Genomic DNA, 72,089 nt, shown 5'->3' with positions numbered 1-72,089 from the left:
CTGGATACCAGCTGGTTATAGTTTGGCCTAATTTTAGTTATTGTAAACCTCATATACTTCATAAACAAATAATTATCAACGTAAAAGAATTTACAATACATTAACTTACTACAATTAACTATTTGAAATTAACTACTAAGTAGTCTAATACTCTAATGGAAACGAGTGGGTTGTAGTTATAATAATGAAAAAACCATTAAGATAAGTTATGAGCTGTATTTGTCAGTCCTTCAGTCAGTGGAAAAAAATATATCGGATTTTGAAGGATTTTTTATTGTTAGATTAGTTTAGGAGTACGGCAAAAAATATAGTATGTCAGTCACTTGTCCGAAAGATGGTTACCATGCTTGTCTGATGAGAACCTATTTTCCAAACTTAAACGTGATACCAACACAGTTGTCAGTGTGATTTAAAAATTTTTAAACATTTTTATCAAATTATCTCATATAAATTTGTGGAGGCCCTAGTTGTTTTACTAGTCCTGTTGTGTTTGAGTGATCCTAGTTCTCTTGTTATACTGTGATTTAAATTTATTGTAACTTTTGAAGACACTCGCAAATTACGTGTCTGTTGACAATGTCGCCTGTGTTTCAGAACCCTATTCCCACCAACCGGCCGGGCGTAGAGCCCAAGAGGCCACCTCGGCCTGTAAATATATCTCCCCTGGTGCGCATATCACCTACAGTGTCCAACCACATCAACGTGACGTGGGCCGCAGAGTACGGCCGAGGGTATGTGATCGCTCTCAACCTCGTACGCAAACTCACCTCCACGCAGCTTCTGCACAGACTCAAGACCAGAGGCGTACGACACGCAGACTACACGACGGGTCTCAGTAAGTGCCAAGCTGCATGTAGGATTACGACACTAGTACTAAATATCTAATAAAAATGCCTTTATTCTTGAGTGTTTTTCAGTAAACTACTGGTTTCCAGAACAACTTACAACATGGAGATATGGAATAGTCAATTGATATAAAATGTGAAGATATGTTTCATGTAATACATGAATTGTATCAACAATGATCTTTAAAACAATATTTGGACAATTTTGCAGCACTAAAAACTAGGGTAAATGTATATAACTTTTTTTAATTTCTCTCTTGTAACAAGATTTGTAAATAATTGAAAAATCAAAATCGTGTATCACAAATTACTTCGCAGTATCCAAAAAGTAGATATTGAGTAGTTTTAGACTTTTTTTAAACATTTTATGGTGGTGATACTTTATACTTTTATACTTTCTTATGAAATGGCGACCATACTATGTAGGTATTTTAAGCCAAGTATGAATGGAGATGAGTGTAGGATGAGTGGCACGATCTTGTAGTCTTGTTAGTGACTAAGGCCGACATTCCTCAGACACAGCTGTTAATTAATAGCCCAAACAGCTAATGGCAACTAAGGGACCTACAGTTTATAGTGGAATCCGAACCACATTTTTTCCTTGGTATATACGAATTGGTCTAATTATCAGGATAGTACTGCGGATAGTAGTAGTACTCACTAGTGCGGACGTTAATCCACACCAGGGAGTATCCCATCCACAGTGCATGCCTATAAATATCCACAATCCGTGACCTCCAAGTAGCTGGATTACAGGACGACGCCACCCGTCCCAGTCTATAATTTTAATTTTAATCCAGAGTAATATTAGTAGAAAGTTTCATGCCCGATTAGCTATGGTTGTGTGTGCAAGTCGGTTTCTTTATTATAATTATTAAAGTAAGGATGATTAGACAAATTTATTCAATTATCTTGTTTAAGAAATAATTTTGTTTTCCAAGCTTCTGTTATGTCTAGTTGAAATATTGTGTGTCTAAATTGTGAAAACCTTAAATATGAGATTGAGCCAATTTAAAATTAAACGCTCTGGTCGATTTATAAGTATTGGAACGCCAAAACACGTAGGTTGTAGCATGACAGATGATACACATTCCTAAATGTTTTGCTGCAGTCAAGGAGAAGCTGCGGGATGACGCAGACAACGAGATAGCCACTACGAGTCTGCGCGTGTCCCTGATGTGTCCACTGGGCAAGATGAGGATGAGCATACCTTGTAGACCGACAACCTGTACTCATCTGCAGTGCTTTGACGCTAACCTCTACCTGCAGATGAACGAGCGCAAACCTACCTGGACGTGTCCCGTGTGCGACAAGCCGGGACTGTTTGACAAACTAGTGATAGACGGGTGAGTGGAGAGTGATGTAAGATGTGTATAGTGGTAGAGCACGAGGCTTCTGTCCTAGAGGTTCTGGGTTCAAATCCCGCCGTCAATGAATACATCTGTATTTTAACTGCTTATTTTCAATTATTTACTCCTGCCAAACCAAAACTGAACAATGTATACAAGAAAACAACACAGGAACTGGGTGTGTGAGTCGCCTAGTGTGGCCGGTGCTGTAAGATAATATGGGGAGCGTATTTGTTGCTGTGACCAAAAAACGCTCCCGAGTGCATTTATTTTTCTGTCGCCGGTAGTTGCTGGTCACGGGTTACTTATCGTGGCCATCTCCATTTAATTTAATGTTAAGTTCTTTTATTCTTTGACACGGCGACCAAGTTGCCCAGTGTGGTCGTAGCCTTAGACAGTGATCCGTTTTATCAAAAGGTCAGTGCAGCCACAGTGGAAATGTCTATTAAAAGTATACTTATCTTGCCAAAGTCTCAACCTCTAGTAGTGTGGTGTGATTGATCCAGTAGTTTCCACATGATTACCAGGGTTTACTGGTTTACTCTCTCCCACAATGTAACCAATTTCAAAGTATTAATTCTTACAAGCTATAGGCAATGTGTAAGTTACGCATGTCTGCTGTTGTTAGATCAGTTATCCAGGAATTGTTTCTGCTAAGGTTTCCCGAAATATTGCCTTTATTGTATTGTTATCACGTGTGTGCTAGGTATTTCCAAGAGGTGTTGAACAGTGCAAAGATCACTCCTGAAGCCAATGAGATACAGCTTCACCAAGACGGGACGTGGTCCATCTGTTTACCAAAGAAGGAGGACAAATCGGATGAACCTCCTCCGGTAAGTGGTTTTAATCAGAAGCATAATTAAAAGTATTCCGGTCTGTCAGGAAGTAAAAGAGGCAATGCTGTCCTTAAACAATTTGTGAAGCTGTTTGGGTATTTATGTTTAACTTATTTAAAGAATTATTGGAGACTTTTCCCATCATGATGAGTAAAAACAAAGTTTGCACATTTTGGGATCTGAAATCTGATCTTGACCCTAGGTGAAAAAGGACCTTAGGTAACAAGATTATTTTACACACCCAGCTTAAGCTGCAAAATCTCATGAGAAAAGCCACACTAGAACTGAAGAGTAGTCGAAACGAGAAAGTCGTGCTTGAGCCACTGCGATCCATCCTCTATTTGTACAATTTTTGTTTCTTCTAGGATTTTTCGTTTCTTGTTTCGACTACTATACTGTTAAGCCTAGTCCACACATGGAGACCGAGTCGGCCGACTGTGAGCGGTCAGTCAGCGGACAGTCTGTCAACGCAGTTTCGGATACAAGTTTCCGACGTGTTTTGCGTCCACACTAGCCAGCCTGTGTTTGATGGTAAGGTGACTGAGAAGGATGTAATTATAACCTGTGTGGGCTTCATACTTCTAAACGAGGTGGCTAATGAACCAAGGAAGAGACGATGGTGGACCCGAAAGTTTCTCTAGGAAGGATTGTAATAGTGTCAAAACATATGTTGTAAACATATGTTTCAAGGTCTAATTCCCATAACATAAAACATAAGGGAAACAAAAATCACTGTATTTTGTCTTCAGAAACACAGAAATTTGTCTGCCAAATGGTAAACAGTCGGCCGACAGTAGGCTGACAGTCTGCCAACAATGTTTCCGGAGACAAATCGTCATGTGTGGACTAGGCTTTATTTGTGTGGGTTTTCTTATGCAATTTTCTTTTGAAACTTATTAGTCACATGATATTTTATTCATATAGCCAAATGTGTGTTTGTGATTGTTGAGGTAATATTCCTGATGTTTATACAGGTAAAAAGCCGTGGTGGACCACCAGTTGTGGAGGCGACTGTGGAAATCGCAGATGATGGTAAGAAGGCGTACTTAGTGGTTCTTTTTCGAATATCCCATCGTTAGTCCAAATATTTGTCAAATGGTACCTTTTTGTTTTAAAAAAATGAAGTACTGACGAAGACTTTTGGATACCTGAGTAGTTGTATGGACAAGCTGTCACAAAATTGCTTATAAAAAAATAAAGTTCTGTGAATTACATTATATTTTCTACCTTATTTTTTGTTGCTGAGATAGACTTGACAGATGCTACAGCTTACAATAAGTTTTCTTATCAGTTTTACTTGGTTTGACTCAAAAACTGGGGACAACTTTATGGGAAAGGAATGTCTAATAGTCAAAGCTATTATCTAGAATCATATGGTTTTCACAATAACATTATTTTTTACCCCTGTGCATAAGTGAATGAGTAAAGATAGTTTGGATCCGTCCACTCAATTTACAAGTGTTGTTTACACAGACGTGGTGCCGGTAGACGAAGGGTCAGACGTCGAAGACAAGCCCAAAGTGAAAGCGTCGGCTGCTGAGGTCCCTAAGAAGCCCAATGTGAGCACCGTGGACCTGACGCTGAGTGACGATGATGATGATGATGTAGCCCCTACACCTATCATCAACAAGACAGACAGCAACAAATCTGCAGGTTAGACTTTCGTTTGCTACTGTTATATAGCTGCGGTCATGTTTCAGTAGTTTGTAGAATCCGTTTGTATGCGTAAATTTTTTTTGTTTAACGTACCTTTACAAAAATAGGAAACACAAAAAAGAAACTCCAATCTCGAATGTCAAAATTGAGGCCCTAAACGTTTTTATGTAAAGTTATAGAAAAATAAAATAGTAAAATGTTATTACATAGTCAAAACAGAAGAAATATTCCAGCCATAATACGAATATTTCACAATTTTTTTATTAATAACAAACACATTTAAATAAATTAAACTGTTGGCATTGAGATAAAAAACATAGATATGACATCTATCTACTTTAGACCCATAATAACATAATTTTTCATAAACAACAAACGTTGAAATAAATTCCCAAGAAGAAAAAGGGACCATATTTTCTGTTGCATATAATAATATTTCAATATTGACCACAACATTGTCAGTAGTTACAGTTTCAGTTTTTGAATCTTGAAACTCATTGAGCAAATTTCAAAACTGAAACCTTAACTAAGTTTTGGTTTTGAGAATTGAGATTTGGTTTTGACACAACACAAAGATTTTTGAGATTACTGATTAGAGAGATTGACAATTAATCGTAGTTCTGATGTAATTCTAAATGTTAGGAGTAGAGAGAATGAGAACTGTTTGTTATGTTGGCAGAAGTGAGCAGCAACACATCCACAGCTGCCACACCTGGCTATATCAGTCCTAACATTATCACACTGGACTCCCCCTCCCCTCCAGCTTCACCAGCTCCGCCACCCCCCACTCTGCAGCCACCTGCGCCTCCGGCAGCGACGTCCTCGGCGTACACCCCTCAGTTGCCGCCTTTCTTTGATCTGGACAATGAGGCATCAGGCGATTACCACGGGTTTTAGGTAAGAACTTGCAAAGTTATGTTAGTTTTGTTCAGAGTAAGGCTCTAGGCTAGGATTGTGAATTGCAGAATAAATAGGGATGACAGCTATCTAACCTTAGACATTTCCTTGGCTAAGCCAGTGTAAACAAACGCGATGCACTAATACAAAACAAGACCTTTATCTGATGTGTGTTTTTATAAACAATTTTCTTTTCATTTCCTACAATTAAACTATACAACATATTTTCAGTATCAATGGAAATATTAAACGTTAGGAGCAAACATTGTGTCAATGTGTAAAAGTAAATTTTTGTGTTCCCAGAGAGATTTATATAGGCTACATTAGCATCAGATAAAATGTTGTATCAATAATAAAAATAATATTTTAAAGGACATGGGGCACCGAAATAATTACTGATCAAAATTTAGAGTAGACCTACTCATTTAGAAAATGTACTTCCAATCACAACCAAATTCAGAAGTATTTAAGTTTTTCACAATGTCCATCAACGTTTTTATGTATTATGTAATGTTGATAACAGAGACAAGATTTTTCTTTATTAAAAAATTTTCTTACTGAATTTTTGAAACTAATTAATTACTTGTTGATTAAAAGTATTTCATATGATTTGAAGTGCTTTGCCCCTGATTCACCTAACCCCTAAACACCTTCCCTAGAGCTTAAATAATATAAACATAATATAAATTTAATTAGTTTTATAATCATGAAATGTTTCTGTTACAGATAGAAGTGAACAACTGAACATTTAGATAAGGATACCGAGGTGACATTTACCAAATAATCAACATTGCCAATATGTGTTCCCAATGATCACTTCTCAAGACTTGAGCAGATCTCCAAGTCTATGTCAAATCACGAACAAGCCACAATTCTGATGTGTTGTGACATATTCTCATGTAAGATTTAAATTTGATCATTTTAAGTTCCAACTTGGATACAGAAATAAAAGGAAAATATTTAAACACTTTTCCTTTTGTTATATTAGTAGTATTTTCTTAGTATGAAATACAACTATTATTACTTCTTGGCAAAAGCTATAAGTTCCAGTCGTCTTTTTAGTTGCATTAGAATAATAAAACTGGCTCTTCTTTTGCATTGTCTTTAGTTACGTCTGTCAAGAAAATTATTTATTTAGAGGTGATTGGATTTCATTTTGAAATTGTCACGAAGAAATAGAGTTTTGCACATCATTTGGCTAAGTTGATGGCTATTATAGCAAACTTTTACTATTTGTGTGTACAGTGTACAGTAAGTTAAGTTAAATTTAGATTTTGTAAACAAGATTCCTTATAATAAAAGTATTAGATTTATTTACAGGTATTATTGTCTAAAACCCTTTCTTTAAGGCACCACACAGAGCCAATAACAAGTCTGGAAGTAATGTAAGACAACGTTTAAAGCAAATTTGTAGAGGTCTGAGATCCCGAGGTTTTTGATCGTGCTGAGCTCTAATAAATATGTCTAGTAATATTCTAATAAATATGTCGCAATTCCATATAATTAACTAATTTGTTACAATTCTTCTTTCCAAAATGCAGTTTAATAATAAGATTTAGACAAGTTATATTAGATTTAGTTATCGTAAATTAATGGTGTAATGTGCATCTATCACAATGTGACAATCCACATTAATATGATCAAGTGGACATCATCACATCATCATTGTCTCCTATGATCATGGAAAAATCCTGCTTAACTCTTGCAGTAACAGAAACGTCGTCGTCTGCGCAAATAATTGAACACCTCCCGCAATTGAGGAGACATCGTGTCCGACGATCACGGAAACTTATCGCCATCTTCTGCAACTGTGGCGAAAATGGGAATTTTTTATCAAGCGATCTAAACAGATGTGTTTTGACATCGCGATGTAATCTTGGTATAGTTCGGCTGCTTAGAAAACGACCTCCTCTAGCATTGGTTTAGCATTAGCGCGCAGGTCGTTTTATAAGCGGCCGAACTATAGTAGAAGCACCACTTGATTTTCTGACTTGGCGTTTGATCTCCCAAGCTTGTAGGATAGGCTCAGCTCGGCTTGAAAATCAAAGCCATTTGTACACCTCTACAAATATGGAGTAAAAATAGGAAAAAAACCCCTTAAAACTCTCTGGCTTGTATTACAGATCTGTAGTTATTTAAGGTCAAAATGAGGTGCAGCCGCAACGTTCAGAATCTAAAACCACACTGAGTGACTCATAACATTTAACACCTTAACATGTTTATTATTAACTAGCTGGCCCGACAGACGTCGTTCTGTCCTAATTTGGTTTTATGTCAATGCTCGTTCGCATGGCTCAATCTGGTTGAAGTTCGTTTGCTACGCTTACTCACCTTTAGGTTGGCTTTACTAAAAACACACTTTAGGTTCCTTGTAGCAGCAAACCAAGGTACTCATCAAACCTAATGTTATTTAGAAATAGATTTAATTGAATTGAATATCAATTCAGGCAGGTGGAAATTCTTTTATTCGGCAGGTTTGCTGCGGCAGGGTATTTATATTAACCCTTTCAGTGCTAGGCCAATAATTCATCTTTTGTAAGACTTTTTTGTTTGCCTTTTAATTCCATTACCTGTTGTTGAATTTTAACTGTCATTTTGTCACTCTTTTATTAATTAGGCTAATTTTGAATAATAACACAATAAGAAAATATATAAGAAAGATAAATCCTGGTATTTGTAGTAAACATTAAATAAAACTTAGTTTTTGTTGTAATTTTCCTGGTTTTCCTATAAATTTGTATGTTCTGATAGCAATAATTTGAAACCAAAATCTCATAAAATCAAAAGACATATAGTTTACAATGTAATATTGAATTTAACCTTGATTTAGTTGGACGAGGTTATCGTAATATAGCCATTTTAGGGAAACTAATGTTTTGCAGCAAAGTCTTAGGAACACATTTATGATCGCTGTTGTGTTTAAATTAAAAGATTTCATCAAAATAGTCCGTGACTAACTGGTGCTGCTACCTAGTAACACATTGAACAACCATCTGTAGCGCTATCTGTTCGCAATCGGTGGCGTCAGCTTAAATACCGGTTTTTGACTCCTCAGTCTTCCAGCACAGATAGCCGAGAAGGCTAGGGCGTGTGTCACTTGGCCAGTGGCATTCGTCTGCTCGGGTTCGAAACCCGTCCTGTGTGGCAAATAATTGGTGACCTGTGTACTTAGCGGTGTTTGTACTTAGCGATATACTACAACCACTGGGGCATAGTGAGGTGTTCATAATCCTTGGTTTAGACATACACCTCGAAATCATCGGATTGGGCGAATCTTTTAGCTAAGTGGTTGTTAGTGTATCCTATGAACATGCAGGTCACCAATGGCCGTTTTGCTATTTTTTTTTTTAAATAACCTTCCTCTCTATATCCCTTAGAGATTTTTTAAAACAACGATATATCGTTTCATAGCACTGAAAGGGTTAATAGGTTGATGAGTTTTTATAATTGTATATGCACTTTTTATAGTGTACATAATTTGGACAGTTGTATTCGGCATACATTTCATCATGATAAATTGAAAGTCCACTAAAACTTAATAATAAATTAGTTGTAAATAAAACGTGAGTTTCCTTTATATTGCTTTTACAACGGAAATAAACTACACCGAGCCATGGCTCAGTCCCCTGATGCTTTGTTACTGAAGAGAACGTTGGTGCACATTTTAGTGATGCAACATCTAAAGGTATTTAAATTCTAAACATAAAGTTTAATGGATTACATCTACATCGAAACATTTGTTTCACCTATGATGCAATATAATTGGAAATGAATCATGTAATCTAGGGTAAGACATTACTTCTCGTCAATCCCACAAATTTGCATTCTATATCAGCTCAGTATTATCGGATGATTATAAAATCCTTACGATACAAAGAGATCAAAATGAAGTTCAAAGTTAAAGAGTTAAGTGTTTTACAAGCAACATTGTACAATAAATATATTTGTAGAGAATCTGTTAAAAATATATCTAGACAATTTTAAAGACATGTTTTGGGCAATAAATCAAACAAGTATGAATCTAAACTGCAGTTTATTACCTTGCAAATTTCCCATACCTGTTTACACAGCTTAAGAACAATTGTTCTCAAATGACTGGCATTGATTCTTGGTGGCTTCTGTGAACATTTTTTTAATAATATCCTGGAATTCTTGTGTATCATAAATTTTGTTGACCACACCAAAAAGATACTTCGTTCGTACGATAATCACGCTCTGGCTCGTCTTCATCACTTCTTTTGTCAGAGGCTGTTCGAAAAGTACAGATAGATCAAATCTTTTGGAAGTTTTAATTTCTTCATCACAGGAAAGGCTACATTCGATGTTTTTAGACTTTTTTGCTATCTCCAACTTAAACAGCCTTATAGTAATTGGGACGTCAAATTCTTGCAATGTAGAGTAGGGTGGTAGATCGCAACAATGACCAACTTGATACTTTCGTTTCTTGATAATTCGCTGTGACATGGAGAATGACTTAACATGCAACACAGTTTTGAATTTAAGTTTGAAGAAAGGGTTTCCATTAAAGGACGGGTCTTTGTTTGAAGAGAACTCTTCCAACACGGGGTCTGAAAGTGACAATGACAATGACACAATGAGCTGTTACATAAAGATGACAAATCTACTAAGGGAGTATGTTTTATAAAAGCTATAAGAACTGATTACTTTAGTGTCAACAGAAATATTTTAGCGAAATTTCCATATATTGAATAAGCTATTACTCATACACGTACACACGACCCGGGACCGATTTACTTTTTGTTTTGAGGTCCCTAGAGGCTAAAAACATGATCCATTCAAATTAATATAATCGGACTATGGGAACGGGTTTATGGGGGTAAAAATTGGTTTTTCCCATTTTTGACCCTAAAATTATAAAATTTTGAAATTCATTTCCAAACTATTTTGTAGAGCTTAAAAAACAAATAATTTAGTATATTGAAGCGTTATTATGCGCCTAATAGTGACGGAGAAAATTAAAAAAAAAATTAAATTAAAAATTACCATGTTATGTTTAAGGAGAATAAGTAATCTGTTGAGATATTTTGATACATTTTTGAATATATATTTATTTCATACTAAACTATTAAAATTTCACGTACAAAAAAACCCATTTTACCCTCCCTTTTGCAGCAAACCTAAGTACTCGTGAAACCAATACTATTTAAATAATACATGTGATATTTTTAAGGAAATATCTTAGAGTAAATCCAATCAGGCAAATGGAAATTCGCTTAGTCTGCAAGTTTGCTGCCGCAGGGGTTTTTGTTTCTTTTTGTTTTGCAGTAAAGTATAGTAACTAGTATAGGCTACATGACTATTGTTAATAAAAATAATTTTTTAATGTGGTTGAGAGATTCTACCTACTGTTCATTACGCTTGGTTATCATCAATAGTACTCAAGCTGTAGCATCCAAATCATACATGATAACCTAGAAGTGGATTTTACATTATACACTTCATTTTCGCTCAAACCAACCCCAACAAATGCTCGAATGGGTTGTGCAAATCTATTAAACTGTAAGGCCGCTTTTTAAATAACACTGTGCAATATAGGCTATTATTGTTCTCTAAAGGTACGAGATAGATAAAAGTTAAGAGTACTTCGTTGTATTGTCTTCATTGTAATTTTGTATTAAAATATGCTTAATGGTATTAATAAGATTTCTTTACTTCCACTGTTTAAAAGTATGCTACAATTATGATTTTATTTACGGCCATGATGAAAATAACCATAATAGCGGAATGGCATTTCATAAGACTCATGTTACATTTTCCAAAATTTATATAAATGACGGTGAAGATAGATTTTGTTAACGTGGCAAAGAGTAGTTGTTCACTATTAATAATTTTAAAAAATAATTTTCTACGTACCGGTAGCTGATTAATGGTTCACCGACAGGCAGAGGCCCGCAACATATGTTGTTAAAACAGATGTTTTCGCTACAGCACGACAACTATTTTACAAACTAGCATCATGAAACTGTTTTATGGTTTTCGCATTAAATACATTTTAAATAAATTATTAACACAAATTTTGATAAAAATATATCAAAATATATTTTGATATATATTTTGAAATATATGTTGAAGTAAGAACATTAGCATTCTTACTTCAACGTGCGAGTTTTATTCCTTCTCTTGCTAATTTATTAATTTCTGGAATGATTTTGTGAAATCGTGCCATGAGGTTGCTGCCAAAATTTATTGAAATGTGATTGTCCATTGCCTCGGTTTTGGTTCTCTGACACTGTCAGATTTTAATTTCTAGTCCAACGGGGATTGCCAATGGGTTGACTCCCATTAGCGATGCGAGCGTCACAGGTTAAAATACAGTCTGTAATGTAGGTTAGGTTATACGAAAATGGAAATGATATAAAAGTTTTATTTTATTTTCCGAGTTAATTTATTTTATGAAGACAACCTCGACCCCTATATTTGTGGTTTTGATGCTGTGTCACTAGCACTAGATGCTAGGCCTGGGGTAGGGACTAGGAACAATCATCTGTAGCAGACTGTATTTTAAACTGCGGCCTCGTGTCAGAGTTCCAAACCCTCGCTCTAATAAAGGTTAACCCTTGTAGCAAAACCAGTTGGACTCAAAATTGAAATCTGACAGTGTCAGAGAACCAATTAAGCACATTGCCTCGGCCGTATCGATCACATAAAGTGAGTATTTTGTGGATAGTGCAGACCATATAATTGTAGTGAATTTGGCAACCAGGATCATTTCAGTACAATTTTAGAACAGTAGTCTACTTCAGGCGCTTTATTCATTATGCAACCCACCATACATCCAATAGCTAGATTGCTTCTCGGTGCACCGTGCTTCATTTAGTTTAGTCGCGTGGTTTAAATAATACCAGGGTGTCCACATTCTGGAAAGTCAGGGATAGTCATGTCAAGTCATGGAAAAAAATTCTGGTCATTGAAAGTCATGGAAATAGGCAAAAAGTCATGGAAATCCCCAATGATGGATGGATTCCAGGGGACCTTTCAATGCTCTAGTCGGTCGTAACCCCAATTATTGTAGCATTTTCCGAATTTTTAACAAATGTACGACAATTTCAATTTATACAGTTGTCTTAGTTTATGGGTTTTGAGTTTGTATTAGTTCATTGTTGTACCTATTGTACTCCATTGTTATCTGTTATTACATATTTCAATATTTTCTGTGAAATAAATAACTTGTCTAGGCAGTATTATTCGTGTGTATACGGTATATTATAATTTTTGAGTTAAGTTCGTGAGTCATGGAAATCAATGGTTAATGGTCATGGATAGTCATGAAAAGTCAGGGAAATTAAAGACAAAATTTCTGTGGACACCCTGAATACACTCAAATTAGAATACAATTTATTAACAAAAGCTCCCAACAATCACAATATTCTGACCAAAGCCTAAATATCTATTTAGTTAATAAGTAACTGTTGAATAAAAAATGTTACTCTTTGGTGGTTGGAATTTTATATATTGTGAATAATTACAAGAATTATTTTGGCATATACATAGTATTACAAAATAATGTTTAAGTATACAACCAAATTCATATAAACGTTTACCTTATGTGAGATTACAAGTCTTAACCATTGCAATAGCTCCTTTTAATATCTTTGCTTCCTAATAGAACATTTTGAACAAACTGAGCTCATTGTGTGCAAAATAAGCACATTAAGTATTCTAACATAAAATAATAAAATAGATTATTCCCAATGAGAAATCAGCATAAAGGATGACTCTAGTTGCGATATATACATTTAATTCCGTAATAGTATGTATTTTTTTAGCCTAGAGACAAAACAAGAACTTAACGTTTTCTTTCTTTTAATCGGTTTAATGTTACGTAAATTAAAGCACTTGGGTTACATTTTGTTAAAGTTAAAATATACCAAAGAAATTTACGTTATAATAAATGTCAAAATATTTTATAAACTTTGCCATATAACATCATAATTTTCATAACTAATTAAAATAAATTAAATTAATAGCGGCATTGATAGCGTGTTGATGTTATTCTAGAAGAACAGTGTCATAGGGACTTAAAGCTGAAGAATACAGCAATTATGTAACTGTGACACTACTCCGCTAAAATACTGCGAATCTGATGTCTTCATCCTTGTATTATGTGTGGTTTGTAGATAGTATCCTAGAAAAGCATTGTCATAGGCACATAATGCTAAATATAACAGCAATTATGTGGATATGACATAGCCTCTCTAGGATATGTGTTGTCCCGCTGTCTTTATCCTTGTTGATGATGTGTTGATTGAAGATTATATCCTAGAAAAAAAGTGTCTCAGGCCCATAATGCTAAACAAAACAGGAATTATGTGGGTAAGACACTGCCTTTCTAGAATACGTGTTGTTCCGTTGTCTTCATCCTTGTTGATGGTTTGATGATCGTAGATTATATCCTAGAAAAACAGTGTCATAGGCACATAATGCTAAATAAAACAGCAATTATGTGGGTAAGACACTGCCTTTCTAGAATACGTGTTGTTCCGTTGTCTTCATCCTTGTTGATGGTTTGATGATCGTAGATTATATCCTAGAAAAACAGTGTCATAGGCACATAATGCTAAATAAAACAGCAATTATGTGGGTAAGACACTGCCTTTCTAGGATATGTGTTGTCACGTTGTCTTCATCCTTGTTGATGATGTGTTGATTGTAGATGATATTCTAGAAGAGTAGTGTCATAGGAGCAGATGACCAAAATAAAACAGCAATCATATTTCTATGACACAACTCTTAAAGAATACAAGAGGATTTTATCCGAGCATCTTACTATTGAAGCTTGATTGGTTGACAATAACACAAAAATTTAATAGACACAGCATACAGAAACATTCAGTTATATCCATTGTAAATAATTATGCCTTTGGATTTTTATCTCTTCCATGTAGTGTTATTGATATTTAAGAGAGATCATTGTAATCATATTTCCAATAATTGGGATTGGTTATAACCTATATTGTGGGTGGGTGGGGGGTGGGGGGGGGGGTTAAAGTGAATCCAAAACATAACAAAACCTCACTCTAGAACCAGCCATTTTTAAATTACACTCCTGGAGTGCTCAGAAGAATCATTCGAAAATAATATATTGACACGATTGATATGGACTTCATTTTTCTGAATAATTCTCATCCATGCAAAATCATACAGTAGAGGGTTCAGAGCTCTAGAAGCGCTCAGGCAATCCTGTAGACGCTCAAGTGGAGCTATATCATCATCACCCTTGAAAATGTGTTTAGTGTACAGTGTGAGTTAAGCAAAATTTTGGAGTGATTATTTTTAAAATTAATTTCATCCTAAATAATAAAAAGAATTATATTTGCATCGTATTACAAAATAATTTTATAGCATAAAACTTAATACATACATATTGCTATTGTGAAATTACTAGTCTTACTTTATAACAACAGGTTTTAATATTTTAATGTTTTAGGATTATATACAACATTCAAAACACAGAGGAACATATTGTTGAACATCTTAAGCAGATAAAAATAGCTCAGCATTAAACAAAAAATATGACTCTAGCTGCAATATATATTTAAGTCCGACATCTTTTTTTAGCCTACAGTAGATTAAGGGAAATAAACCTTGCCTCCTCTAACATCAGTTCAATTCTAGGAATTATGTTAAACGTAAAAGAATAAGTAATGTTATAATCGCTTACTTGACATAATAATCGTAGAACTGAACAATATAACATACTATCTTATAAAACGAATGCAAACATTAAATTAACAGTTCATTCTTGTTTATATTAAACACCTTTTTACTTCGATATATTGTGTGATCAATTTTCATTTAGATATTATATATATGTTAAGTCAATTTCTGATTAACATTTAAGTTTGACAAGACCAGCATGACCAAATTTTAACATTCTTTTATATCTGAAGTACAATGAATGTTCTACGGTATTTTATATTTTATTTCATATTTAACATTGACGTATGAATGACGAGTGAACAATCTTTAACATAAGTTAAAAGTGGAAGTGAGTAAGACACTGCCTCTCTAGGATACGTGATGTCCCGTTGTCTTCAACTTTGTTGGTTATCTGTGGTTTGTAGATTATATCCTAGAAAAGCAGTGTCTTAGGCACATAATGCTGAATAAAACAGCAATTATGTGGGTAAGACACTGCCTCTCTAGGATATTGTGTTGTCTCGTTGTCTTCATCCTTGTTGATGATGCGTTGATTGTAGATTTATATCCTAGAAAAGCAGTGTCTTAGGCACATAATGCTAGTAAAATAGCAATTATGTGGGTAAGACCCTACCTCTCTAGGATATGTGTTGTCCCGTTGTCTTCATCCTTGTTGATGATGTGTAGCTTGTAGATGTTATCCCAGAAAAGTGGTGTCTTAGGCACATATTGCTAAATAAAACATTATGTGGGTAAGACACCGCCTCTCCAGGATATGTGTTGTCCCGTTGTCTTCACCCTTGTTGATGTTGAGTGGTTTGTTAATTATAACCTAGAAAAGCAGTGTCTTAGGCACATTATGCTAAAAACACAGCAATTATGTGGGTAAGACACTACCTCTCTAGGATGTGTGTTGTCCCGTTGTCTTCACCCTTGTTGATGTTGAGTGGTTTGTAGTTGATATACTAGAAGAGTAGTGTCATAGTAACAGATGACCGTAATAGAACAGCAATCATGTTTCTATGACACAACTCTTAAAGAATACGTGAGGATTTTATCCGAGCATCTTATTATTGAAGCTTGGTTAGCTGACAATAACACTGACAATTAATTTAATCGATACAGCTATCAGAAACATTGAGATATATTAATTGTACAGAATTATGCATTTAGACTTTTATTTCTTACATACAGTGTTATTGATATTCAAGAAAGATCATCTAAGGATCTTAGAATCATTGTAAATAAATTTTCAATAATTTGAATCGGACATAACGTATATTTTCGGAAGGGGGGAGGGGGTTAAAGTGTATCCAAAACATAACAAAACCTCACCCTAGAACCAGCCATATTTAAATTACACTCCTGGAGTGCTCAGAAGAAGCATTCGAAAATAATATATTGACACGATTGATATGGACTTCATTTTTCTGAATAATTCTTAACTATGCAGAATCTTACAGTAGAGGGTTCAGAGCTCTAGAAGCGCTCAGGCAATCCTGTAGACGCTCAAATGGAGCTATATCATCATCACCCTTGAAAATGTGTTTATATTGTATAGTGTGAGTTTAGCCAAATTTTGGAGTGATTATTTTTTAAATTAATTTCATTGTAAATGATAAAAAGAATTATATTTGCATAAAATACATCGTATTACAAAATAATTTCATAGTATACAACTTAATACATACATATATTGCTATTGTGAAATTAAAAGTCTTACTTTATAACAACATTTTTTAATATTTTAATGTTTTAGGAGGATATACAACATTAAAAAAACAGAGGAACAGATTGTTGATAATCTTAAGAAGATAAAAATATCTTAACATTAAACAAAAAGTATGACTCTAGCCGCGATATTTATTTAAGTCCGACATATTTTTTAGCCTGCAGTAGATTAAGGAAAATAAAACTTGTTTCCTCAAATTGCCGTTGGTGGATGCTAGCAATTTCGTTAAACGTTAAAGGATAAGTAACGTTATGATCGCCTACTTGGCATCATAATCATAGAAGTGAACAATATAACATACTATCTTATACAACTAATTGCAAAAATTAAATTCACAGTTCATTCTTGTAAATATTAAATAGCTTTTTACTTCGATATATTTTATGATCAATTTTCATACGTTTAAAGTGGAAGTGAGTAAGACACTGCCTCTCTGGGATACGTGATGTCCCGTTGTCTTCATCTTTGTTGGTTATTTGTTGTTTGTAGATTATATCCTAGAAAAGCAGTGTCTTAGGCACATAATGCTAAATAAAACATTATGTGGGTAAGACACTACCTCTCCAGGATATGTGTTGTCCGTTGTCTCTATTCTTGTTGGTGATGAGTTGTCTGTAGATTTAATCCTAGAAAAGCCGTGTCGTAGGCCCATAATGCTGAATAAAACAGCAATTATGTGGGTAAGACACTGAATTTCTTGTCTTTATCCTTGTATATGATGCGTTGATTGTAGATTTATATCCTAGAAAAGCAGTGTCTTAGGCACATAATGCTAATAAAATAGCAATTATGTAGGTAAGACCCTACCTCTCTAGGATATGTGTTGTCCCGTTGTCTTCATCCTTGTTGATGATGCGTTGATTGTAGATGTTATCATAGAAAAGCAGTGTCTTAGCTACATGTTGCTAAATAAAACAGCAATTATGTGGGTAAGACACTGCCTCTCTAGGATATGTGTTGTCCCGTTGTCTTCATCCTTGTTGATGATGCGTTGATTGTAGATGTTATCATAGAAAAGCAGTGTCTTAGCTACATGTTGCTAAATAAAACAGCAATTATGTAGGTAAGACACTGCCTTTCTAGGATATGTGTTGTCCAGTTGTCTTTTTCCTTGTTGATGATGGCGTGATTTGAAGATTATACCTTACAAAAACAGTGTCTTAGGCACATAATGCTAAACAAATCCGCAATTATGTGGGTAAGACACTGCCTCTCTAGGATATGTGTTGTCCCGTTGTCTTCACCCTTGTTGATGTTGAGTGGTTTGTAGTTGATATTCTAGAAGAGTAGTGTCATAGTAACAGACGACCGTAATAGAACAGCAATCATGTTTCTATGACACAACTCTTAAAGAATACGTGAGGATTTTATCTGAGCATCTTATTATTGAAGCTTGGTTAGCTGACAATAACACTGACAATTAATTTAATCGATACAGCTTTCAGAAACATTGAGATATATTTATTGTACAGAATTATGCCTTTAGATTTTTATATCTTACATATAGTGTCATTGATATTCAAGAAAGATCATCTAAGGATCTTAGAATAATTGTAAACAAATTTTCAATAATTTGAATCGGACATAACGTATATTTTCGGAAGGGGGGAGGGGTTAAAGTGTATCCAAAACATAACAAAACCTCACCCTAGTACCAGCCATATTTATATTACACCCCTGGAGTGCTTAGAAGAAGCATTCAAAAATAATATATTGACACGATTGATATGGACTTCATTTTTCTGAATAATTCTCATCCATGCAAAATCATACAGTAGAGGGTTCAGAGCTCTAGAAGCGCTCAGGCAATCCTGTAGACGCTCAAGTGGACTATATCATCATCACCCTTGAAAATGTGTTTAGTGTACAGTGTGAGTTTAGATAACTTTTGGAGTGATTATTTTTTAAATTAATCTCATCGTAAATAATAAAAGGATTATATTTGCATAAAATACATCGTATTACAAAATAGTTTTATAGTATACAACTTAATACATACATATTGATATTGTGAAATTACAAGTCTTACTTTATAACAACAGGTTTTAATATTTTAATGTTTTAGCATGATATACAACATTCAAAACACAGAGGAACAGATTGTTGAAAATCTTAAGAAGATAAAAATATCTTAACATTAAACAAAAAGTATGACTCTAGCCGCGATATATATTTAACTCCGACATATTTTTTAGCCTGCAGTAGATTAAGGAAAATAAAACTTGTTTCCTCAAATTGCCATTGGAAGCTAGCAATTATGTTAAACGTTAAAGGACAAGTAACGATATGATCGCCTACTTGGCATCATAATCATAGAACTGAACAATATAACATACTACCTATCTTATACAACTAATTGCAAAAAATAAATTAACAGTTCATTCTTGTTAATATTAAATAGCTTTGTACTTTGATATATTTTATGATCAATTTTCATTTGGATATTATATTAAGTCGGTATTTTATTTCATAATTAACATTGACGTATGAATGACGAGTGAAAAGGCTTTAACATTAACATTAGTTTAAAGTGGAAGTGAGTAAGAAACTGCCTCTCTAGGATACGTGATGTCCCGTTGTCTTCATCTTTGTTGGTTATTAGTTGTTTGTAGATTATATCCTAGAAAAACAGTGTCTTAGGCACATAATGCTAAATAAAACATTATGTGGGTAAGACACTGCCTCTCCAGGATATGTGTTGTCCGTTGTCTCTATCCTTGTTGATGAAGAGTTGTCTGTAGATTTAATCCTAAAAAAAAATAAAAAAAATCCTAGATTTAATCCTAGATGTTGAGTGGTTTGTGGAATATATCCTAGAAAAGCAGTGTCTTAGGCACATAATGCTAATAAAATAGCAATTATGTGGGTAAGACCCTACCTCTCTAGGATATGTGTTGTCCCGTTGTCTTCATCCTTGTTGATGATGCGTTGATTGTAGATGTTATCATAGAAAAGCAGTGTCTTAGCTACATGTTGCTAAATAAAACAATAATTATGTGGGTAAGACACTGCCTCTCTAGGATGTGTGTTGTCCCGTTGTCTTCACCCTTGTTGATGCTTTGTTGATTGCAGATTATATCCTAGAAAAGCAGTGTCTTAGGCACATAATGCTGAATAAAACAGCAAATTTGTAGGTAAGACACTGCCTCTCTAGGATGGATGTGAGTTGTCCCGTTGTCTTCATCCTTGTTGATTGAAGATTATATCCTAGAAAAGCAGTGTCTTAGGCACATAATGCTAAATAAAACAGCACTTATGTGGGTAAGACACTGCCTCTCTAGGATGTGTGTTGTCCCGTTGTCTTCACCCTTGTTGATGCTTTGTTGATTGCAGATTATATCCTAGAAAAGCAGTGTCTTAGGCACATAATGCTGAATAAAACATCAAATTTGTAGGTAAGACACTGCCTCTCTAGGATTTGTGTTGTCCCGTGTTGTCTTCATCCTTGTTGATGTTGAGTGGTTTGTGGATTATAACCTAGAAAAGCAGTGTCTTAGGCACATATGGTTGAATAAAACAGCACATATGTGGGTAAGACACTGCTTTTCTAGGATATGTGTTGTCCAGTTGTCTTCATTCTTGTTAATGATGCGTTGATTGAAGATTTTATCCTAGAAAAGCAGCGGCTTAGGCACATAATGCTAAAAACACAGCAATTATGTGGGTAAGACACTGCCTTTCTAGGATACGTGTTGTCCCGTTGTCTTCACCCTTGTTGATGTTGAGTGGTTTGCAGTTGATATTCTAGAAGAGCAGTATCATAGGAACAGATGACCGAAATAGAACAGCAATCATGTTTCTATGACACAACTCTTGAAGAATAGGTGGGAATAGTATACGAGCAAAAAGAATTTAATACATACAGCATACAGAAACATTGATTTATATCTATCATTGTATTATTTATATATATACTAGCTGTACCCGCGGGCTTTGCCCCGTTTAACTTCATATTCGTCTTTTCATGCCTCAATCATGTCCTGGTTGAAGTTCGTTCGCTACGCTCACTCACCTTTAGGTTGGAGCTCGTTCGCTGCGCTCACTTGCCTTCAGGTTGAAGTTTGTTCGCTACGCTCACTCACCTTTTGTTTGCAAATTAGCTGTTATAAATTTAAAAAAAATATATAGTGCTGCACCCTGTTGGTAATCCTTATAACTTTAAAGCTATTGAACATCATAGAACAGAACCAGCTTGTTTAATTGAAACAGCTGTTAAGATTCATTAATTCCTTTTAAATATGAAAAATCATAAGGTTAACATGGGAAACTCCAGAGCCACTGGGGCGGAGCCCGAGAGTCCAATCAGAATAAAAACTACTTAGTTTTCCTATTTAATGCCCAAAGAATCAGTGTACCGAATTTCAGCCTCCTAGGTAAATGGAAAGTGGGAGAATTAGTGATGAGTGAGTGAGTCAGTCAGTCAGTGAGGGCTTTGCCTTTTATATATTTAGATATATCTATTTATATCCATTATTAGACGTATTTCTATTTACTTTTCATTAATTTTATCACATTAAGATAATTTCTGAGTTTACCAGTCTGAAGTATGTGACTACCTATACTTTCTGTGTGGTGTCAATCTCCACAACACAACCAGTATTTAAATGTCCCGCGTAGTCTCAACCCCAGAGCTGCTCGCGCATGCGCAGGGAGCAGGCGGGCAAAAGCAGGGAACCGACGCTCTGTCGTGCACCTGACTTCGGACAAAATGGAAGGCTAAGTTCTTTGGGAAATGGGGGGACGCCCCCTTAAGGTATTGTGTCGTAGTAGTAGTATTAAATAATATGTAATTTCAGATCATCACACCAAATCCAATATATCATTCATTCCATTGTTAATTATTTGTCGATTAATTCAGATGTTAGTTCACGTTGTGTCCAGTCAACTTATACATTAATTATTTCATATGTTGAACAAAGTACATATTTCTGAGATATAAATGCATTAATTAATCAAACAATCATCAAAGCTGGCTCTTAGGGCCTGTGAATTGCGGTAAATTGTCTCCTCTGTATTAATAAATGTGTTCAGTTAACGTTTCCAACGTGAACGATTTGGTCTGGAATTTAATTCACACGACCAGGTCACCAAAATGTGGCACCATTATGCCACATCTGGTGAAGGCTTGGAATTGTTTAAATTCTGTTAAACAAATTAAACAGCTTTACATTAATTACTACAATGTTCTACTATATGTTGTTAGTTACAGTGTAATGTATCCATAAAAATGTGATGCCTTTATTCTAGTTAATAATTTGAAGTATGCAGATGAGAACCAACCGAAAATACTGTTGTCCGCTTGTCTTCAAACTTGTTCGTGATTAGTGGTTTGTAGATTATATCATAGATAAATGAAGTATAGGAGTATAGTATGTCTACTTGTTTTAATCTATGATTATATCATAGAAAAACAAACAGTGTCTTAGGCACATATGACTAAATAAAACAGCACTTATATGGGTAAGTCACTGCATCTCCAGGATGCGTTGTCTTCATCCTTCTTGATGATTTGTTGATTGAAGATTTATAACCTAGAAAAGCAGTGTCTTAGGCACATATTGCTAAAATAAAACAGCACTTATGTGGGTAAGACACTGCCTCTCTAACATCTGCGATGTCCCGTTTTCTTCACCCTTATTGTTGATGGGTGGTTTGTAGATTATATCCCAGAAAAGCAGTGCCTTTGGCACATAATGCATTAAAAACAGCAATAATTATATGGGTAAGACACTGCCACTCTAGGATATGTGTTGTCCCGTCGTCTACATCCTTAATGAAGATACGTTGAATTGTAGATTATTCCCTAGAAAAACAGTGTCATAGGCACATAATGCTAAATAAAACAGCAGTTATGTAGGTAAGACACTGCCTCTCAAGGATATGAGTTGGCCCGATGTCTTCATCCTTGTTGATGATGCGTTGATTTGAAGACTATATCCTAGAAAAGTAGTGTCTTAGACACATATGGTTGAATAAAACAGCACATATGTGGGTAAGACACTGCATTTCTAAGATAATGTGTTGTCTCGTTGTCTTCATCCTCGTTGATGGTTTGATGATCGTGGATTATATCCTAGAAAAGCAGTGCCGTAGCTACATGTTGCTAAATAAAACAGCAATTATGTAGCTAAGACACTTCCTCTCTAGGATATGTGTTGTCACATTGTCCTCGTCCTTGTTGATGATGCGATGATTGTAGATGTTATCCTAGAAAAGCAGTGTCGTAGCCTCACATTGCTAAATAAAACAGCAATTATGTGGGTAAGACACTGCCTCTCTAGGATAAGAGTTGTCCCGTTGTCTTCATCCTTGTTGATGGTTTGATGATCGTAGATTATATCCTAGAAAAGCAGTGTCTTAGGCACATAATGCTAAATAAAACCGCAATTATGTGGGTAGGACACTGCCTCTCTAGGATATTTGTTGCCCAGTTGTTATCATCCTAGTTTTTAAGCGTGGTTTGTAGATGATGTTCTAAAAGAGCAGTGCCATAGGAGCATATGGCCAAAATGAAACAGCAATTATGTTCTTATGACACTACTCCTAAAGAATACCTGAGACGCTTAGATAAACATATTATTATAGAGGCTATATTTGCAAATGATGATATAAAAGAGTAGTTTAATTTGTACATCGTGTGGAAATCTTTTTAACGGATGACGTCTGTATTTTCTACCAATTCAATATGGTGTTATAAATATTTAAAAAAAGATCAAGGTTTGTGAGATTATTTTGATCTACATATCAATAACTGGGATGGGTTATCAAGTATATTTTAGGCGTGGGTGTTAAATGTGTCCACATAACAGACTAGAGCCACCCCTAAAAACAGTCACAATTAAAATAGTTCCCCAGGGTCCTCAGTAAAAGCTAACTGAAACACACGGGTCGATACCATTGTGGAATTTCTTTAAATAATTATCTTTCACGTAAAATAATACATAGGGTTCAGAGCTCTAGAAGCGCTCAGGCAATCCTGACGCTCAAGAGGAGCTATATCATCATCACCCTTGTAAAATTATTCCGTGTGTGTTTTGCCTAGCTTTTGACAAAGTGTGAACGGTGTTCTAATCAACCAATTCAGTAAAAAAATATTCGTATGACACTTAACAATGTCATGTGGAATATTTAGGAGAAGGCGTGCGATAATACGTGTTTGTTTACGTTAGCCAAAGAGCTGCAAATGGTTCAATTCTGTTCACAAATATTGCCATGAGGTTAGGGGCCTCGTTGTGGCGTATCTAAGCTATACACAAAATTATCCCTTACAAAACAACCATCGTTTTTGCAAACAAGATAATTATTACTTTATAGTTTTTAGGGCCTGATTTGTATAGCGAACAAGAAGAAGTAATTATGGATGAAATGGTAAGAAAAATTACCAATAAGTTGAATGCCGATTTAATATTTTCTCATTGAATTTATAATTGATCAATCAAATTAATTGAACACTCAACTATTACCAGTTTTGATCGGGTTACAAGTCAGATGGCAAGAGTATTACATTTTAAAATCAGAAAACTATTTTATATATTTAATGGTTTAGAGTAGTAATTCACTAGAAGTAATGTTGGGAAAGTATTTTATAAATGGCTTTTGGTTACTACTAGGCAGAGACTGGCAAGTATATGATACCTACAGTATCCGCAATTTAAGTAATGAAATAGAACTAAATACAGGGTATCCTGGAACTCTCTACCAATATTTTAGGGCATTGTTCCTGAGTAAGAAACATATACAAATATCTAATTTCAATTGTCTGGAAGTCCTTAGTTACTCACACAGCCACCATTTTGTTTTTTCGCTTATTATTTTTTTCTAAAAAGCAGTTAAAGATAAAAATTCAAACTTTGCACAAACAACTATGAGAACTAGACAAAGCTACAAAGAAATTATGACAATTTTGGAAATATAAAAATGGTGGCCATTTAAAAGTTTGTTTCTTAAATAGCTCAAAACCAGTTGATTCTACAAACACTTTACATGGCCACTATTTTGTTTTATGGATTTGAAAACTGTCATAATTCTTGTGTAGCTTTGTCTAGTTGTTGTAAATATCTAATATATAAAATTCTCGTGTCACGGTGTTTGTCTGCAAACTCCTCCGGAACGACTTCACCGATCGTAATGAAATTTGGTGTGTAAATTCTGTAGGTATGCGAATCGGACGTAAACTATTTCCCGTTTCGAAATTCTTAAAAGGGCTCCGCCCCAGTGGCTCTGGAGTTTCCCATGTTAACCTTATGAGAAATGGAATTAATGAATCTTAACAGCTGTTTCAATTAAACAAGTTGGTTCTGTTCTATGATGTTCAATAGCATTAAAGTTACAAGGATTACCAACAGGGTGCAGCACTATTATTTCTTTTACATTTATGACAACAGCTAATTTGCAACCAAAAGGTGAGTGAGCGTAGCGAACGAACTTCAACCTGGAGGCGAGTGGGCGTAGCGAACGAGCTAACCTGGAGGCGAGTGAGCGTAGCGAACGAGCTAACCTGGAGGCGAGTTAGCGTAGCGAACGAGCTCCAACCTAAAGGCAAGTGAGCGCAGCGAACGAGCTCCAACCCAAAGGTGAGTGAGCGTAGCGAACGAACTTCAACCAGGGCGTGATTGAGCGATGCGAACGAGATCATCTTGAAAATTAAACGTAACGGTACTTTCTTTCCATCGGTCTGTCTTAGGGGAAACCTATAACTTAGGCGATACGAAGTTCGCCGGGTCAGCTAGTATATATATATAATGTTTGTGCAAAGTTTCAATTTAGTATCTTTAACCACTAAAAAAAAAATAAAAAAATAAATGGTGGCTGTGTGAATAACTAAGGACTTCCGCACAATTTAAATATGATATTTTGATACACGTTTCATTCTCAGGAACAATGCGCTAAAATATTGGTAGAGAGATCCGGGACACCCTGCATTGTGAAATTATTATTTGTGTAGAAACCTAATTCTCAAGCAATATACTGAATACACGCAAACACAAGTTGTGGGCGTTGATTGGAATTTTATTAAAAGGTATCACTAAGGTAGTTTTTAAAAATTGCCACAACAATCTTGATCACAAAATTAAAATATAACTAAACTGAGATCACTCAATAAACTATAGAATTAAATACATCTAATACAATTTCCATCTAAATGATTAAAGATACTGTCCTGAATTAAATTTACCATTTTATTTCCATATTAGAGTTCCATTTTATTTTATTTTGGAAGATTAGACATTTCATTTACTATTTTAACTGTCATATTCAAAGCCTTGACAGGAAATGCAAGTTGCAGTCAGGTTAAGCGTGTTTTTGAAAAGTTTAGTTGAAGTACAATTTCAAAACTGGGCATTCATGCCAAGGTTTTGTTTGGTAAAAGAAAAATACCAAAATTTGAAACCTTAGGTCATACCTATATAACACAAAAATAAGCTTTTATTTATACATAAATAAAATATTATTTATACAAGCAACAGTTGTAGTTTAATAAACGGTCTCTAGAAAAATAGTACGTAATAAATGCTTTATACGTTACACAATACTGTATATCCATTTTTATGACATTTTGAAATGAGACACTCCTAATAATAACATTATTTAATTTTTAACTAATGTAAAATATTTAATTTTTTAAACTGAATCATTATAAGAGAAGTTAGTTCACAGATCAAAATAACATATTATACACAGTTTAAAATAACAATTTATAGTTATGAAATCCATATGTTTACCACAAATTTAAATTATAAACAACACAATATAAACAAAGAAAAATCAAGGAAATAACAACACAACAATCAGCTGTTGTAATTATTAACCGCAACTGCGTAATTATTAACACCTGTTCCATGAGATTAAATCTTTAGAAAAAATCAAGCTTTCATAATATTTGTAAATCTACATGTACAATCTACAAGGATTTCCATTGACTTATTATTAATAAAATTATTCTAGTAGAACTTTAGAGTTAGTTGTCCAAAGTTTAACAAAGATATATTCCATAGTTCAGTGTCTTCTCACCACTATAAATTTAGAGGTTGCTTAGCTTTTTAGCAGTTAACTTTTTAATTGTAAAGAAATCGAGAAAAGTGGAAAGTATATCCTGAAAGAGAATAAAATTTCCTACTTATTAATACCATGCATTTCTTGACAATTTAAAGTCAGCCAAAAGTTACATCCACACAAAAAACATGAAACCCCTCGTTTTTCACGTAATTGTTATGGAAAACATGTTGTTTTACCTTAAATCCAAACAAACAACAAACTTCTATAATTATTTGCAAATCTACATGGAATGAGCTTTCCAATGACTTATTAATTAATAAAATCGGACCGGACCAGTAGAATGGTAGATTTAGCAGTGCAAAGATTTTTAAAACTTAATTATTATAAGAGTAGATAAATCATGACCCTGTTCTTTGAAAGTAAACATACATACACAGGGATACATTTTCATAACATTTTGTTTGATAACTTCATAAAAATAACATAAATACAATATTAGGTCAGAATCAGAATCAGATCGTTTTATTGCCATAATAATACATAAATGTACAGGGCAAAGGTAACTAAAACTAAACAAGTAAAATCAGACCCATAATAAAGATACAAACTTCATAATTTATTTTTGTAAAAAAATACAACCGACTTCTAACGCTCTAAAAAGAATGAAATAATTTCAATAAAGTAAACTTTTGTATTAGGCAAGCTCACGTGTTTTAAGTCGGCGCGGCTCTATGATGATTTTTGATACAAAATTGAAAGAGGGTGTCCACATTGCAGGTGACTATCTATAACTAAAGGTGTTAATCTGCATGTATTTTTTATAGTTATGCGTTAAGTGTTATTTTATTACCGTAATCAGAGATCGGCATTATGGTGGTATTAACGAGTATCTTTAAAAAGATTATAACGCATTTAAATGTTTCTAACTTGGAAAATTAACGTTTTAATACTAAACTAGCTTCTTTTCCCTATCATAATATCAAACTAAATTATTTTGCTATTCATATAGAAATTTGTGTGTGTTATTTTCATAATGCATTTATTCTGAAGTAAACATAAAATACAAGAAAATATTTCTTTTAATATATAAACAACAGTTCAGTATGTTTTTTTATATATTTATGTTATCCAGCTACAATTTATTGATTTTCAAAATACACACACAATATTTAATTTCAATCATATTTGCAGTTTGAGCCGCGCCGACTTGAAATACGTGAGCTTGCCTAATACAAAAGTTTACTTTATTGAAATTATTTCATTCTTTTTAGAGCGTTAGAAGTCGGTTGTATTTTTTTACAAAAATAAATTATTTCATGATTTTTAGTGACTGTATAATTTTTTATGTATTAATTACTTGAGGTTTTTTGATAAGCAAAACTGTTTGAAACAATCAAAAGTACCACAGAACAATCATTATTTTAAAACTGCTTGAGTCACCTGTTCAGGTTACATAATCAATTGGTATGAAAATAAACATTTTTAGATATTCCTTAAGAAAGAAAGAGTTGTCCATTACATTAGGCCTAATGAAAAACTAATTGTCTTTTCTAGATACATTGAAATGTCAGACATCATCGTTTTCTGCAATCGGTGTACTTCTACATTATAAAAAGAAATACATTAACATCTCAAGCCTTTTGGAACAATATGAAAGTTATTCCTCAGCCACCAGCACTAAAAAATCTCTCAAAAGTGGAAAGTTGGTCGTTAACACGTATAGTACCTTTGGAAAATATTATATGAAAGATTGGTTCAGCTAAAAGTGGTGTAAGTCATGTAGGGGGTTTTGTTTGCTCAAGATATAGCCTAGTCGAAATTGCAAATCATCTTCCTCTAGGACTTTCCGAAGCAGGCACAATAGTATTGATATGATATAGTAACTGGGTAGAGAATATCAATAAACATTCCATATCTGCAAATGCATGTTTAGTAATTAAAATATTTAACACTTTTAAGACAATTGACGATTATGCACTGTCACACTTCTTAGGTCGTGTAAGGAATAATTGCATTTAATTTATATTTAGACCTGTTTTACGAATGCTTTGGTTTTCACAATACACCTTTATTTGTCAATATCATACAGCTATTCACTGAAACATATATGTTTTTGTAAGTCAGAATATTCAATACTAATAAAAACAGAATTACTGTATACACAAATCAGGTCAAACGTTAAAATACATTTTTTATAGTAACCAAAACAAAATGCATTTTTCTCAATGTAATTCATTTAGGCTCCATGGCAAGAAATAGTTTATTGATCAATATGAAGCAACTGTTTCATGAAGAATTGTCTGTAGCTTCATTTAAATGGTTTCAACTAACAGCTGTAGGAATGTTATTATTATTTATTGCCTTCTCTGCACAAATGTAAACAATCTGCACAAATGTAAACAAAATAAATGTTGAATATTTAAGGTTTTCAGAATTTTTCACCGAAACAAATATTATACTTAAACATAATATATAAGGTACCAAATAGAAACTCTCCTGGTTATTTCGGTGGTGGAACCACACTGATCGGTAAAAGAATCACAGAGAAATTGGTGAACATACATAGAAAAAAAAAAACATCGCCACAAACAAATTGAGAACCTCCTCCTTTTGTTGGTAGTGGGGAAGTCGGTTAAAAAGGTACAAACTATTTACAATTTAAAAACGAAGAAACTCTGTAAAATTCCTTATCAACTAAATTTAATAGGTGTTTACTTTAGCCCAGCAACATAGTAACAGCTGTTTTTGCTGTAGAGCGATAACGATATTTGGTTTAAAAAGGATTATTTTAGTACAATTTTAGAACAGTAGCCTACATTAGGATTGTGTAATGTTCAGTTACCCATAGTGAGTAACAAAACTAACACTAGGCGCTGTATGCAACCCGCCACACGCGCGAGTAGCTAGATTGACTAGCGGTGCGCCGTGCTAGTAAATAATTAATTGTGTCGCGTAGCCTATATAAAAGAATTCACCCTGTGAATTGGAGCAAAATCCATAAAAATAGTATAACAATAACAATTTTGGGCTTTAGAACTATAAAACTAGTCTACAGTTAGTTGTCAAGTGACATTTCGTTTACTTGAATCAGTTTGTGAAACAGCTGATTTCTCAATAGTGTGAAACACAGCTATCATTTAATCAGCTGATTTACTTATTCCACTACTTTGACCAATTAAATGTGAATGGTAACTGAACAAAACAAAATTTTAGCCTATCTGTGACAGGAAAATTGATTATTTCCAAAAACAGCAATGCTACTTCCACATTTATTGTTAATCTGTCAATATTAATTTTTAGGACAATTTGGTTTATGAATCATACTTTTAGCGAATTTCCCTATAGGGAAGTAGCTATTACCGTAGGTCTCATGGTAAGTCTTAGGCCCGGGACCGATTTACTTTTTCATTTTAATGTCCCCAGAGGCCAAAAACACCATTCGTTCAAATTTTTATATATGTATATATATATATGTGTCCGTGAACACGATAACTTGAGTAATTTTTATCCGATTTTGATGAAATTTGGTTTGAAGGTGTAAGGCGGGATAAACTTGAATGAGTTCGCGATCCAGCATGATCGGACCATGGGAACAGGGTTTTATGGGGGGTTTTATGGGGTAAAAATTCGTTTTTCTCACTTCTTACCCTCAAAACACAAAATTTCCCAATTTTTCTCTAAATCTTCTTAAAGAGCTTAAAAAAACAAACAATTCAGTATATCAAAGTGTTTTTGTACGGTTATTGGTTACGGAGAAAACTAAAAAAATTGTAAATTTAAAATTCCCATGTTATTCTTATGGAGAATATTGTAAAATGTTGTAGTTTGCTTGTTTATGGATATATTTTGATCAAACTTGGCAAATTTATTTATTTTATAGTAAGCTATCAATATTTTACTAAAAACACACTACTTTATTATTAGTTTCCTTGTAGCAGCAAACCTAGGTACTCGTTAAACCTAATGTTATTTAAATAGATCAATTGAAAATCAATTCGGCCAAATGGAAATTCGCTTAGACGGCAGGTTTGCTGCGGCGGGGGTATTTTATTGTACGTTTGCAAACTACTGTGTTAAATAAGTTCATTATTTAAAACTACAATTTAAGTAAGATTTTTGTTATCTCAACGTAACAACTGTAAACATAGCGTTAAATTCGTGATCGAAGTGTTTGTTTTAAAGTCAATAAAATGCCCAATTTTCTCTCGATTAAAACATGACCACATTGCTTACTAGTTGCACAAACAACTGTTGTTGAAATGTAACTATTGATTTACTACGATATAATACTTTAAAATTAATTGATTGTAAATAATAAAACTAACAATGTTGGCATGTACAATAGCATTTTGAGGTATAAAATATGCACTTATTTGATCAACAAGTAACATTACAGGTCTTTATAACAGATTTACAATAATCCTTACCTTTTAAGGTGTTTGCTTGGTTGTATAACATTTTTAATCATTAACACTTATTTTATATAGTAAATCTTAAATACATTATGACATATGAAAATTAAAACATATTTAATTGCGATACACATGTCCAACAATTTTTATTTAGCCTAGAGAGGAATAAAGCAAAATCGTCCTCTTATATGAGTACAAAGTAATTTTAAATTAAATTGCCAAATTGTGTAACGCTGTGATAGGTTTACTTTGTAGTAGTATGTGAGTTGCGTGGTACACTACTTGACATACGACAGTGTTTTAATTACTAAAAATCACTACTCATAACTTTTAAGAGGAGTTATGTTTTCGTTTATAACCTCTCATTACCATTGAGAGTGATGCAACGAAACATTGTACCAAACACTACTATTTGGTAATTGCACCACTCAACTATTAAATTGGCCTGAACAGCTGATTAGTTAAGTTCAAATTATTACAATTTTACTTCCTCTCACTCAATCCCTGAACCTTATTGGTCCGTTGCCCGTGTTGCTATGAGTAAAACTATGCTGTTATTATAGTAAACAATACTGTTATTTGAAACTTTTCAGTTCTAAGAATTGAACTGAAACGGCTACTTTAAAAACCGGTCGTGAGTAAAAAGAATTGTATTATTATTGAGGATAAAGCAACTGGCAACTGAGGCAGAGAACACTCATAACTGAGGCAGAATCCCTTTAAAAATTAAAATAAGCTCAAAAATAAACATAACAATTTATAATATAAAATTTTTAAGATGGACCTTATGGGTTACTATGATGGTGACGAAATAACAACGAAATATAAACAGAAAATCAAAACAAATAAAAGAAATTTTTATCACATGTTTTGTTTACAGCGTGAGGTAAAGAATTGAGAAGTCTGTACATTACATATTTTTTGTCGTGTTTTCGACCACTGGACGACCTCTAGTATGGATAAATATGTGAATAGAAAATGTCATAGGGTGTGATGAATTTATATGATTAAAATACGGTACGTATATCTTTCTTCTTTTCATTATTAATTTTCGTAAAACTTTCATAGAAATAAAAAAAACCCAGATAAGAGATACTTGTCCCTAGGTATGTTTAAACACTGAGGGAAAACATGTTAAGAATTTACGTAAATGAATTTCCCAAAGTTTCCTGAAGACGAAAACAGGACCTCCATAGAAATATCTCTTTAATTGAATAAATGGTTTGGTAATCTATCAATCAATTCTATATTCTATTCTATACTATTATAAAATTGAGGTGGTGTTTGTCTGTCTGGCTGCCACGACTAAAATACTAAACCCAAACCCATACAGTCGAAATTAAGTACAAAGATTGTCCACATACCTAGGGATGTCATAGGACTATTCACTTCCCTGAGTTCCTCTCGGGCTACGCCCCTTGAATGTCCAAAGTTTTGAGGCGAGGTTATCAAAAGTAAATGATATTAATAATTGGTCTCCATGGAAGCATGAGAAAATTCACAATCTTTGTTTACCTTTGCGTTGACATTTAAGTGTAAACAATCAGAACTGCTAAATGTTTTTCTTCACGATTTCAGACAGATGATCCAAAGAAAGTAAATATATTTTACACAACTAACGATGAGGTAGGATTATTTAAATTAAAAATGTATGAAAGATTATTTATTCTAAATATATTTCGAAACTAATTTTCCTTCCCGTTGCAAAGCACGGATACAGCAGCTACCCAATGAAACATAAGCAAATGTACATTATTTCATGTAAAACAAAAACAGATTACAAATGTTGCATAAAAAATCAAATTTAACATGTATCGAAGTTAACCTATTATCAGTTGAAACTGCTGCGTCTTCCAATGAGTCACATGTTTGTTATGATGGTCAGCTGTTTTGCTGAGCGAGCGTTGATACAGAAGTTATGTTATCAGTTGTCTACGTCGCGTACCTATTTCGAGCAAGGTTGATAAGGAGGAAATAGCTATTTGGATTGTCTATTGCTTCGATATAAATTTGTAAAGGACATAAGTAACTCGTAGGATGTTTGAAATGGTATAATACGAAAGTTTTATTGATAACCACCGTATTACTTGTGTTTTACGTTGAGTATTATATTGGTTATTGAATTTATCAATAGTTATATAAATAGTAGAATGTGTTACCAAGTTGTTTGATCGCCTTATTCTTTATAATAATTTAATATTCCAAGTTGGGTGAATTTATAAAGCACTGCAGTCTCAAAACTTGGTGGTGTGGACCACTCTTAATAAGAAGAAAAAGGTACTATTCAAACATATTATTGACTAGCTGAGTACCCGTTCTTCGTACGGTGTTGGCGTATAAGTGTTTATTGTATAATAATTTTGTATATAATGTTGTATTGTGTATAATGCTTATTGCAGTTAAAAATACTCGTGCCCTGTTGGTTAACATTATAACCTTTTAATGCTATTTCATTTCATAGAACCAACTATGTATTGGCATAAAAAAAAAATAAAAAAATAAAGCATGAGTATCCGAAGTCCCGTGCTTTACCCTTACACCAGTTTTAGACCCCAAGATTAAATATAATTAATTCTTGTACACGTAAAAAATATTTTCCCCATTTCAGGGAAACTGTTGCATAAACATCTTTTGAAGATTAAATTATCATGGTGTCGTTTTTGATACGTAATAATAATGTTCTGTGTGATGCCGTATTTCTGAAATAAAAAATGTTTTTGTAATTTTTTTATAAATTGTTTTGATAAATATACCAGTGAGCGTCGAGAAACAACGAGGATATGTTGGCCTAAATTATTTCTTCACGATGCACTGATAAAATTCCGAGAAATCGTGATCAGCGCCTATCACGGAATTGTTCCTAACCTAACCATACAGTTTTACAAACAAAGGTGGATAAAATTTTAGACATAATATGATAAAAACTATAGTAAATCATATAAGGTATAGAGCTGTACAATAGTTAATAGCTTAACAGTATATACAATATACACCAATATATACAACATATATTTGGTGTGGATCTAATATAGTTGAATTGTATTTTAAAAAGTTGATTAAGTATCTTATATTCATTAAAAATGCTTTTATTTGATCAAAAACAATAAACTTAACTAAAATTGACACTGTGGGAAAGGTTATCGGTGAATCAGTTTAACTATAAGAATAATACAATTTATGTTTAAGAAATCTTCTGAAACATCTATAAAAATTTTAACAAGAATTTGAAACGAAACACTAAGGGCGGGTTTCTGAGTCAGGGATTTATAAGTCCAGAACTAGGCTAGTCATGAATTAAAATTAGTCATGTACTAAAAATTCACTTTCTGAGTCAAGGATTAAGGACACACGGACTAATTTAACGCGGGGACTTAGTTTAGTCAGAGATTAAAAGAGTTCATGATTTTCAAGGGAAATGTAGGGTAATTTGTGCCGCCGTACTGGCAACACTGTCTAACTGTCAGTTTGATGTGCACATTTGCTCTGAAAATGTAAACAAACAACGATCTCAGTCTAACCTTGGTTTTGAGGTTTATTTCTGTTTTAATTCATTTCTGTTTTAATTCATTTATCAATGTAATATATTTTATTATTGTTATAAACTGGTTGTATCGTAAATTTTAAAGGTGTTTTAAAGGTAGGATTGGTGTTTCGGTGTTTCATCCTATTTCTTTCGGCTGCACTTTACTTTACGTCCTACACTCCTTCGGATTAAAATATCGGTTGTTCGATTGTTTCATTCGATATATCGTTTGGTTAGTTAGGTTAGGTTAACCTTACCTAACTAACCAAACGATATACCTTATCGAATAATCAATATAACGATCGATATTTTCATTCCAATGAGTGTAGGACATAAAGTAAAGTGCAGCCATAGTTTGAATAGGCTTATTGCAATAATGCAAGTAATTTTTAAGTAATTTCAACAGGGAGTCATAAGTTATCGGTACTAACTTACTGGCCTACCCTAGCCTTTTTAAAAAAAAAACTTGTCGAGCAGGCTAATGAAATAATCGAAATATCGAATAATCAATTATTTCATTCGGTTGTTCTTGACAACAGTTGCGGAAGACGGAAGTCTCTTTACTTACACACTGTCTAACTTACTTATACTACTCTAAACTAAGTTTTGCTTTTCATCAGCACCAATCCTTGTTCTCCTAATCACCTGAAATGTTCTATGACGTGTTTAAACTGTTCCTAGACAAAAATCCTAGACACCTGTATCCTGTTCCTAGACACCAAAACTAACTTTCTGAAATGACTTTTGTTGTCAAGGCTTCCTTTGACCTCTACAATTAACCTACCATATAACCTAGGGGACCAGTGGGAATTAGAGGTTTTGGGTGGGGGTAAAAGCTCTTGATGTAGTATTTCCTAAGTTCACGGCATATTGCCAATGCCACTTTAGACACATAGCGGCATGCCGATGATTCTGAAATATTAGTTAGATCGCCGGCTTCCCGCAAAAAGTGTTCCACTTGCAAAAAAGCGCAACGCTACCAACGCTACCTTTCTTCCACAAAGGTAACCTAGTTCCCCTTGTGGAAGTGACTTCCAAACTAGACCTTATCAATTCAATTAGTTCTCTCACAGAGTTTTTAAAACAAATCTATACCTAACTTATCCTTGAATTCATCCTCACTTAAGTCATTAAATGGATTGTTTTCCCGCTCACGACGAATTCACGGCCCACAAAAACGGTAAAATCATGATAATCAATGTAATCCATAATCACCTTAAACTTTAACACACACAAATGGCTTAGGTTAAAAATGGAGGACTAAAATTAATCCTGCCCCTATGCAGGATTAAAATCTATAGCATGTTTTAGTCCGTGGACTAAAGCATAATTTCTTTAGTCCAGACTTAAAAACTAGTTCTTGACTAAGATTAGTCACTGACTTATAAGTACTCGAATCAGAAAGATATTTTTCTTAGTCCAGTACTAAAATGAGCTTTAGTCTAAGACTAGCGCTAATACCTGACTCAGAAACCCGCCCTAAGTTCTTTAGGGGACAATTGATCTACATTAGGTCACAGCTGATTTACAGTAAGTCAAAAGTCTAGTTTATGAAAAACTAGCTGTTACCCACGGGTTTCACCCATCGATCTCTATTATTACAAAATAGAGATCGATGGTTTCACTCCGTTTTACTTCATTAGTATTAGCAAAGATTACATATGCTAACGCATTTTTTGTTTTGCATTAGCACATGTAATCTTTGGTATATGTAATCTTTGGTATTAGTAAAACCATTGATTGGTTACGTTAAGCTGAATTAAACTAAACAGAATACAGAAATACAAACACATAATCACACAGAGATTTTTTAAATTGAGAATTTAAGACATATATAAAAGATCAATTTAGTTTACTACCATTTTCATAATCTATATTTTACAGGAATCTCTACTTGAAAAGTAGCATCACATATTATTTTTCAGTTGCCTAACTTATAAGAGTGCTTCTCTGATCTTGATTTAATTTTGGAGCAAATTTTTCATATTTACACTATGTCGTACTGTGTTTTTTCCTTATTCAAACATCTAATTTTACAGTCTACAACAGCAAAACATTTAATTTGGCAAAACAAAGAAAACGTTAATGGTCCTACATAACTTTATCTTTCGATGGACTTATACTAGACTAAAACACGTTATGGCAAATAATAGGTTTGTTTATTTTTGGTTATGGATATATAAAATTTATTATAAATGGCTTGTACTACCTCATGACTATTAATTTATATCGCTATACTAAGCTTTATTTTGTCTGAATTCTTGACGATGCCAAAACATATTGTTTATGTACAAAGGCAAGTATTGATCTCTTAATATGAATAATATATGAAAGACTTTTGTTGTAATCTAGTTCTGATTATTTAAATCTGTCAATTTATTGATCTAAATTGTGAAATAACCTTCAGGTCAACAAAAATTGAAAGGATAAACGTTCCATTTTAGTATTTGTGACCAACATGGGCCAAATCTAGCCTTGCACTAAATAAATCAGTGCAAGTTTATAAAATTTATAGCCACAACTCTATTAACACATTGGTCAGACTTTTACAAATAAAATCTTTGTGTCGTTCAAATTTTTATATCATCCAGTGTAAGACTGATTATGTAAATCCTACCAATATTATAAGTGAGAAAGTTTGGATGGATGGATGGTGAATGGGTGATTTTCCACATAAATCAAATTTTGGAATACCTGCCATTCAGGCTAGGGATAAAATATCTACCTCGGGTTTGCGGCATTGTATTTCTTTTGGCAACCCTTTCAAAATGAGGGGTCACTCAAAAGGGGGTGTTATTTAAAAAAATAAATCACCCCTACCCTCTACTCTGTTAAAGGGGTTAAAAATATTGTTGATGTAAAAAATTGCGGAACCTATGTTAACAATCAATTCCACAAACAGAATATTTCTATCTATTTCGGTTTAAAAAATACAGATTTGTTTCACAATTTGTGAAATTGGTGCTTTTTACAGTAAATACATTAAATCACATTTTGAAATACCTGATATTTTGGCTAGGGGTGAGATATACACCTCGGGTTTGCGTCATTGTGTTTCTTTTGACAAATCCTTAAAAAAGAGAGGTCAATCAATGGGGGTTGGTAATTTTTAAAAAAGTCACCCCTACCCCCTACCCTGTTAGGGGGGTAAAAAAATATTTTTGATGTAAAAAATTAATGAAACTTTGTTAACAATCAACGCCACAAACAGAATATTTCCATCTCTTTCGGTATAAAAAATACAGATTTGTTTCAAGACTTAATTTACACGCTGTATATTCATACACCTAACTAAAAAACAAAAAACATTGTTTATCCACAGGCAACTAAATAAAATAAATATTCTATTTTTGTTTTTTGTATACATGTTTATCATCCATATATTAATCCCAAAGTACCCTTGAACTTTTTAGAAAACTACAAGTCAAACCCCTATAACCCATAAACTTAAAATGTTCGTCATGACGAGAAACCTTGCGCAAAACTATCCATTATTTCATTAATTGCCCTTTAAGGTCGTATTTTCTTTCTAAAGGGAACTTTCCATATACCTAAGGTTAAAAATAACTCAGCTGTACTTATTTGTATGTTATTCTTTCAATTTGTACCTTATTAAAATCAGGTGTGATTATTTGTTTGTATTACTGTATTCTGTTTTGTTTATTTCAGGTTAACTTAACAAATCGATAGTTTTATCAATACTTCATTTAATGCGTACACGATATTGTACTTAAATATTTTGTGATGACAGTAAAAAAGTTTTTATAAACTGTTATATAAACTTATACAAACCGACACGTATCAACATTTATGACGTATATTTTACTGAGAAGGAAACATCTTATAAAAATGTTTCAAGTTTACAGTAAAACAATTAAAGATAAATTTATATTTAAAAAAATACATTATGTATCAGTATAGTTTTTACATAATTATTTCATAAGGAAAGCAATTCAATTAAGACAAACTGTAGAACTAAAATATATATTTCACTGCGAAGACGAAATATAATAAAAATGTTTCTAGCTAACACTCTTACAGTAAAACAATTAAGCAACCCATAGATTTAAACAACATACCGTATACGTAAGAAAACTTCTACTTAATGACCTAACCAATACAACTTGTTTATATCGTTAATTCTGGCTCAATAAATGATTTTATTTGACGTGTTAAATAACATGACTACTATTTCATCTTGTATACGATTTCACGTAAATATTTCATGATGAAAATAAAACAACGAAGTTAAACTGTAGATATAAAGAAATTATACCGCGTATTAAATTTTATAATATAATTGGGTAGACTATTTCAAATTGTAAAAATATTTCACTTTGACACAATTAAGAAATCAATTAATCACTAAGACTTAAAACTATTTACTGTCCCATTCAGGATTCCACGAGCTTGACCAGATACGAAACCCCTGGTTTATTATTACAAACTTTTTTAACTTTTAAAAAGATCTTGATTTAAATTTTAATCAATTAAATTGTGTTTTAAGTTGCCAGGGGAGGTTCGCACGCCACTCGTTTACCTGTACCAGAATACCAAATGGGACAGTAACTTACTTAAACTTACTTGATACTCGTCATCCTGTAGGAAAAGGTGGTTGCATCAGTCGTCCTGGATGTTTACTAAAAGACAAAACAACAGAAAAAAAACACCAAATAAACCCATAAGTGAAAATTGACTCACCCAAAGTTGAAGAACATTTGGAATTCTTCAGCAGTGGTTGAAGTTTCTCAGCAACGATTGAAGTTCGTCAGCACTAGTTGAAGTTCGTAAACAGCACTTAAGTTCACTAACACTCACTGAAATTCACTTTTCACAACACTTAAGCACTCAAGTTCACCAACACTCACTGAACTTTACTTTTCACAACACTTAAGTACTTAAATTTACTAAAACTCACTGAAGTTAACTTTTAACAACACTTAAGTTCACTAACACTCACTGAAATTCATTTTTCACAACACTTAAGCACTTACATTCACTAAAACTCACTGAAGTTCACTTTTAACAACACTTAAGTTCACTAAAACTCACTGAACTTCACTTTTCACAATTCTAATAACTCACTAATTACTTTGAAGTTCGCGCACTTGAAAGGAGTAAAACACCGGGGAGTTGAGCAGTGAGTTTATATACGACACCTTGCCCAGCCTCTGATTGGCTGTCAGGTTGACCAATCACAGACGAGTAGTATTGTCACCTGACCAATGGCGGGGATCGCTTACTGTGCAAGATGTATTTTTAAAGTTACAGATACTGCGTTTTAATTTGTATCCAACCCAATACTTGTTTTATGTGTGTTGATTGTTTATATTCAACAAATAACATGTAGGCCTACACATGACGCAAACTATCTTGACACATGACCAATTCCACTGAAGTAAGATTTATTAGACAGCTGTGTTAGTAAATTTTCTTCAAAAGAAATACATTGGAATTTTGATGGCCTGTATGGCAAAGCCCCTGGAATTTTATTACAGGAATTGGTGAAAGGGGGCGTCTACACAAAAATTACTCAATTTTGACACATCGTTTGTAAAAATCCGTCCGGATGATTAGTGTTTCGTAGAAATTGCCTTCACGTATTGTATATAAGGATTCCCCAATAGTTCCTTCTACCACTTTGAATTAAAATCTTTGCACCTCTTAAACTTAGATGCACATTATTTTCGGGATCTAAATAAAAGTAAGTTGGTGAAGGAAATAAACTCAGAACAAAGTTCGGAATTAACGCTTTTCTACAGCGTATACAATGACAATATTTTCAATATTCAATATCAATTTCAATATTTACAATATTTTTCAATATTGTAAAAAGAAAAAGAATCCACTGTTCTTCGAGGTTCTCATTTTCAATGCTGGGCATTTAAATTTCCGAAATCAGCTGATTTGAATTTATTTAGTCAATTATTGTAGTTTGAAAGTATGTTTTCTTTTATATTATTTGGATGCTGAAGTAAATATCCCAAAGATATAGACCTGCTTTATCCTACGTTTTGTCATAGATTACACATACTTAGCCTTGGTAGATTTGCCATCCTTATGAAGACAATTCATTTTGACGATCCAATCTGGAGCCCTTAGAGGCGTGTTTTTATCTACGATGTATTTAATGTTATTTCAAAAGTAGTTAAAAAATACCCCCGCCGCAGCAAACCTGACGCCTAAGCGAATTTCCATTTGGCTGAATTGATTTTCAATTGATCTATTTAAATAACATTAGGTTTAACGAGTACCTAGGTTTGCTGCTACAAGGAAACTAATAAAGTGTGTGTTTTAAGTAAAATAATTATTGCTTAGTATAAAATGAATATATTTGCCAAGTTTGATCAAAAGATATCCATAAACAAGCAAACTACAACATTTTACAATATTCTCCATAAGAATAACATGGGAATTTTAAATTTACCATTTTTTTAGTTTTTTCCGTAACCAATAACCGTACAAAAACACTTTGATATACTGAATTGTTTGTTTTTTTAAGCTCTTTAAGAAGGTTTAGAGAAAAATTGGGAAATTTTGTGTTTTGAGGGTCAAAATTGAGAAAAACCAATTTTTACCCCATAAAACCCCCCATAAAACCCTGTTCCCATTGTCCGATCATGCTGGATCGCGAACTCATTCACGTTTATCCCGCCTTACACCTTCAAACCAAATTTCATCAAAATCGGATGAAAATTACTCATGTTATCGTGTTCACGGACACATATATATATACATATATAAAAATTTGAACGAGTGGTGTTTTTGGCCTCTGGGGACATCAAAATGAAAAAGTAAATCGGTCCCGGGCCTAAGTCTTACCATGAGACCTACGGTAATAGCTACTTCCCTATAGGGAAATTCGCTAAAATCCAAATACAAACAGTAGCTTGTCCTCTGATTTCAGAATGGAAAAGTAAAGCACAAATCATAAAACTAACCTTAAAACAAGGCAAAACGTTGTCGACACTAGCGCCCAGTGTCACCAACATGAACCAGACATGAAACACAAGCTTTACATCTAAACATTCTATTGAAACAAAACATAATTGAATAACCCTTTTAAATAGCACAACTACAGTCTAAAATTGGAATTTGATTTTTTCAGTATTTTATGTGGCATAAAGATGTCATAGCTTACAATAAGTCTTCATATAAGTTTGACTTGGTTAAACCATAGACTAAACAAACACAATGTTTTATCTATGGTTAAACACTTGTATTCGACAGAAATTAGTAATAATTTGTATCAGCGCTTTTTGTCAGTGGCTCAACTTCATCCAAATTTGTACCGTCTTAATGTTGCAGTAATATATAGTAGATATATTTGATATATAACAAATATAAATGAAATATTATGTAAAATGTCATTTAATTTATTAGAATTTAAAGTGAAAAATTATCAATCTTTGATTTATATGTTCCCTATCTGACACTGTTTACCATATATATATATATTGTGATTCAAAATTTAAGGAAAGTAAGGTATAGTGCAACTATATTGGCTAGTCGGAGCTTAAATACACATTCCAGCTAAACCATCAACCTGATAGCAAATATGTTTAATGCAAGTATGCACCCTGGTACAATATTTTTTTATTGTGAAACTTAGTATGTTAAACAATTTTGCTTGTGTAAGATTCTTTAACATTTTCAAAGCCAAGCTCAGCACTTGTGGTCAGAAAGGCCTAAAGGCACTTTGCAGATCGGGTCAAAAACAAAACTATACTCAAAGTAAACGTTGGGACTTCTGTATAAGAGTATTTATATTTGTGTTTTGTAATTAAACATGTTTTAAACATACTCATACATTGTACTATCTATTTATAAACCATTGCTTTTCATTTTGGATAATAGCTGAAGATCAAATTTAATCCGAAAATGTATCCTAAATTAACATGAAAAAGTTTCGTGAGCACTAGCGCTCAAGCGTCACAAACACAAAACTCGAAAAAGAAACTTCAGATTGTTTACAATTAGATGAGAAGTGTACTTTTCAAAGTCAACGCTAGTTCTCAATGCGAAGACTAACATTTTTTTAAACATATGTTGTAAACAAAAATAATTCTTAACCTTTTTAGTAACCAACTATATTCTAAATTCCTGTGTTTTAAATTCTAAAAACCCCAATCAAATCGATGCAGTTGAAGTATGCAAAATCGTCCAGCAAATTCGCCTTTGAAGACTAGAAAAGATTCTTTTGTGAAAGAAGCAAAACCACCGTCTGCAAAAAGTGGGTTCCATAAGAATTGCTCGCCGACTCCTGAAACTTATTTGAGACCTAAACCAATCTCGATTGGATACAACAGTGATTCAAAACCCTTAAATTGCAAGACAATTGCGGATAAAAATGTTTCACCTAAGCAACTGAACCAGTGTACAGCATCACATTTACCTTCTAGACCATTACCTAGATCTGCCACATCTGCAAACTCTAGACTTTCTTCAGCTTCAAAAAGAACTTTCGGAAATACCTTAGATGTTTCGTCGAAGCAGTCAACCCTGAAGAACCCGATATCAACTCCGCCTCCTCAGGAAGAAGTGTTAAGAGATGTTTTGAATAAGTTTTCTTCAAAGTTTGAAGGAATCTCTAGGTCTATTATCCAAATCGCTGACTCTAAAAGGCCTGTGAGAACCAAATCTCTAGAAGCTCTTCTAAATCTGGAGATATCCAACTCTCTTGGTGACGCTGTTAATGATCCGGCTTATTCTCAAGGTTTCGTAGCAGCTACTAGGTAAGAATCTTTGACTAAAGAATCTAAAGTAGTAGGTGTTGGTGTTGGTAGTAAAGAACGTAAGGATTAGGCCTGTGTACGTAAGGAAGAACGTAATAGGACATGGGTGGAAATACACACGAGGGTTTAAAAGTATTTAGTCCTTTCATAGATATTTCAAAAGTTACTTCGGCACTTTCCTGTTAAAGGAAACATTCATTATTGTCGGTGAATTTATTCGATATATCGATATTTTTATTTCATGTACGATCCACATTCCTTCTGCAAACGCATATACAAATTTACAACTATTCTTGTTTAACTTAGGCAAAAATAATATAATGTTTAAGAGTTGTTAGCCTCCGGATTACGCTTGAATATTTATAATGGTTTAAATACCTGCATTCAGTAATCAAAAATGTTGCTTGTGGCAACTATAGTTTCGATTCACAGGGAATCTTCAGGCTGTACAAGGCGTCGTTATTCATCTCCATATATGAAGGTCGTCATTTAACAAATAAGTACGTAGAACACGAACACGCACATTGATACAAACATTTAACATTAAGGGGAGTCTGTACCTTTTTGGTGAAAAAAAAGGTTTTTTTTATTTTTATCTTAAAAAATTCTCCAATTCTTTGTGTTTATTTATATATATAACACTTCATATTTTGCAAAAGTTTTTTATTAAAAAAAAAACAAATAAATAGTACTGCACGATATTTTTCAATGTTCTTAGGATGCGCGACCTAAGCCCTTTAGAACTTCAAGGGCGTTTTACCGAAAATAGTGTTTTTTAAAAGTTAGGTACGCATAACTTAAAAACTATAAGAGATAGCAATATGAAACTTCACACACATCTTCTTCACATCATGGTGAGTAGTGCTTGATACCTCTTTTAGTTTAAAATGATTTGGTTTAAGTCATTACCAAGGTAACATACAAAATAAATCAGGTAAAAAAATTGCATATTTTATTTATAAAAATAAAAAATAAAAAACAAGAATATATTTAAGTTTTAACTAGCAAGCCGGGTACCCTATGGCATAGAGATCATGTAGTAAAAATTTCACTTTAAATGGTTAATAGGTTGCTGAGGAATGCGTACCTATATTGGTGCATATCTTCCCATTAAAATAGCATTAGGGCGTAAAAGGGACAGACTCCCCTTAAAAAGACCGAGTACTCGGGAACACCTGCCTTGTAATAAATCTTTTAATTAGCCTCTGCATGGTCTGAGAAAAGGTACCTCTTGTCGCTCATGTTATATCATCATAACGACAAGAGGTCTCATTACTAATATTCACTTTATAAACAGACTTTAGTCCAAAAAATGAATTCTAATTCATTCTTGTGGTAATTTAGAGAACTACATAGTTCAGTTTACGGAGAACAAAATATCTAACGAACAGCAATTTACTTTCTAAAACAATCATAAAATATAGGGTCTTCCATAAAAAAATCAAAGTTTGCTGCCATATTGGAAAAATTGTAGCCTATCTAAAATAATTTTTTCAACTTGACCAAAATTGTTTAAATGAAAAATCCAAGTCAGTTACAATTTGACATTTTGTTATATCTCTTATAACATTCGAATAAAATATCTGGCACAATTATATCAATGAACTTGTATTTTAAAATTAAATCATAAACTACAGTTATATTTTAATACACTATTTCGGTTTATCAATTATTTCCACCCAAAACACTAACTCATTTTTTAAAACAATACTTTCTCCATAAGTATGGGGAAGAAATTAGGCAAAATTTTGCAAAAAATTCAATGTCAGGATTAAAAACAGCCTCATCAATATGGGAAATTTGATAAAACTAAAATATTAGATTTTTAGGAGACTATTGGAGGAACTCGTCGAACTCTATGAAGAAGGAAAACTCAACCCGAATCTGCTGAAAGAGCGACGGTCCTTCATCAGGGCAAGCTCGGCCACCACAGTCTGGTCAGTTGTACCAACTCATCAATTCACGTATACCAGGTGTACCAACGGAGAAAACACAAATGTTTCCTCCTGGCAACTACCTGGTGTATTGTTACTGTAATAAGTAAGTTAGACAAAACGTATGTTAACACTAACAGGTAGCCTAGTCCAATGCTGCAGTAGGATCAAATAATACACTTAACACTTTTCAGATACATGCATATCATTCGTTCACCACCACTATTTGGGCCGTAATCAATTCCATAGCATAAAGATGTTTTACGTCAATACTCTGTGTTCTTTTTTATAAAACGTACACATAACCACTGAGCTAAAATTATAACTGGAGGTAGCACTGCCATGGCAGAAGTCTGTCAAGAGCGTGTCGATGATTTTGTTAGGTTGGTATAGCAGTGAGTTTTTTTAACCAATGACATGGCTTCTATAACTAGGTCTGTATAGCAGTGAGTTTTTTCATCCAATAACATGGCTTCTTTATAACTCACACCTCACGCAAACATGGCGGCTGGCGACACGCATCTTTGACATTCAGTGCTACCTCCAGTTAGAATTATAGCTCAGTGCACATAACGTTTAGGAACGTTAAGTTAAATCAGTTCGTATGGTATTGTTGCCGTGGTAGCAGAGCGAGATAGTCAGCTGTCCTGCCTACTATCAGTGCTGAATCAGCTGTTAACAACATACCACCTGATCAGCTGATCAACATGTGACAGTCCAGACTTTCAATTATCACGTGATCAAATCGTGAAATGCATGCTGTGCTGTGTTGTTTATCAATGCATATTAACATATAACTTACTTATAATAACCTTTTTTGTCCCAGGACACGAGCTTTTTTTAGTCCCACGAGCCCGGGATTGTTTTTCACATTACCTCAGGCTTAGGGGTTGCGCAATATCACTTATTTAAAATCTATTGTTGGTTAGGCAGGATTTGAACCCGGGACCTTATTTTTAATAATTATTGCAAATTTTATTGATACCAGTTAATTCCATTCATCATATCCAAGGTCGAATTAAACATTTTTTCGGAACCACATTCATGCGTTCCACCGTTGCCAAATATGATCGCTATTATCTACTGTATAGTGGTTTAAATTACCTTGTTGCTGTCAAAATGACTTTTTATTAAACTTTTGACGAACTCCACTGCGAGGAATATGAAGACCTGACATTCTTCTGACCTGATGATGTGCTCCATTCGTAGCATGAAACAGCTGTAGTCTTACTAACTACAAAGGATCGTTTTTACAGCAACAAGGTGATTTAAACCACTATACAGGGTGTTTTTTTAAAAACTTGCATCTTTATTTATGTAAAAACCGCAATAGATAGAAATATGCAGTTTGCGGGAATCATCTATTGACGTAGGGGGACCAATTGTTTTGAATTCAACGTTACATTCACATTCCCCCCCTTTCCCCCCCTGCCACCAACTTATTTTTTTTAAATAGCAAGGTACCCCTTGTGACATATCAAATAAAAGAGCATAAAAAAAGAAAATGTTTGATGAAAAAAAATTTAAAATCGGTTCATAAATTTGTGAGATATTCCCCCCCTCACCCCCCCGGAACTTAATTTTTTTTTAATAGCAAAGTACCCCTTGTGACATATCAAATGAAAGAGCATGAAAAAAGAAAATTTTTGGTGAAAAAAAATTTAAAATCGGCTCATGAATTTGTGAGATAATCACCCCCCTTTTCCCCTACCCATAACTTGTTTTTTAATAGCAAGGTACCCGCCCTTGTGACATATCAAATGAAAAATAAATTTTGCCAAAATTTTTCTTTTTTCATGCTCTTTCATTTGATATGTCACAAGGGGTACTTTGCTATTAAAAAAAAATTAAGTTCCGGGGGGGTGAGGGGGGAATATCTCACAAATTTATGAACCGATTTTCAATTTTTTTTCATCAAACATTTTCTTTTTTCATGCTCTTTTATATGATATGTCACAAGGGGTACCTTGCTATTTAAAAAAATTAAGTTGTGGGCAGGGGGGGGGAAGGGGGGGAATGTGAATGTAACGTTGAATTCAAAACAATTGGTCCCCCTACGTCAATAGATGATTCCCGCAAACTGCATATTTCTATCTATTGCGGTTTTTACATAAATAAAGATGCAAGTTTTTAAAAAAACACCCTGTATAGTTAATTCAGACGATCCAGAGGCCATTCCACCATGAAATTATCTATTTTCTCCCTTGCTACGATGTATTTTCTAAACCTTAATAAGTTGTCATTGCACAAAATCTTTTCCCCATTCAAAACAGTAGAAATATTATAACATTTTTTTAAATTACATTACACTCCCTAACAGAGAATATATTTTTTTAATGTGCAATTACGAAACATTAGCTGTTTATCTTGCATAGAGCTACCAACTTAAATTGTAATCTCATCACCCTGTAAAAAATTAAATGTTTGTAATAAATCTATTTAAAAAAAAACTAAGGCTCAATGGAACAGAAGTTTTATACAGAAATAACTACTATACTGAGGATGGCTATAAGTATGTTTCTAGTTTTATATTGTTAGTGTTATACCTAAGGCTGTTCTAGATTTTCAAAGTTCTGATGGGAAAGTTCGGGAAATGAATGTAGATTTTTTATGGATATAAGAAACTAGAAACTATACAATATTTTACCATTTACGTTTTATTTGTCTCCTAAAAGCTTTCCGTTTTACTTCTTCTATAAGTTTATTTAAAATTTTAGAATATAGATTCTGGAAAACCAAGAACGTTTAATGGCTTTTATCCGTGATTTTTTGTGAAAACTAATTTATGTTCAGTTATTAAGAGTTTTAGCTTGTCTTCAAAGGAATGTCCTTTTCTAACTTTTATCCTTTTCAAATCACAAAATGAAAACAATACATATACATCAGAGGGCGTTCCATAAGTAAACAGCCAAAACTTCGAAAAGCTGTTTTATGGGTCAAAATAAAAAGAAAATCAAGAATATGTTCTCCAAAAACCTGGTTAACCTGATATCCACCATTTTAATTATTATTACATACAATTTTTTCTTTGAACATTTCTAAGTGATGTTTATGAAAACTTAGTATGTATTTTAAGGTGGAAGAAACCTATGTTGAAAAAATATTAAGTTGGTCCAATTTGAAATTTAAAATTGGTTGTCATTTTAATTTTTATGACATAATGAATTACTAAAACATGGATGAAAAAAATCTAAAACATTTTATTTTGCATTTGAAAAAAAAAAATCCTACAAAACACCAGTTCAAAGTTGAATAATAACTGAGCTTAAAAAGATTGAATAAAAATAGCTGGAATATCACGATTTTGAGTTGTAAATTGTGGTGAAGCTCGTCAGGTTGCACCCTATTTTGTCTGCTTTACAACTAAAACTCGTAATATTTCAGCTATTTGTTATTCGATATGTTTTTTATTGGTGTCATTTGATAGGAAATTTTAAATGAAAAATTAAAGTGTATTAGACATTTTTCATATAATCTGCCATGTTATTTTAGCAATTTAATTTATAACAAATTAAATTTCCACCATTTTGAAATTTCAAATTGAATTACCTAAATTTTTGTCCAACATAGGTCTATTCCAAGGATCCAATCTGACGAGAACCTTTGATGAGACAGTCTATATGTACATAGGAAGGTTCATGGCTCATTATTTTAAACTTCAATCTAGGACTCGGCCCCTTCGCTTCTAAAGTTACCACGTAATGCTTTTGAGAAAGGGTCAAATCGATTGTAGTAGCCTTCTTTCTATTTTAATCAGCTTCTAATGACTTTTTTCTTTCATTCCAGATCCATACTGAGTTTCAAATCCATGGTAAAACTGCTAGTTTGTAATTTAAATTAAGTGTCACAAAATTGACTAAATTTAATAAAATCCTTAAATCTATTTTGCAGCTACAGAGACAGATATTTCAAGGAGCTTGTGATGAATGTACTGCAAAGCATGACTTCTAGTGATATTGAGGAGGAGGTAACAAACCAAGCAGTGCAAAGTGAAGAAAGCAAGGAACGCATCAGGGTCATCAGGGAAATGGTGAGAACAGAGGCGGGGATTGAACCAGACAACTTCAAGGAACTGGAACAAAAGCTGGAACAGTTGAGAAGGACTTTGTCCAAAAACAAGTTGGAGGTCAAGAGAGCAGCCCTAGAGGTAGAGAGAATAATTTCCCAACAGACTTTAGATCGAAGCAATTTTGAAATACCAAAGCCAATTCGAGAGGTGTTAAAATCATGTTGTGACAAAAGACTGAAATCTGGAAGTGATTTTGGAGATGGTGGATCCTATGATCAGGAACTCATAAAGGGAACAAGTTTAAAAAGTAAAGCTGGAGACGGTTTGGAAAAGTACAAGTACAGCTTGAACGCTGTTGGTGAAGACGTTTGTTTTTCAAATGGGAACTCCGATGAGATTAAAAACATTAGACCGGAACTGAAAAATTTAGTACAAGAAGAATTACTGAAGATGAAAATGATGAAAGAGGAAATTTTGAATCAAAATAGAGAATCTGAAAGAGTTATAAGAATAGACGAGTCACCCAGTAGTTCACTTGAGAGTGTAGAGTATAAAAGTGCAACTTCAAATTTTGGAGATGACGATGAAGATGACCCTCGTGACGATGAAACTAAAAGGTTTATAAAGGATTTTAAGACTGAAATAGAAGGAAAACAATTGGCTGATGAAGATATTTTATACTACAGACCTCAAGGATGCTATATAACAATTATGGAAAAAATAGATGAAGATGAAGAGGAAACTAGCTATGACAAGCCAGAAGAAGATTCTGTGGATTTTACAAGCAAAGAGAACAATAGTTCTTCTTGCCCTTTAAATTTATCAAACCATAAATCTGATATTGAAGAATTAAATGAAACCTCGACACTTGGTTTAAAACACCAGTACAAAAGTGAAAAGCTGGCTAGTGGTAAGACTACGATTGAGCGAGTTAATTCCGAATGGGTTTTCAGAGAGGCTCCAGATAGTTGTGACTTTCAATCAGAAATTGACAAGATGCTCAAAACCCTCCAAGTTGTATCCGGTTTTAATGACACCGCTGAGGAAAATGAGATTGCTAAACGCATGGGAGATTTAGATAAAGCTATAGAAAGTAACACTTATGAATTTTGTCCATGGGATTACTCAGTGGGGGAGTTATCCGACGTACTAATGAAGATTTCAACAAAAATTAATGACCTTCCTGAATATCTACAAGAGACAAGACTGAAGTCCTTTCCCAAAGAGAAATCCCACGAAGTTTGTGGCCACTATTTATTGGAAAAAAGTATGAGTTTTTCAAATGTTGAAAAAAAGAAAAGAGTTGCTGATGGAACAAATTTATTAGTGAAAGGTTTGGCTGAAACATTTTATTTCTTGTCTACTTCTTTGAAACAATCTCCCATAGATATACAATCCGAATCTATATCTGTTCTAAGTCCGCCCAAATCCTTGATTGAGGCGCTTTATGCTCTTGGCTCAACAGCTTATTTCAGAGATTGTTTTAAATCAGGAGGAGAAAACACAGAACAACTTACAGGGCTCTTGGAAAGCAAGTTTGAACTAAACAATTGTAAAAATAAACCGAAAGATTTGAAAGACAATTTTAATGTACAGAACAATTCGTCATTAGATACAGAGAGTTTCCGCACACCTAAATTGTACACTTTTAACAGAGACAAAAAAAGACCTGAAGATTTAGAGAAGAATATTTCCAAATTTGAGCATTTCATAGGCCTATCAGCTTCTGTAATGACAATACAAGATGTATCCGACATGTTCTTATATCTATCAACCATTTTAAACGATGTTCCAGAGCGACTTAAGTCAATGAATGTTCTCGACCTTGACCCCCCTTATTCTTTTTTGAAAGCTTTAGACATCTTGTACAGTGATGGTGATAGAAGTGTAGAAGAAAACTTGTGTACAGAGTTTAAGAGGGAACAGAGTTTTTCTTCCTTGACAGTACAAAATGTAAGAGACTTTTTGTTGAGTTTATCAAAAACATTTGATGATATTCCTGAAAATATTAAAGGTGCCCCAGTCACAGACTTGGATCCTCCAGATTCTCTGATAAGAGCGATCGCACTACTGACTTCTCTTTCGCATTTCTATATTCCAGAAAGTTACAGTCAAGAAATCGAACTTCATGAAGTTTCTCTTGTAGCAAATGAAGGAGTCGGTAACAACAAGGAGGGTAACACTAGTGCAGACATATAAAGCTTCAATGATTTGAAATGGCTTTCTATTTGATTGGGCATATTCATTACACTTGTACTTTTATGAATTATATATTTTAACCTTGAAACGTTTAATTTATTTGGAAAATCCTTTTTTTCTCATGGAATCAAAATCTGATCCAAACTCAAATTAACTTGATAAAAGCAGGCTGGGTGAGAAATTAAATGCTGTTTTTTTCATTATTCCTCACTGTTACTTGAAAAATAAAATGTTTTGTCACAGAGAAGAAAGGTACATAGGAGACTTGCTTACGAGACGACAGTGCGCTTTCGTATGTTATATGTGCGCAGCGCATAAGTACATGCTAGGGAAAATCTACTTGTGACGAGCAAGGAAGAACCTGAGCGGCGAGCAATGTGCGAAAGTTCCTATCGGACACAGCCCATGGACCTCCTCCATCTTGAGCGTTGTACATGACACCAGCTACTGGTGTTAGACAATAGACATCACTTGCACCATTGACTGTTTCCTCAGTACCTTATTTCTCTGTGGTTTAGTTAACAATAAAATAAATAAATACAAACAATAAAACAACGTTGTGAAGTAGCCCTTCTTTAGAGAGGAAGGTTTAATAAAATACCCCAAACTATGCATTCTCAAGATGTCTAAAATTCAGCTCCTTATGCCACAGTTTAAACCTAGCTTAATGATGTAAACAATAATTTTTGATAGGAAAAAGTTTTCATTCCATTAGTGGCTTCTATAATATAATTTGAATGACTGGTTGGTTAGTATTGTTCCGAATGAGATAGAATCCTTAATAATTTCCTCTAACTCAGCCCAATCGTTTAAGACAGTTAGATAAAGAACTTTGGTAGGATAAGGTTTGTGTGTGTGATTACCTGTAAATTTTATTTGATTTCTTATATTATTTGTGACCCATCATTTTGTACACATTTCACAGAAGTTAAGTATGATAGCAGCTCATGATGGTGTAATGTTTCTGGCATCTCAGCTGACCAAGGTATTCCTGTGTTATCAGTGACCAGACGATTCTCTCTCTGTTTTACAAATATATTTCTTGACGTAACATTTAATGTTACCTTTATGAATAAAACCATCGAGTTCAACTTTGGTTTCTTGAAAAATCCTTAACATCGTCCATAATATTATTAGATTTAAATACATCATCTATAATACTTAGTACAGTAAGTGTTTTCTATGTTAGATCCCTTTTCCAGCCGTCCAACTAAACCGATTTTTACCATTCAGGAGCTATTTTTAGTAAAGCACAGCTGCAAATAGTATTTTGGGTTTTGCCCCTATTTAAATATATTTTAAATAGGCTAATTTTTGAAAACTGTGACCTGATTGAGTTAGGTGAATCACATTTATAAAATAAAATAGCTGTAAATTATTAGTTCTTTTCACATAATAACTGTTATAAACAAACATTATCTTGAAAAGGTACATGGATATTGCACTATATTAATTTTGTCTCGATAACAAGTTTTGGGACGCAAAAACTGTGGAATTTGTGACACTTATTGAGACAACTTTTTCACTGGTTAGTTTTATTGATGTTATAAATTTTAAAATTCAGTTTTTTTTCTAAATCTATTCGAAGTTACCATTACCAACAATAAACTATTAACACCCTATAAAATGATTAAACTTTAAATAATTTAATTCAATGCCAACTGTAAAATTACGTCCATAGTTGGTATTAATCTAGGTATAATATTGTTTGAGGTTAAGGAAAGAAAAAAATTGTTCTACCAAAATACCCAGTTTTTTTATTTGAGTTCAATGTTTTGCACAATATATTGGTTTTTTTGTAAAAATATGATATTCAGAAGTAACAGTGTTTTTTTTTGTCGATAATGTAAATAATTTTATAAAAAAATAGGCTACTACAAATAATGTTATAACTCAATAATAATATGTACTAAAATTTTTGGGAAAAGTATTTTGTTACATACTATACAAATACAAAAAGGTGGTAGATTAGGTAAGAAGGGTGTTAAGCTGAGTACTTAAAGTCAATAAGCAAACAATGACAAGCTATTTGTTTTCATCAACCTATTCTGTCAATGTGATCAGAAATAAACTGGCTGATTTAGTGTTTTTTTACTTTAGAGGATTTAAGTAACTCTCAAAATTAAATTCCAGCTTGATCAAATAAATTGTTTTCATGTTTTTTTTCTTTTTAAACCATTTTACAATCATTTGAATAAATTAACATGATCTATTCTGATTGCTTTTTAAATAATTGAAATTTATTACAGCTAAAGGTTCTGATCATAAATTGTAGTTTTAGGAATAATTTAAATCCAATTCCCACTTTGTAGTGATAAGGGATTACTTTTAAATAGTTTTTCTTTCATTAACATTTCAAAATAGCAGAACTGAATAAATTTCAATTGTTTATTGTCCTTTGTAAGGACCTACTGTAGAATGAAACTTTGACCAGAATTCAATTTCCAGCTATGGAGAATGAATAACTCAATGAATTCCAATCAATTATATTAAAAATATTTTATATAATTGCCATAATAGTTAACTGTCTGTTTAGTGTTTATCTGCTTAAAGCTATCGCTAGACATAAAAATTACAATATTGTTGGTCTAATCTAAAGCAGTCTGGACATGGACAAACTACCGAAATACAGGAATATTTAAATTGTAAAAAAAATAATTAATTTCTTATACTATAAAAGTAAGCTATACAGTAGATATAAATGTGTTGAGATCGGACTATTCAATATTATTTTCACTAACACCTAACCTTAATCAACCTCAAAAACTAGTCTTAACATAGTTACAACCGAAACAAATAATTTTTTACACAACAAAATATAACCCAAAAACATTTTCAAAATAACATAACAAATCGACTCAAAAATAAAAGTATTGTTTCACAATTCCCTACTTGTTATCACAATCAGCTGTTTTACAAACTTGCTTCAACATTTTAATTTTTTTATAAAAAAGATTTGTACCATGGTACATTTTGTACTCTATACAATTTGTTATCCAAAATATATTCATACACACACCGACACACCAATTAAAATTAATATCAAGACTAACCTTTATCTTATCTTACTCTGACAAATGAAAATTCGCTTAGTCAACAGGTTTGCTGCAAAGGAATATTTTCATCCTAAAACATCTAAATGGACTGTTCTTCCGTTATACCCATGGTTAAATGTTTATACAGAATATAACAGAATATCATTTTGATCAACTCCTAGAGCGTTAATAGCTTACTATCCCACAATATTTCAACTGCACGTTTAGAAGCTCTTTCAAAATGTGTAACTTATAGTATATTAGATCCATATTATTTACTTGATTACAAACACTTAAGACAAAAACAATTTACACAAAATAATTTATCTACAAACCAGTTAACACAACTCCACAAGTATTACATGCACCAACATTTAATAAAAAAATAAAAATATATATGTATATAATTTTAGTCACATTTTAAATAGACAATGATTGTTTTTCGAGATAAAATAAAACTTTGTGATAAAATACGCCAGTTACATTCAGACATAGTGATTGAATTACATTTTTACCACGTTTATTATTTAATATTCATCCGAAGCTGCTACTTAACATTACAGAACCATTTATGTACAAGTGACTTGTTATTTCTCAAACAAATTGTCATATGGACTCACAAAACTACAATAAATAACCTTTTGTGTAAATATCATCACCTAAAAAATTAGAGTATTATTAGTTTCTTACGAAGAAGTTTAATTTCCAACCATAGTAAGGTTGTAGTCAAATTTTAGCCTTATATCTCAGGCCTATATGACCCACGATTACTAGAAAAGATCCGGTATGGATCATAAACATAAACAAATGACGTTTTTGGCCCGAAAGTAAAACATTATTTAAAATTGTTTAAATGGAACTGTCTAAACCGCTATTAGTATAGGATTCGGGCCAAAAACGTCATTTGTTTATGTTTGTGATCCATACTGGGTTTTTTCTAGTATTCGTGGTATGAACTATACTGAAGTCAAATTTTAAAGCCCGACTCCTTAGGGCCAAGGACGTCTTCATTCTTTTGGGTGAAGAGGAATCACAAATTTTGAGCCAAATGGAGATCGGTAGCGGATGTTCAATCGGGTGAAGACCTGAAATGAAAGTGTTAAGAAAATAGAAATAGCACACAAATATTTAATATTAAAAATTAGCTAAACAATCAGACAAGGATGGGAAATAGCGCTTAGTCTTCACAAATAAGCAGCAAAGAAACCAATTTAACACGTTTTGTGCGGCCGTTCTTGATCAAGTAAGGTGCTCAGCGTCCGTACCCAATCGGGAATGCTAGGCAATGCCTTTCGTATATCTTCGTTTTTGTTGTAGCATTGGTCGAATGCGGACCTATACCACGTTAGCATGTAGTGTGTGACTTGATTTTTGTTGTGGTGTAGGTTGGTAGTAAATTTCCCCATAAAATCCCCGTCTGGCAAGCTTAAAAATCAACTGGTTCTCTCGCCTTTCTCCCTCCAATTGGCAATTCCAATTAATGCTGCTACCTGTGGGTGTTTTAGCGAACTACATCGACTCTCATCATAAAGCAGGACATATTTGCTATTCGTAAGACCGAAATTTAAAAGCTAATCACACATGGCAATCGGGTTTGTTCGACTGAGGGCTGCGCCACACTGGGGATACGCCTGCCACTTGAAGTGCCACAGCGAACAAGTTAAAAAAATCCCTGACAAAATGGTACATTGTGTAATATTATACTTTGTTCACAATATTTAGTCGGTTTTACAGGAAGAAACCTGTCCCCTCCACTTGACCCTGACCTTTAAAATAATAGCTCAACAGCTGATTAAGCAACATACATTAAATACAAAAAAGTAGTAGTGGGAACTTGCCCTCAAACCACCTAAATTTTATGAGTGAAGTATAGATTAGAGAAATTATTAAATCCACAAATTCTTCTCGTAAGTTTTAACCAGGGCTGAAAAATAGAAAAAGAATACTAAGACCAAAATAGAAATGAACCTAGATATCTCTGTATACAAAGTTAAATACAGTAGTCTCTAAAAAATCGGGCTTAAGCTAGCGGTTTGTAGCCTGTATAGTAAAAGGTCATACCATCGAGAGATAATTTAAATTAGTGAATGTATTGGTGTAAATACAGTACCATAATACATTATTGTATTGGACGAATACGTTGAGAACCCATATACATCTTTACAAAACTACTAAATTGATACAACTTTTCTTGGTTTGAACAACCATTTTGTTTCTACACCTCCCCCATGCACTCATTTTTAATATTTAGTAATGAAATATGTTCAATTTTCTTTCAATTTCAGCTAAGTAGTGTTCTACCGATTTTTTTAGTCAAGTACTAATGTAAATAAAGCCTACTAGTGGAGCTAAATATGAACAAAATTTAATATCTAGCATTTACAAAATATAGTGAGATAGTCGATGAATATTTCACAATGGCTATATAAATTCAAATTTAATTTAAAAATTGAAATCTTACTACACATTGTAGTCTGCTGTAGAACAAAGAATAATATTAGCCTACATTAAATTTTGCAAGTTTGTTTAAACCTAATTATGATAATTGTTATATAGGTGGTTTCTTATAATATTAATAGAAAATTTTATGGCTGTTAAAGATATTAAATATAGCACTTGATTTTCAAAATTGAATTTCTTCCAAAATTTCTCAACTTGTTGAGGAATTGTTCCTCTTGTTCCAACTCATACTTTGAAAATAACTGCTCTATAAAATCCTTTGGTTAGGCCCAACAGGAAATAATTCAAAAAATTTTAACAGAAACATACCATCTGAGGTACTGCCAGGTTGACTAGGAACAGGTTGCCGTTGTCCTGGCAGTGTGCAACCGGCAGTCCGGACATCAGGGAGTGTTTGACAGGAATTCCCGGAGTGCCGGATCCCGGAGGCTCAATAGCCAACATGACACTCTTGCTATCACTAGCCCACGAGACGATGGGCCGGGGTATCTTAACTGTCCTCTCATCCGCTAGTCCCACAATCACCAGGTCTACGTTGGAGGTTGGCAGCTCTGTAGCAGATAATTTCAAAAATTGTTATGTAGTATATTCATATAAAAAAAAAGAGATCTTGCGGAAACAAAAATCAGACGACTAAGATGGGTCGGACACATACTGAGGCAGGATACTGCATTGATAAAGCAGGTGTGGAAAGAAAATCCTGTTGTAAGACCTTCTGGGAGTACCAAAAAGATGTGGAGAGATGAAGTGTCCAAAGATATAAGGAAGATGGGTATCATGGAAGAAGGTACTGGGCATAAAAAAGTGGAGGCATTTAGTTAGCAAGGCCAAATACCACCTAGAGGGTATCAATGGCCATGGGAGTAAAAGTATTTTCACATTTTAGGATGCAGGCTCTAAGGAACCGCGTCACACATTATTTGAGGCTAGGCCTAGAGTAACAAAGCACATAGTTCTATTGTTGTTTATTTTTAGACTTCCCCTTTAAAGATACATTGGTGCTGACTAACTTTCAGTATAATAGTTTGCAATGATTTTAATCTAGTTTACTATTTAACCACGGTAAGATTTTAAAAAGAGACAAAACCGTTTATGAAAATTAATTTCAAAGAGGCTCCTTTTATTTATAACCTGATTGAGGTAAGTAAATCAATCTTTCCATTCTGGATCTACAACCTACAAATTTAATTGACAGTCAATAATTAGTTTTGTCCATATAATAACTGCCTGAAATGAACATATTCTTTGATCAAGGACATCTACATACAGTTTCAAACCACCAAACTACTCATTTTTCTTAGGATCAAACATCAAACCTGAGACCTTCTAATGTTCAGACTTTCTCCTACTGTCTCTTCACTTACCGTTGACATTGTCAGTGATTTTCTGCCCCGTGAGTCTGTACAGGTTGAGTTCCCTGTTGACGTTCTCGTCATACAGCGTAGGATGGCTGAGGAACACCATGGTGTCCACGCCCTGGGTAGCCAGCTGCCTGGCGCTGTTAACAGCCAGTGCGCCGGGCCTGTGAGAACCGGCTAGTACCACCACCACCGGACACTGCTGGCTGTTCACAGGGTTCAATCTGTCAACAGGACATTGGTTAGGATTGGTGGACGACCACGGGTATTAGGAAGCACTATAAAAGGAAGGCCGAGTTATTTAAATACCTATTTTAGTGTTTAACAAATATTAATTCTGAATAATTTACCACTCATTAGTAATTACTAATTGTTACAAAGAGAAGAATTTCAGTGAGCTATTTACACTCCGAGGAGAAGACAGCATATAGTTGCGACCACGAGTTCCTAATTTACCTCCCACATTTTGAACATAATTGACTGCCCGACGCTTTTCGGTTCGGCCGTCATACACACAAAATGCTGACACCTCTTGTCTGAAGAACAATCAGAGCACACATTCTATGCTACGACCAAACCATCAAACCCAAAATGGATGTGTCAAATACTTTTTGACACTTAACAAAAACCCAATTAAATTTGGAAAATAATAGGTAGAAAATTTCTATCATGTTTCTCTTGTCCAGTAACTGAGAGCAGGGACATTTGCTGAAATTTACAAAAAATGTGTTCTGCGCTAATATTTAGATTTAAACTTCGTCCTTAATAAATCCCAGATTGTTACAGTAATTCCCATTGTACACACACAGTACGGTACAACAGTAGTTGTTACATTGTCTATTTATTGGATAATAGACTTTCCATCTATATTATATGGAACAGTTGTAGCCTACTTTTTATTCTTAATAAAATCTGCTTGCAAGTCACTTAAAGAGTGGGCTAGAGTTTAAAATTTTATTTTCTTCAGTTTTTGTAACTGAGATAGGCCTAGTTGTTGTGACACAAAATATTCTATTGCATACAATAGGTTCAATACAATAGGTATAATACAATAGTTAGGCAACAATACAATAGGTACAATAGGTAGAATACAATAGGTATTTTAATGTTGGTGAATTTGCCACTTAAGGGCTCAAACGAACTATGTCTGTACGTATGATAAAAATATCATTTTCTCATATTGCCTTACTGTATTATTATTTTAAGACCCAACAAATTCTGACCCATACAAAATAAAAAAAAAAACAATTTTATATTAACAAAAGAATTGTTTAACAATTCAAATAGTTTCCTCTCATTCTCAAAGTAGCTCAGGAGAGGTAAGAACTAAGCAATGACGTAGACTACTGATAACAGAACTACAAGTGTCAACGCTCGCTCAGCGAAAGTAAGCTGACAATAACAACAAATCTGTGACTCATTGGTATGAAGACAAAGCAGTTTCAACAGATAATAGTTTCCCTAGAAATACTGCAATGACAATTTTGTTTTCCGAGTATGCAACACATATTTATAACCAATCCATGTAAATAAAATACATTATATGTCTATTCATTCAAATAATTTTCTTATCCTACTAATATTATAAATGAGAAAGTTTGGATGTTTGTGACAAGTGAACGCGAAAAATACTGGTCGGATTGGGCTGAAATTCAACATGATGATAGCTCACATTCCCGATTAACATATAGGCATATTCTTATTTCAAAAATCCTTTCGGGCTCCGCCCCAGTGGCTCTGGAGTTTCCCATGTTAACCTTATGAGAAATAGAATTATTGAATCTTAACAGCTGTTTCAATTAAACAAGTTGGTTCTGTTCTATGATGTTCAAAAGCATTAAAGTTACAAGGATTACCAACAGGGTGCAGCACTATTATTTCTTTTACATTTATGACAACAGCTAATTTGCAACCAAAAGGTGAGTGAGCGTAGCGAACGAACTTCAACCTGGAGGCGAGTTAGCGTAGCGAACGAGCTAACCTGAAGGCAAGTGAGCGCAGCGAACGAGCTCCAACCCAAAGGTGAGTAAGCGTAGCGAACAAACTTCAACCAGGACGTGATTGAGCCATGCGAACTAGATAATCTTGAAAATTAAGAAGTTAAACGGGGCAAAGCCCGCGGGTTACAGCTAGTTATAAATATGATTGAAAGCTGCATGTCTAATTTTATTATCCCCCCTATACCATAGTATATGCATATGGAGAAAGTATTGTTTTCATAAAATTTAAGGTTTGATTTTTGAGTGGATATATCCGTTTTAGGCCCCCCTGAACCCAAAAAAGTTGTTTTCGAAGTGATGTCTGTCTGTGGGTATGTATGTGTTTTGTTTTAAAGAGCTACAGACTACACCTGTAGTCTGATTTGATGAAATTTAGTATGTATGTACTAATCCATGGTATCTCCAGTGTTTTTTTTACCTTTTTTGAAATTTTAATTTTTAATAGTGATTTTTTCATAAAAACCAATAAAATAAGAAAAATATAATTTTCTCGAAAATGGCCGGAACTTTTGATACATTTTTAGTATGTTACAGCTCTTTAAATTCTAAACAAAATGTTACAATTCCAATTGCTATATAAATTACGTTTGAAAAATAATTGTAACTAAAATGTTATGGTCCTTGTAGTTCTAAACAAAATAGTGCAACCCCCTTAGAAGTTAATGCTCTTTGATCAATCTTTGAACAACTGCCAGTTTTGACTCAGTTGTTCTTTTGAGTTCGGGTTTGTAGCAATGTATTCTACTAACTAAGACCTTAAATTTGATACCAAACTCGACCTGTGCTGATATTTAAAAAATTTGTCTGACTCCTCGTGGGCCGTCCCCCTTAAGGGACAAAAAAGTGATAATAGCTTAAAATAGTAGACATTATGGTTATTATTGATATACCAAGTATCAATACTTTATCTGTAACGGTAAAAAATATATTAAACTGTTCCGGGACTTTGCAATCACACTGTATAATACACTAGCTGTACCCGCGGGCTTTGCCCCGTTTAACTTCACATGTGAGCTCGTTCGTATGGCTCAATCACGTCCTGGTTGAAGTTCGTTCGCTACGCTCACTCACCTTTATATAGGTTGGAGCTCGTTCGCTCCGCTCACTTGCCTTCAGGTTAGCTCGTTCACTACGCTAACTCGCTTCCAGGTTGAAGTTCGTTCGCTACGCTCACTCACCTTTTGGTCGCAAATTGGCTGTAGTCATAAATTTAAAAAAATAATAGTGCTGCACTCTGTTGGTAATCCTTGTAACTTTAATGCTATTGAACATCATAGAACAGAACCAACTTGTTTAATTGAAACAGCTGTTTATAGTCCAGGACCTGACTAGGGTTCTGTGTGCATGTCGTGTATAGAGAATTTTGCTTTTGCATTTCAATATAGGTGTCTTAGGAAGTGTTTTCCACTCGGGTGTCAAGTTCGCACCTGGTACGTTTTCGAGCTATGACGTCATCAAAATGGCGGCCATTGATTTTTTTAAATCGTATATTTCGCAAACTATTTGTCGGATCGGAATGAACTTTTTTTTGTTTGAAAGATAATTTTAAATGCTACCTGTTTTAAATTTACACATTTGTTGTATGTTTAGTACATTCTTCGTAATTTTGCAAAAACCTGTATTTTTAAATATTTTTGTGTTATTTTTGTTTGTAACGTTTTATTGATACAATTTATCAAAAACCACCAATGAAAAAAGTTGTAGAACGTTTAAAAATCTTTACAAAAATACCAAAGTCGATATGTTTTACTCAAAAGATTACTTCAAGAAACTAGATAAATCTCATAAAAACACCAATTTTGGCGCAAAAACGCCTATTAGTCCGGCATCTAGGGCAGTTCGCAAGTCTTATAAAGACAGTTTTACCATTCAATGTTGATGTATGTGTCTAAATAAGTGTTTTCAACTCGGGTGTCACGTCTGCACCCACTGCAGTTTCCGGTTATGACGTCATTAAAATGGTGGTTTTTGATAAATTGTATCAATAAAACGTTACAAACAAAAATAACACAAAAATATTTAAAAATACAGGTTTTTGCAAAATTACGAAGAATGTACTAAACATACAACAAATGTGTAAATTTAAAACAGGTAGCATTTAAAATTATCTTTCAAACAAAAAAAAGTTCATTCCGATCCGACAAATAGTTTGCGAAATATACGATTTAAAAAAATCAATGGCCATTTTGATGACGTCATAGCTCGAAAACGTACCAGGTGCGAACTTGACACCCGAGTGGAAAACACTTCCTAAGACACCTATATTGAAATGCAAAAGCAAAATTCTCTATACACGACATGCACACAGAACCCTAGTTAGGTCCTGGACTATAAGATGCATTAATTCCTTTTAAATATGAAAAATCATAAGGTTAACATGGGAAACTCCAGAGCCCCTGGGGCGGAGCCCGAAAGCCCGATCAGAATAAAAACTACTTAGTTTTCCTATTTAATGCCCAAAGAATCCGTGTACCGAATTTCAGCCTCCTAGGTAAATGGGAAGTGGGAGAATTAGTGATGAGTGAGTGAGTCAGTGAGGGCTTTGCCTTTTATATATTTAGATTGGTTTTAGAGTAGAACCCCTTGATAACAAGTATGCTAACATTGCTAACAAAAATAATACCATGTAATTTAAGTTTGCAAATGGTAAGGTTTGCAAAGTGCATTAACTGCTTCAATGTAAATGGTTATTACTGTACCAAATAAAATAAAAATGATTGGAAGTACAAAATCAAGGGTATTTGAAAATGACATTCGTTATCGAGGGTCTTATTATCCCTGTTCCATTGTTAGATTTTTTTTTAATTCATTGGAGCTTACTATCCAAACAACCCTAGCATAAACACACTGAGACAAATAATGAATAGTTAATTCCGAATACTTAACAACTCCCCTTAGGTTAATAATACCCTACTGATGAGTAGAATTTAAGTCAAAAATAACTTCTCACTGTATCAGTTGTTTTACCTAGTAAAGATTGTTATCACTTAAACTAAGTTTACAAAGACCTTCTTTTTAGACAGTTAACAGTTTTTTTCAGTAGTGTTGTAAAAGTTTAAACCTATGTTACTTATCGTACCTGTGAGGTCCGCCGAGTAAGGGTATTGACACCTCCGCTACAGCCCGTCCCATCAGCTCTGCCTGACGAGGGAACGTTAGCTCCGCCTCCTCCATGGCTACCAACAGCTGCGAGAGTAAACTGGGAGTCAGGCTGGGCACTACCATCCCCTCATCTAGCCAACACGACAAAACCCAATAAAACTCTCTTGTGCCAGTACGGCTATGTGTGTAAGATTGTTTTTGAGGGTTATAGTTTTAAAGGCTGTTCTGACACAAGGGAACTCTGGCGATGAGCTTTAATAGTTTCCCCTAGTTGTCGAGTATTTCATAACTGTGGCTTTTAGCACGATGACTAATGGAGTGTAAAGCACGCTGGCTCAATCATCCGCAGAATGTAATTTCCAAAAAACAAGGTACAAGCATACCGATCAAAGGAAACCAGATATTAACTTAGAAAAGTTTCTACAATAAATCGTTGTTACTCTGATAAAAGACTCTCCAAACAGATTTTTGTACTTTTTTGTATGAAATATGTTGATTTTACATAATACTGACAGAACTGATATGACTAGTTGGCCTAATGCATTTCTCTATTCTTGAAATATTAGGTAGATTGTGTCAAGTTTATTTAAAAATCCTACACTTAACTTACTTTTAGGAAATAAAACATACCAGTGATATACTCCTTGTAGTACGTCTGAGGAACAGCGATCTGACGGAAGCGAGACTGGACCTCTTCAATTTTATAGTTGCGGTTAGGTCGGTCAGTCTGTTTCACAACATCTGGCCTCTGATTGGCGTTTATCTCCTCAAAGACGGCCTTAAACATGAGTTAACAGGTTTAAAACTTAGTGAACAATTCATCCAAAGAACATCAGAAAAGTTGATCACTTGGATAGCCATTCTTTCAAAGAACATGAGTAAAATTGAGCATTTTGAGAGCAATTAATCCAAAGAACATCTGAAATCTTGATCCTTTAGAGAGCAATTCATCCAAGAACGTAAGAAAAGTTGATCACTTGGAGAGCAATTCATTCAAAGAACATCTGAAAAGTTGATCACTTGGAGAGCAATTCATTCAAAGAACATCTGAAAAGTTGATCACTTGGAGAGCAATTCATTCAAAGAACATCAGAAAAGTTGATCACTTGGAGAGCAATTCATTCAAAGAACATCAGAAAAGTTGATCACTTGGAGAGCAATTCATCCAAAGAACGTCTAAAAAGTTGATCTCTTGGAGAGCAATTCAATCAAGAACATCATAAAAGTTGATCACTTGGAGAACAATTCATTCAAAGAACATCAGAAAAGTTGATCACTTGGAGAGCAATTCATTCAAAGAACATCAGAAAAGTTGATCACTTGGAGAGCAATTCATTCAAAGAACATCAGAAAAGTTGATCACTTGGAGAGCAATTCATTCAAAGAACATCAGAAAAGTTGATCACTTGGAGAGCAATTCATCCAAAGAACGTCTAAAAAGTTGATCTCTTGGAGAGCAATTCAATCAAGAACATCATAAAAGTTGATCACTTGGAGAACAATTCATTCAAAGATCATCTGAAAACTTGATCCTTTGGAGAGCAATTCGTCCAAAGAATGTCAAAAAAGTTGATCACTTGGAGAACAATTCATTCAAAGAACATCAGAAAAGTTGATCACTTGGAGAGCAATTCATTCAATGGACATGAGTAAAATTGAGCATTTTGAGAGCAATTCATCCAAAGAAAAACAGAAAAATTGGGCACCTGGAGGGCAATTTTTCAATAGAAAATGAGTAAAATTTTGCACGTGGAGAGTAATTCATCCAAAGAAGAAGTTTAAATAACTATTTACCAATTTCTACAGAGGGAAATAGAAGAGATAGAAGAGATCTATAACCAATTTCTTCAAATGACATAAGGAAAAATTAAGTTCAGCTTGGACGTAAGCTGGCAGTGTAGACGGAGGGTGGAGGTAAGGAAAATACCTGACTGCAAACATTTCTGCTGACTCATGGGATTGACTCCCTGTGTTTCATATACTTGAGCGCCTTCCCGTGGGTATCGAGGACAGTTGAAGCAACTCGCATGAGGGTACAACAAGTTTTTTTTTCATAACCAGGCTAGTAGTGATTGGTTAAGTGCCAGCTTACATGTTACGAGCTGTACAGTAGACTCTCATAGACCCAAATTTTTACAATTTTCTTAAAATCAGGCGTTGGTGTTCGAGAAAACATCTCGATAAAACTGTTTACAATTATCAACTGGGTTGAAAAAAGTTTAACAAACATACCTTTTTGTTGAACAACGCTAGGTTTTTCTCAAAGTCAAATTCTTTCATCATTTGATGAGGTTTTATCGATTCGCCAAAGCAAGCCTCGTCTCTTTCCGTCCATTTGTGCCGAGGGTTTTTCTTGTTGCTGTTGGCAACTAAAAAATCAAAGAAAAGATTAAAATTAAATAACACTTCAGTAATTGTCTCACTACAAGCTCATTTTGAGAATCTATATATGCAACTGAGCTTTGTGTACAATTAAATTCATCATACTGTCCGGAAACAGCTGTTTTTAGTTGTCTAAATCGTCCGCAAAATCATTGTTTTCGGAAAACTTTAATAGGGAACAGAAAAAACATATGGTAAATTATTTAGTTAGAAACCTCAAAATTTGTTTATAGCACAAGCTATGTTTGTAAACAATAGAAGTGTAAACATGATTGATAACGACTTTGTATAACCTCAAATTAATTATGTGGTCTAATTTTGTAAAGATTAGAAAGGTATTTCCACAGTATGATGAAAATATTTGTTCATTACACGTAGAGAAAGTGTCCTTTTGGTACTAAATAGTATTTCCAGGGTCAGTGATTGCGTGACAAATAGAGCGACTTTTGCATTACAGTGTAGACTTCCCATCCAATGTACAAACTTGAAGCCAAGTAAATACATGAAGTTCAGGACCATCTCAAATTGGATTAAATATTAATTAAAATCCATACTAACAGCTGATTAATTAATTTATCACTTTATAACAGAATATTGTAATTAGTTGGTAGACCATCTCAACAGATTGTACCACCTTTTTTGGCGTCAAATGTTTTACATTCGATCAGAAGTCTACGCTTTGTTGAGCGGAGCGAGCGAAGCGAGCGAAGCTCTTTGGGATCAACTTCAATGCAAACAATATAACACCATCACTCAATAACGGCTGAACACATTTCAGCCAAACTTAACAAGACTACTTAGACTAATAATGAGATGGTTTGTAAACAAACAAATTTCAATTAGATAATGCTAATGCAATTTAAAACGAACTTAAAATTTCAAATTTTTAACATTAGGCTTATGGGACTAAAGTAGCTATGACAGTTTTTTTGTTTACAAGAAAATTGTAAACAAGAGAATCATAAGGCATTTCTGAACTTTCTATACTTTTCTTTTAAACGTTTTTAAACCATTCCTATGATTTTAATAAACAAGAAAATGCCGTTAAAACATTTTTTTAAGGCGCGGAATTCACTGAAAATCGAGAAAATATACGGAACTACTTTCTCAACTCAATGCGCGGAGCATAAACAAGGAGCGGAGGGATACGGACCAGTGACTACTTTCTTGGGAACCTATTTGTGTTGCCAGCTGATTAGAAACAGCCAATGTAAGAAATCAGGATTTAATAAGCGATATATCGAACCGCATCGAAATCGATATTTAATCCGATAATACATCACAGATTATTTTATGTTGAATTACATCGACGGTGCAGTAAGTTATTACACTTATTAATAAAACGCAGATTGGACACTGATCTAATGTAGGCATGGGGGGAAGGTAGGTCGGGGTTTATGAGTATTCGTGACTACATTAAGTGTTTTGAAGTAAGGTTAGATTAGGGAGGTAAAGTGTAGGTTATAGGTAGGTGATCGGGTTGTTTATTTGTGTTGCACCATATAATTGTTATCTTTTGGAATAGTTGGTTAAACGGGGAAACGGTTTCAAAAATGTTTGCATATGGTCTTAACAAATTATCTACTGTATTCTAGCATTGAATTTATATAAAGTCAATGATTCTAGCAAATTACTACATAAAAACCAAAAGAAAAGAACATTTGGATTTGGAATTTTGCCCATAGCAAAACTAACATATAATTTATGAAATGTGAAAAGTTGTACATCATTAAATGCTATTCTGTAATATTAATAATTGTTCGGCAAATCCTCATTTTAATGGCTCTGCTGAAAATGGAATCTGCATTTTGTGAAACAGTAATTTGGTAACAATTCAGTAATTTCAAATGTTAATAACAGTAGCCTATCCCATATAAATACTGTTATTTGATTGCCAAGCCACGGACTATACATACGTCCAGTTACAACCGTAATAATAAGTAAATAATTAATTACCTGGGCTTATAGAAATACACTTTTAACCACGGTATGGATAATTGTGTAGGCCTGTCCAGAAGTAGGCTACTAATTTATAAATATATTATCTACATTGTATATTTAAGACATGTCTTCCCTTCTTATTATTATTCTGTTTTCACTTAAATCAGCTGAGTGCGATGTTTACTTAAATTACTTATGTTTAGGCCTACATTTCAGCCATCTAATTTTATTTTTCAATAAATTAGTCTTTTTGCAGTTTTACACATTGAAATACATGATTGATAATTCAGTTCATTTAAGTCTTTTAAAAGTGTTTTACATTTGATTCTTGCATTGAAATAGCCCTACATTTTTCGTAGGCCTATGTTTTATCTTGGACTATCAATACAACTAGACATTCCATCCCCATGTTAAATTTATAGCCAGCTTTTTCATCAAAATCTTCTGTATCCAATGGTCAATGGTTTTATTAAGGCCAGTATTAAAATGCCGTCTCTAAATCGTCCCAATAATGGTAGAAGACCTACATTCCAGTTACATTGCAATCATATCAAGAATACTTGGTATTAACAATCATAAATTATTTTAAGCAAAGAAAGCTGAGTTTAACCGATTGCAAGGGTTGAAATGAAGACCAATGTTTATGTTGCACAGTTGAATTTAAATGTCAAATTTCCCCTCCTGATGTTATACTTTAATACTCGTTTTTTAAATAGTTACTGTTTTCTTATACTTAAATACTTTAACCGATTGTAAGGGTGGAAAATGAAGACCAATGTTTTTGTTGTAGGCTACAGTTGAATTTGAACGTTAAATTTTCTTTCTCTTTTTTATACTTTAATGCCCTTTTTGGATGTTAATATCAGATTCCAACTACTGTAATATTTTCCTGGTCAAAACTACCATAATGCACTTCTGGAAGAGGTGTCTGAATAACAAGATGTAGTAAAAACAAATTTGAATTATTCTAATTTTAATCAATAAAACAAGCATTAATACATCTATTGACTTTTTTACATTTAGTTACTTATACAAATATCAAATCACGTTTGTTCCGCTCAACTGGCTTTCACCTCTCTGAAAGCAACCCTAGTATAGTCAATGGTAGTAGGCTAAGTGAACGTTAGGTTGTTATTCTTGACAGCCACATATAAACCATTGCAGCATAATAATTGTTTAATAAATAAAAAATACCCTCACTGTAGCAAACCTACAGACTAAGCAAATTTCCAAATTAAAATCCATATTTTTTAGCCCCTGAGCTGATCTTGTGACTGAATCAATAAATAAGGTTACCTTCGTCAATCAGCTCATAGAAGTTGAAACATTGTTACGCATGGATATGCTGAAACGGCCGTAACAATGTTTCAACTTCTATGAGCTGATTGACGAAGGTAACCTTATTTATTGATTTAGTAAATTTCCAAAGCCTACGTCTGATTGTATTTTCAAAAAATATTCCCTTAAACATGTCAAATTTATTCCCTACTAGCTGTAACCCGCGGGCTTTGCCCCGTTAAACTTCTTAATTTTCAAGATTATCTTGTTCGCATGGCTCAATCACGTCCTGGTTGAAGTTTGTTCGCTACGCTCACTCACCTTTAGGTGAAGGAAAAGGGGATTTTGGTAAAATGTTGATGGTATATTATGCACAAAAATTTGACTTTTGACCTAAAGGGACATAAAATGAAAAAATAAATTGGCTGTGCAACCTACGTTAGTAGATTCTTCCCTATACGGGAACTCGCTAGATACAACCAAAACACAAAAAAAGGTATAGGTTAGCTACTTACACAAGGCACTTTGAAATGTATCAGCATCATTCAAAGCTTTCCTGGGAGATTCACTCAATTTAGGCGCAGGTTTAGCAAACTGCTTGTTCGGTGTTGTGTTTACGTTTGGTTTGAAATGAGCGATGTTTTCACTCACAGGCCTGTGTGCGCGTTTGGGCACAGGTTTGGGAACTACAATTGTACTGGCGACTGAGGCATCTGGCTCGTCTATATTCTCGACTATCTTGATACTCTCGATGATGTGAGCACTAAAACATGTGGTAAAGTTTCAACTACAAATTACAGAAATTTTTAAGCAGAATCAATAAAATATCATAATTGGCCAAATTATGCTTTGAAAATTATGAAATATTAACTTCACAAAAGTTAGCTTTGTGAAAGGAAAAACTTTGATACTCATCCGACTCCATTGTGATAGGCCTAAGTTATTAGACCAAAACAATCTATAAACTCTGTTTTCAATTTTACAAGTAGATTGACTACAGTAGACTCCCTCTTATCCGGACTCCTGGGACCGAGGCCAGTCCGGATAACGGGTTTTCCGGTTAAACCGACGTCCCCAAAAACTCGTTAAAACGGACTGTTTACTGTGATATTCGACTTAAATTTAGGAGAACATTGTATTTAGACACGTGATCACTCTGGTATCAAATCTTACCCCCAAGAGAACAGTCGTTTCAGTACACTTCCTGCCGATCCAGTCCGGTTAGACCAATGTGCTGATAAAAATTGTCCGGTTAATGAGATGTCATTTACAAACAGCCGAGTGTAGTCCGGTTAAACCGATGTCCGGTTAAAAGGTGTCCGGATAAGAGGGATTCTAGATTCTACTGTACTCTAAAATGATCATACCGTATCAATGTGATCATTCACAAAGTAGGCTACAGTACCGGTAGCCTATTTAGGCAGAAGCGAAAAGAAACTAATAAACCTAATTTAAATAACAAAATCACAAGATATATGGCAAAAATAATAGTAAATTGCATAATACATGAACCTTATTATCAAGTTATAGAATCAAGCCCAATTGATAACACGCCAATAATGCTAAGATTGATTAAGTTAGTAAGAAAAATTGATGAATTGATTTATCCGATGCCAGTTATGCCAAAATAATTAGCCTAGAGTGGATGCCGGGGATCGAACCTGTTTCTCTCGCATCAAAGTATGAGACCCTCACCCTTTAAGGCGAGCGACACATAGGTAACACATAATGTAAGGTAGTGGTTTGCATGTCGGAAAGGAATTTGTCACGTAGCAGTAGTGTGTTGAATTTAAGTGCAGTACTTTGTTGTCTTACTACCTCAGAAGCTGAATCAATATACTGTAGCATAACTTGTTCATTTCTTGCTTTCTAGTCTAAGTAATGTTTAACAATAGCTCACCTTAATACAATTTGAGGCTCAGTGCAGGCAAAACCATTTTTAAACGGCTTTCCTAAACAAATGGATTGATTCTCAGAATTAACATCTAAAACTGAACCTTGATACACACCAAGTCCATCAAAACATTTAATTGAGACATTTGCACCGAGGAAAGGATTTGCCATCTTGAGTACAATTATTCTAACCCTACTAACCTACTTTTAAAATATTAATACCGCAGTTTGAAATAAACTAAATCACAATATAACCGTTCTTGAACAAGAACAACAGCGTGTATATGTCAAAGGCAAAGCCAGTTTAAGATTTGTTTCTTAAAATTTATGAAAATTCACCCTTCTGCATACCGCAACAGGCAAATAGAACAGAATACAGACAGAACAAAGTGTACAATACTAGCAGACGACAAACAAAAACAGTTTGACAGTCAGAAGACATTGAAGGCAAGGACTACTGTACTGAAATCGAGTGTAGAAAGCTGAAAACAAAACACGAATAGCCTAATAACTCAGTTCGTTGATTATAAGCGTTACTTATAAGTAATATATATTATAAGAAATTATTATAACGAACTATTATAGGAAACAATTGTCTTTCAAGGAGAAAAATAAGAGTCTTAGCCAATAAATACTAGTTTAATGAGTAGCATTATTATTATTATTATTATTATTATTTTCATGGTTTAAACATTTTTGTTTTATTTCCAAATAATGTTGTAATCGTTCAAACTATTTTTGTGGTTTAAAAATACGAGTTGATTGCAAATGAATAACAGTGTACAGTATAATATTGAATCTGTGGAGAATCTCAAAAACAAATGAACTATAATTATTGTTTCTTGTAGAATTAATTA

General features: G+C 33.7%; 3 protein-coding genes across 4 annotated transcripts in view; 2 read left to right on the top strand and 1 right to left on the bottom strand.

Annotated features, from left to right (window-relative positions):
• LOC128996911 (E3 SUMO-protein ligase PIAS2-like) overlaps window positions 1-6,896 on the top strand; it is a 22,003-nt gene extending 15,107 nt beyond the window's left edge. For both annotated transcript variants that reach the window (XM_054422441.1, XM_054422442.1), the window contains exons 8-14: window positions 595-835; window positions 1,957-2,191; window positions 2,901-3,027; window positions 4,005-4,062; window positions 4,504-4,683; window positions 5,366-5,583; window positions 6,310-6,896. In XM_054422441.1, coding sequence (XP_054278416.1) covers window positions 595-835; window positions 1,957-2,191; window positions 2,901-3,027; window positions 4,005-4,062; window positions 4,504-4,683; window positions 5,366-5,583 — 1,059 coding nt within the window. In that variant the 3' untranslated portion in view covers window positions 6,310-6,896. The remainder of the gene's footprint in view (window positions 1-594; window positions 836-1,956; window positions 2,192-2,900; window positions 3,028-4,004; window positions 4,063-4,503; window positions 4,684-5,365; window positions 5,584-6,309) is intronic.
• Window positions 6,897-43,057: 36,161 nt separating this feature from the next.
• On the top strand, window positions 43,058-51,871 carry LOC128997632 (uncharacterized). The gene is made up of 3 exons (XM_054423271.1): window positions 43,058-43,641; window positions 45,471-45,578; window positions 49,467-51,871. Exons 1-3 carry the CDS (start codon window positions 43,058-43,060, stop codon window positions 51,781-51,783), a joined length of 3,009 nt encoding a protein of 1,002 aa, XP_054279246.1. The 3' UTR covers window positions 51,784-51,871.
• Window positions 51,872-53,661: 1,790 nt separating this feature from the next.
• On the bottom strand, window positions 53,662-71,606 carry LOC128997344 (enhancer of mRNA-decapping protein 3-like). The gene is made up of 8 exons (XM_054422981.1): window positions 71,240-71,606; window positions 69,855-70,102; window positions 65,971-66,107; window positions 64,369-64,516; window positions 63,716-63,869; window positions 58,643-58,860; window positions 57,588-57,829; window positions 53,662-55,903 (listed from the first exon to the last, which is right to left on the bottom strand). The coding sequence occupies exons 1-8, from the start codon at window positions 71,401-71,403 to the stop codon at window positions 55,826-55,828; spliced, it is 1,389 nt and encodes a 462-aa protein (XP_054278956.1). The 5' UTR covers window positions 71,404-71,606; the 3' UTR covers window positions 53,662-55,825.
• Window positions 71,607-72,089: the final 483 nt, after the last annotated feature.

Source organism: Macrosteles quadrilineatus, unplaced genomic scaffold (assembly GCF_028750875.1).
Source record: "Macrosteles quadrilineatus isolate MER2022 unplaced genomic scaffold, UCM_ALF_1.0 Scaffold_6__1_contigs__length_79288215, whole genome shotgun sequence".
Lineage (NCBI taxonomy): Eukaryota > Metazoa > Arthropoda > Insecta > Hemiptera > Cicadellidae > Macrosteles > Macrosteles quadrilineatus.
The sequence above is the reverse complement of the archived record's forward strand: the minus strand, read 5'-3'. Positions and strand labels throughout refer to the sequence as shown.

Excerpts from the sequence above, each read along its gene's own strand:
- LOC128997632 (XM_054423271.1), top strand. The coding sequence starts at position 43,058 with ATGCAAAATCGTCCAGCAAATTCGCCTTTGAAGACTAGAAAAGATTCT. Across the intron at positions 43,642-45,470 it reads GGTTTCGTAGCAGCTACTAG|GAGACTATTGGAGGAACTCG; the intron begins GTAAGAATCTTT and ends TTAGATTTTTAG. Across the intron at positions 45,579-49,466 it reads AGCTCGGCCACCACAGTCTG|CTACAGAGACAGATATTTCA; the intron begins GTCAGTTGTACC and ends TCTATTTTGCAG.
- LOC128997344 (XM_054422981.1), bottom strand. The coding sequence starts at position 71,403 with ATGGCAAATCCTTTCCTCGGTGCAAATGTCTCAATTAAATGTTTTGAT. Across the intron at positions 70,103-71,239 it reads GAGCCTCAAATTGTATTAAG|TGCTCACATCATCGAGAGTA; the intron begins GTGAGCTATTGT and ends CACATGTTTTAG. Across the intron at positions 55,904-57,587 it reads ACCTGGCAGTACCTCAGATG|GTCTTCACCCGATTGAACAT; the intron begins GTATGTTTCTGT and ends CTTTCATTTCAG.